At 43.5% G+C, this 70,526-nt stretch overlaps 4 protein-coding genes and 1 long non-coding RNA gene across 7 annotated transcripts; 4 read left to right on the top strand and 1 right to left on the bottom strand.

The window, feature by feature from the left end:
• Positions 1-23,286: 23,286 nt before the first annotated feature.
• LOC115252351 (uncharacterized) lies at positions 23,287-32,673 on the top strand. The gene is made up of 2 exons (XR_003890784.1): positions 23,287-23,426; positions 31,417-32,673. It is a non-coding gene; the product is annotated as an uncharacterized lncRNA (long non-coding RNA).
• Positions 32,674-45,141: 12,468 nt separating this feature from the next.
• LOC101080063 (alcohol dehydrogenase class-3-like) lies at positions 45,142-47,997 on the bottom strand. 2 transcript variants are annotated; one of them, XM_003970641.3, is made up of 9 exons: positions 47,839-47,997; positions 47,525-47,626; positions 47,215-47,365; positions 47,019-47,106; positions 46,625-46,844; positions 46,138-46,398; positions 45,941-46,073; positions 45,675-45,813; positions 45,142-45,361 (listed from the first exon to the last, which is right to left on the bottom strand). In XM_003970641.3, the coding sequence occupies exons 1-9, from the start codon at positions 47,854-47,856 to the stop codon at positions 45,325-45,327; spliced, it is 1,149 nt and encodes a 382-aa protein (XP_003970690.1). In that variant the 5' UTR covers positions 47,857-47,997; the 3' UTR covers positions 45,142-45,324. The 2 variants fall into 2 exon arrangements, with proteins under 2 accessions (XP_003970690.1, XP_029703022.1); XM_029847162.1 differs by having other exon boundaries at positions 47,485-47,626; positions 47,839-47,993.
• A 59-nt stretch (positions 47,998-48,056) lies between these two features.
• gar1 (GAR1 homolog, ribonucleoprotein) lies at positions 48,057-50,367 on the top strand. The gene is made up of 7 exons (XM_003970640.3): positions 48,057-48,146; positions 48,381-48,559; positions 49,111-49,265; positions 49,369-49,428; positions 49,502-49,616; positions 49,733-49,885; positions 49,966-50,367. The coding sequence occupies exons 2-7, from the start codon at positions 48,394-48,396 to the stop codon at positions 49,974-49,976; spliced, it is 660 nt and encodes a 219-aa protein (XP_003970689.2). The 5' UTR covers positions 48,057-48,146; positions 48,381-48,393; the 3' UTR covers positions 49,977-50,367.
• Positions 50,368-50,691: 324 nt separating this feature from the next.
• On the top strand, positions 50,692-54,168 carry LOC101064925 (alcohol dehydrogenase class-3). The gene is made up of 9 exons (XM_003970577.3): positions 50,692-50,796; positions 51,246-51,347; positions 51,486-51,627; positions 51,715-51,802; positions 52,023-52,242; positions 52,707-52,967; positions 53,239-53,374; positions 53,717-53,855; positions 53,947-54,168. The coding sequence occupies exons 1-9, from the start codon at positions 50,779-50,781 to the stop codon at positions 53,969-53,971; spliced, it is 1,131 nt and encodes a 376-aa protein (XP_003970626.2). The 5' UTR covers positions 50,692-50,778; the 3' UTR covers positions 53,972-54,168.
• Positions 54,169-54,506: 338 nt separating this feature from the next.
• Positions 54,507-57,922, top strand: eif4ea (eukaryotic translation initiation factor 4ea). Of its 2 annotated transcripts, none has more exons than XM_011610942.2 (7): positions 54,507-54,602; positions 54,997-55,100; positions 55,242-55,337; positions 55,463-55,526; positions 56,925-57,038; positions 57,120-57,259; positions 57,350-57,922. In XM_011610942.2, the coding sequence occupies exons 1-7, from the start codon at positions 54,585-54,587 to the stop codon at positions 57,462-57,464; spliced, it is 651 nt and encodes a 216-aa protein (XP_011609244.1). In that variant the 5' UTR covers positions 54,507-54,584; the 3' UTR covers positions 57,465-57,922. The 2 variants fall into 2 exon arrangements, with proteins under 2 accessions (XP_011609244.1, XP_029703023.1); XM_029847163.1 differs by lacking the exons at positions 54,507-54,602; positions 54,997-55,100 and adding exons at positions 54,628-54,801; positions 54,883-54,972.
• The last annotated feature ends 12,604 nt before the right edge of the window (positions 57,923-70,526 follow it).

Below are 70,526 nucleotides of genomic sequence, written 5' to 3'. Positions count from 1 at the left end.
AGATTTACAATTTAAAGATTCAAACTGCTTTTTCTTGAGTTAACAGTCTGTATATGGTTAAACAGCGAGCAACGTCCCACGATAACTTCCAGGACATCTCAAGAAGGCCAAAAATACATCTATTTGAAATAAGATTCTTTTTTTTTTCATTAAATAAGATTCATTATTTATTTATATATTATTACTGAGCTTTTATTAAATAATGGCGTCTTTTTGCACATGCATGTGAACAGGGTGCGTTATTATCGCTGCATCAGGCTGCTTAAAGTTCACCATAAATGTTCGGCGCCAGCCATACAGAACCAAGATTCCTCACTTTGTAAAAAAAAAACTGTTCATTTAGTTTCTCGTAATCAATACTACTTGCACAGCTGTTAGACCATAAAATGGCTCTTAATTTGTGGACAGCCCCTTCCTGTCCGTCAGTGGGCTGCAGCTTCTGCTGGAAGAGGCTTGCTGCTCCACCTGGACGCCATTGAAAATTATGGTGACAGTTTCAATGGGACGGTGCTAACAAAGTCAGGGTTGCACTCGACAGGAGCTGGGATTACATTTTCCGTTCCCCCTCTCAGTTTAAGGCCTCGTTTCCAAGCCGTACCCTCATGTTATACACGCAGCAGAAAACATGTTCAAAGGACCTTGTTGAGCAACATTTTACATCATGGAAAAAAGAGAAAAAGTTCTAAATGATGGTGAATAATTGTACCTTCTCAGCTGAAGTGAAAACTTTTCCTGGCCAGTGTTCCCTCGCTGCAGAAAGCAGTGAAATACTGTACTGCAATTCAGCAGCGGAATCTGATACGTTTGAGTCGAGACCTTGAAGTAGGCCAGAACCACATCTATCAGTGACTAAATCTGTCCTTGCATTCTCGGGGAAGCCGCTCAAGGATGAGGCAAGTCTTCAAAAGCATCTCTGCCTTTTGATGTAAACTTCTGTGACTGGTAGGGTGCCTCTCCAGCCTCGCAGCCTTTTAATTGATTATGTGAGTCAGAGGGCACCGTATTGTAAATGAGGTGATAGGCAAAAGCCTGCTCCACTCAGTAGCTTCACCCTCTGTTATTTTCTACCGCAGCGGCGGTTAACAGTAAAAGGAAATCTTGACGTGTCATTCGAAGAGGAGGTCATGGGAAAATTCAAAACCTCAAAGCAAAAAAGTGATATGTTATCTTGTTTTTGGTCTTTTATTATTATGCCGAGTTTTCTCTTAATTGTTATCCAAATGTAATTGCTGTCTTGAATAAGTTTGGAGCTTTAGAAAGCGTTACATTCTTTTACATATGTACTTTACAATTACACTCACCTTAAATTACGACCTTAATTGCAACAATATTGTTTTTGTTTAATCAGCGAAAATAAATCTTTACATTCTATTTTAGTTTATGCTAATAGCTTAGCACGTGTGTCCGAATAAATGGAGTCGGATAAAGGTAAAGGAAATCTGAATCAATGTAACTGAACATGTCAGTGGAAATTGTGCTTTTGGTTCCGGTTGCAATAGAACCATTTTAAGTAGTTTAAGTAGTATGGTTCAAAAAATTCAACAGCAGATTTACAATGACTAAACCTGCTATCGTGAAAAAAGTAAACACAAATAATCAATAAGAATCTTACTGCGTTTTCAGGGCAACCATTGTAAAGCACCTGCCGCGTCACGTCTTGGTACATTAAAGACTGCGTGGCGTTGCAACATAAACATATTCATTACATAGGAACAGACCGCGCGGGCGCACAAAGCGTTTCCTTGAGCGCTCGCTGCTAAAACAAACAAAGAATTCTCCAAATGCGGCGGGCTGAGCAGCGGTTGAAATAAAATAAATCTCCTGATTCCAGCAGCTCAGGCCATTGTGACATGTGACAGTCTTTCAGGTGCATAAGGAACCTGTTTGGAATCCCAAAATTCAATTGTGGCCTATTGATTCTGGGCCGTCCATCATAATTCCCTCGCTGATTGACAGGAGTGAATTGGTTACGTTTAGTATTTCATATGTTATAACGCCGGACATTTGTTTGCTCGCTCTCTATGTCAATGTTGTTGGAGAGATCTGTAGCGTTATGAGATAGCATTATACCGACTGTGACTTTTGTGTGATGCTCCAGTGTTTTTCCTGACATAATCTGAGATATATTAAAAATCAGCTGAATCCTGGGATGCCATTAATGCCGTTATTATTGTCTTGCTCCAGGGGATCATGTTTGTTCATAATCGGTGGCAGCCGTGTGCATGTGTGCATATGTGCTCGGCATGCCGCCTAGCTTCACCTAAATATATATATTCTCCCCATGCTCTGAATAGGTCTGCCACAGACGAACACTTTTATTCCAAATGCGTCGCGCTTTGCATAACAAGAAACGGTGACCTCATCTTGTTGCCACCTGCTTCTGATCCAGGTTTCTCAGAAAGTTTTATCTTTCACTAATGGAATAATGATTTAAGAATACGTTTACTTCACTTCCTGTGCCACGTTGGAACAAACCATTTTGGTATAACGACAATAACCTTCATGACATGCAGGATGTGCATGTGAGACATGTTCTCACAGCCTCTATTGGATATTTCAGGGTTGTTTTTGTCTGTTTGAGCCCAAAAACAAATGTTTAGACTCCACCCGCCTGCTCCTTATGCTACACTAACACAAGCACTGTCCATATAGACCTCCAGGCCTGGGTCAACATGGGCTCTTCCAAATACTCTCAGCAGTTGTGTGGTCAGTGGATCAAGGTAAGAACCTCCCGTCAGTCGTCGCGTTGTCTTGGAAACATGACATTCTCTCCAAGATAAAAACCTTTTGTTTGGGGAGAACTTTGCAAATCTTATTGGGACAACTTGCCCTTAAAGAAAACAACCGTTTCGTGGCAGATCTAGCAAATGTACCCTGGAGCTTTTTTTCCCCCTTCACCTAAGCTGAACCAAACATCTTATCTCCACACAGAAGCTCATCTTTAGCCCGCAGTCGCTCTTGTTGGGTTTAGCATTAACCTGCCTTGCTTTACTGTTTGATGGCCATCACCAGGCGTTAGAGTGGCTCAAGGGTGCGGCGGCCAGTTTAGTGTCTTTTTGTGTTCCGCACTTAAGTCTGCCGCGGCTCGAACAAGCATCCAGTGGTTAAAATTGCACATTTCTCTAAATACACAAATATTCACAGGATAAAAGTAAATCACTTAATTACGAAATGAAATGGAACATTTCAATGGAAAACTAGAGACCCCGAATGTACTTAGTGATGCAGATTTTTGATGTCATGAGCTCCATCTCCACACAAACACATCGAATGCAGACGATCCAGTGTGGTGACTCAGCACATTAAAAATTCATGTCTGCCTGTGGGATGTAGAAGGTCTGGGAGATGGTCCATTGTTGCCGCTGCGATATCAGGGAAACCTTAAGTGGGGGAAATGTATTATATGTAATCCCTGGATTAGCTTAGCGACCAACTAATGGCCAAGAATGGACGCCCGTCTTTCAGTTCCTGTGTCCATTTGACCCGAGGCAACGTGGTGGGTGGACTAGTTAGCAGGAGTGAGGACTAAGATCACCAGCTGCTACATGGAGGCATTAGGGGAGGTGGTGGGCAAAGACTTCATGCTGCGACGTGTCCGTACTCTGTGTTTTGTTGAGAACAATAGGACCTGAATGTGTCTTCATCCAGTCGAAATTTGTTGCAAATAATTTTGGACAAAAAGGAAGTTTAAAGGTTAAATGAATAAACTATAATTCAGCCAGTCCATTACATGTGAATCAAATTTTGAACATTTAGCTCTCGCTACTTTGATAGAATGAGACAACTTTTTTGTTGTGTGCGGTGTTTTTAAAATGATTTTTTTGACGAGGCGCCGCCTCCAATTAAGTGACCGCATCGATCCTTCAGCTAATATTCATCATCTCTCTTCTTGCAAAAGCACAAAACAACACGCATGTGCAATCGCAGGATCCCTGTGAGACTCCAATGTTTAAGCAACTGCATGCAAATTTGTGGTCGAACTCGGTGATCATCTTGCACTCTGCCGGCCAGCCAACCCATATAAGTGGCCTCTCGAGTTTTCTCACTTGAGTTGTCAAAAGTGCTCGAAAGGTTTTCATCACCAGCCGCCGCACTGATCTCTTTGCATTCACACAAAACCAACAGAAAAAAAGGATCTGACAGTCGGAGCAGAGCTGTCCACAAACAACGCCTCCAGGCTTCAAGTGTGAGCTCCATAGAGCAGAAAATATCAGACGGGGGAACTTCCAGGGATCGCTTGTTGGCAGGACGGAGTGGAAACCCAGCTCTATGTGAGGTGAAAGGGAGAGGACATTTGGTTTGTGCTTTGCAGCTTGCAGATGGCTCCGTCCTCCTCTCAAATGTCAGTCAAGACCATCTCGCAATACTCGCAATAAGAGAACTCGGAGCCTATATTTTAGCTGTGCGATTATTTATGTACCTGCCATGGTTTCTAACTGGGTTTCACCATATACCAAAAACCTCCCACATATCCCCCAAATCCAGATGGAACAAGGCGAAGTAACCGCAAAAGGAGGAAACTCTTGAGATTTTCTTGAGTTATGAATTTGCCATATGCTTTGCAGAATTCTGCTTGTGAAAAGACGGCTGGGGTTACTTTGTGAGAAATATTGTGCATGAGAAGTAAAACACAGCAACCGCGCTTCTCAATCAATCACGTCCGATCGTCAGCTGTATTTGCCTCATTTGAGATGCTCAAATATGCGCTTTGGCATGTGGTGTTGGCACCGGGCGCTTTTCACAGCTAATGCTAATGTGCTATTTATACTGAAAAAAAAAAGCAAAAAAAACCTACTTTGCACTCTTGATTCAGAATCCAATAATTATATTCCTGCTGAAAAAGAAGTCTCCCGCATCCATCATGTTACTCCATCGGTTTATCCCGTTTCGGCAAAGGAACATTGTGCGCTGAAAATACACTGTTGCTGACAGAGATAGCCTAATCCAGTGATTGGTTTTACCTTATCACACAACTTAAGGAGTGTACACTTCTAAGCTGGCGGATTGAACCTCTGTTCGATACAGGTTTGCAAAACTGAATCTGTTGAGCCTCTAAGATTTGATATGGGTATTTAAAGCTCTGCACGGCATTAACCGTGGAGCACAACAAATAGCCTGCCTTTTAACGGGGCTGGGGAATCCCGGGGCCAGTTGGGATGCAAATTGAAATGATCCAAGAGTGGATTGAGAAGGTGAGGGTGGGCTCGGATGGGGCTGCACAGGGTGGATACGCGAGTGGCGAGAGGAGAGGGTGGTAGTATTGTGGGAATGAAAGAAAGTGGAGCCGAGGCTTGTGGTGAGGGATGTGGAGGGTCTTTGGTGTTAGCAGCGATTAGCCTTAAAGTCTAGCTCATGGCCTGGCTGACAATACAGTAACAGACAGAGAATGTGCTGCCACCATGCACGTGCCACAGGCTCATTCCTCAGCACCCGGTTTTATGGTTTTGAACTTGAACATTGCATTCCAAAAAAAGGGGAATCAATCTGTTATTTAGTTCTCACTCAGACTACCATCAACAAACCCAGGTTTCTTTTTCAATAATAAAAAAAGGTTTGGCATCAAATCTGGAAAGAGAATAAATCCTGACTCGAATGATTTGTATTAATTGAATTAAGTGCAGGACTCTGGCACTACGGCGAGTGCAGTGGGACCACGGTATGTCCCGCGTGCTTGCTTTATTAGGTCCATAGTGGGCACGGCTGAGCATCTAACACAACCAGAACAAATGGGATTAGTGTGACTCCAAATTGCCATTCTACTGGCACCTATGCAGCACAATAAAGCCCTGGCCAAAACTCCTTGACTGCATTTCAAAGCAAACTTTCAAGCAGCCATTCTAATTGTCGGCTCTGTCCTGCCAGTGCAAGAATGTGCCAGTGATGTCATCATATCTGCCCGTTCGCCTCCACGATCATCACATTTCTACCGCGAAACAGCCACGGGGTGGTGATAAAGGGGGCAACCTGTTGCACTTTCCATCACTGTAATTAAACAGGGATAACTGAACTGTGCGGACATGAAAAGAGGAGGCTGCTCCCCGCTGACCCTAATCAACGCTGAAATGATCAACCTAACTGGGACTTAATTGCCTTCTGCTGTGTTCCTCCAGCAATAATTTGGCTGTGCTGGAGTAAGCCCGGCTCTGTTGGCCCTCTGAATGCATAGGCGCTGTGTTTGGGAAGGGGGGGGGGGGGGTGATGGCAACACATAAAGGGTGACTCATGATCAGGAGTCCATGGAAGTCAATGTAAGACTATAAAGAAAGCAGCTTCCCTCTCCAGGGTGTGGTGAGGTTTAAGAGCTTTCACATACAACTTTAAAGAGCCCAAGTTTTAAATCCTGGGATATACTGTTAAATCACATGGGAGGCTTATTGTTTTCAAGGCTTCACACATAAGCACCGTTAACCCTCTAAATGCCATTGAAACCATCCCGATGTACGCTCATTATAGAGCATGAGCAATCATCAGTGGGGCAGGTGTGGGTGAAATCTGCCCCGCTCCTAGCGCCCAGTTCATGCCACACTATTATGTTTACAGTTCCCCAGTATCATGTTACCCACTGTTGAATAAGTTTCTTTGGCCCCTCCCTGGGTCCCACCCACAGGCCCATCAGAGCGTGTCCACATATGATGAGCACACGTCTGCATGGCCACCAGCTTGTTGAAAACCACGCTGACATCATGGAGGCCTCTTTTTTTTTCCCCGGCAGCATGTGCATAACAGTCCAGCAGTGCCCGAGAGTGAAGCCTTTTCATTAATCCATCATCAGCCAGTGAGGCCGTCACCGGAGCGGGGCCAGCTTTTTAGGCCCGGGAATGAGATGAGAAGAAAATAAAAACGAAAGGAAATAATAATGTGTGGTTGCAGAGGCATTCTGACATGCATAATTTAATATAGTGAAGCGAGAGTCTTTACACGAAAACAGACAAAAAGCAGTCTGGAGAAGTGGGTGTGATTCATTGTGAGGCCGGTGATTGACACCCAGACAGGGTTAACTGCCGCAGATGAAACCAATTTCCTCTCATTTCTTTGCCGCTTTGTTTTGTTGAAATGAGATATTCCGCTTCAAAGCAGCTACGGCTCCGAGATGTGCAGAAAGCCTGAACGTGCGACTGCCAACGCGGCTGCGGATCTGCAGACTCCGTCCTCCGGAGGGATGACTTTCACTTATTCCCGCTACATTTCGGAGCACAAATGTCATTTCAACGAGCCGGGCCTTTATTTTGATGCTTGCTTTCATTTAAACACCCACATTTCATCACCTCTGGCGCAGCGTGCTGCCGAGGCGGCGTCGAGGAGTAAGATATGATTGTATCATCAGGTATCGATCCCGGCAGGGCCGCTCCGTTGCCTGCTATTGATTCTTCAAACTGGTGTGGGAGGCCTGAAATTGCTCCTGCAGTGAATTTCCCCACCGCTGTTTTTATTTGTCAGGAAAACATCAGTGCTCCGCTCGGCCGTGTCGGCCTGCCTCTCCGTCCCATCGGCCGCCTGTTTGTGTTGTGTTGAAGCTTGAATATTAGGTTTCCATAAAAGATTTATCCACTTGGAGCTTGCTCTAAAGCCTTTTATTACTGTCCTATATGTGGGATACATCTGTTAAACAATCGCTTGATTTTAGTATTTTGAAATAGTTTTTTTCAGCTTTTCCAGCAGTTTTTTTCCCCAGAATTTCAGCTTTATGTGATTAATTTGAAACCGGATTCATGCTACCTAAAAGCATTTAAAACCACTGTTTAGTGAATGATTTGCAATACAGAAAAATGGAAGAGCAACACATGCTATGCATTCTATTCCTTTATCCTTTTAGTCTTTTCTTCTTTTAAGCTCTTTGCTCAGTATAATCTCTCTCGCCAGCTCACACTATTTAATTTCACTAAAAGTTTGAACTCCGAATGTTCCACTCTTCTGTCAGTTAAGGCAGCCTTTCATCCAGGGCTTAAATATGTATTGAAATGAGATTATACAGAAAGGTTGATGCTTCAATCTGGCCCGTTTGAAGCAGACTGTGGAGCGGGGTCTCTAAACAGAAATAAAATGACTTTTTAGAATGCAACTTATCAGAGTGCTGGAACATTATTCCAATAAACTGCAACTGGACGCTGTGACCCTGCTCACTTTAATGAAGTCCCTATTTTAATATGCGGCTCTGCTTTGGTGGCAATAGATTCAAAATCTAATCTGGGCCAAAACTGATGAGGCCTATTAAGTGGTAATGAGGCGGGGGGGCGCTTAGCGTGCTCTGAGGTTAAGCACCTTTATCTGAGGCGTGGCTGCTCTTTTGTTGTCCTGTAGTTAAGAAGATTGTGTAGCCGCAGCATCTGTCTGCATGTGTGGTCTTTGTTTCTGGGGCAGATTCCACTAATGTGTCATTTCTGATGCCGTCGACCTTACAGGGGCACCCTGGAGAGGAAACGCGACCTTCTGCAGACGTGCTTGGTGTAATTTGATAATTGTTCCCTTAAAAAGTGAAAACACCCTGACAGTCAATTAGACACATAACAGGGCGGACGGCGTGGATGGGCAGCACCCTATTGTGAACCCACATGCTTGAATAAGCATGGATTGATGTAGAGCAGACCTGCAGACCACAGGAACCTGCAGCCGTTGCTCATCCTGGAACATGGCTGCTGATCCTCGGGCTCTGGCAGCCCGATGCTCGCTGCATCTTTTCACTCTCCACACTTCCAGGAAGACTCAACACTTTTCTGGCAGGTCTGAGTAGTAAATCACGGGTCATAAAGGAAGACAATACCTCCGGTGAAAGCATAGAAGGAAATCTTCTTAATTCACCATGAGAGTCCTAGAATAAAGAAACACAAACCAGTACAATAAAAGGGTGAAGGCAGGGTGCGAATAAAAAACCTCATAAATTAGCAGCATTTTGTTAATCACTGTTAACATAGAATTGTTCTGTCGTCTCATGGATATTAGTGGGTTTTATGTTTGTCTTTTAGAAGAATTTGTATGTGGAGTCAAACTGGGAGTTTGCAGGAAACGCAGATTCAATTCACATTTCCAGCAGGTATCAGACGCCATCTACTGGCCGCTCCAGTCTGCAGTTGTCCTGGATTCTAAAGAGACCGTGAATGCACCGCTGTTTTCATAAAAATCACTTTATTTTTAATCGTCAGGCAGATTTTAGCTCAGATCATCATATAAAATGAAATAAAGGCTGAAATCTACACTGTCCACACTGACTAATTCATTTCAATTGTTCAAGTGTCATTTATAGCCCAAATATTCAGTCAGAGGAGTTCATATTTTTCAGTAGACTGACCGCTTCACAGCCGGTGCGTGCTTGCTGAAATTGGAAAACAAGCTAAACTCAAACAAAAGCTAACAAAGCAGACAATTTCTGCCCGGCCACGTCATCGTGGTCTCAGAAGACTTTGAGGCTGAAAGCACAGACAGGAAACAGCTGAGCGCCATGCTGCCGGTGACTCCTCGGTGTGACCCCGCGGCCTGTCGCTCCAGATGGCCGCTTCCCCATCCGCCTCGCCGCCTTCCTCAGCCTCCCTCGCAGCTCCTGAGTGGCTGTATGACAGCTCTACTGTAAAACCCTCTGCTAACCAGCCCCAAAATACCAGCACCGGCCCAGCTTCGTTGTGCAGGGAGTTAAATCATGTGCGTGAGTGTTTATGGGTCTTTCCACTGGAGGGTCTTATTGACAGCTGATACTAATCACAAAGCAGCAGATTAGAATGGTGGCTGTTTTATTTTGTTTCTTGGAGGTTAAAAAGGGACTTTTAGAGTTCCACATCCACAGATTTTGGTGGCAATTACAATATTGTACATTACACAATTATCTCTGCTAATATGCTTTAGATTGTTCCATAAATATTAACCATTTTAAACCACAGGTGTTCTGCAGCAAAATCACACTTTAATATTTGAATTAAAGGTTTTCAGGTGTGCTCCTCAGCGTGACCACTCCCTCCCCAACACGGAGGCTCTCCTTCGAGATGCTTTTCTCCTCATCGTTTCTAGACTTAAGTGTGGGCCACTTAACTATCTAAGCTTTGGTAGTGATCATCCCATTTATCTGGGATTATTGCACTGAATTTACTGTTTGGTCTTCTTCCAGGCCTAAAATGTCAAGTCCAAAGTCATGTATGCGGTAGCTTTATTCAGTAAGACCTTCACAGATCCAACCAAAGCTGGTAGCAGTTGATCTTTGGATAGAGCATGAAATAAATAAATCCTCTTTAGCAGATCAATATTCATCCTATTTAATTCTGGATGTGAAACTGCTGGATTTGAGGTGGTAATGCTGATGTACAGCTAATCGTTGGAAAATAAGCAGCGGGGCTTTACGATTCTCTAGCACGATAGTTTAAACAGGAAACCGGATGAGTAGATGCCCATTGTCTGAGCGGTAGAAAACCTGCTAGTGATTACTTGTAATTTATGCTTTCCAATTAATGGGCAGAAATCTGCTGTGGAGTGGGAGCTGAAGGAGCTGAAGGGCCCATGTTGATGAGTGCACAGTCGAACGGGGAAAATAAGCCGGGGACACATTTCCTGCTGCGGTCGCTCCGTAATGACACTGTACGCTAATGATATTAGCTGTGCAAACAGGGAGAAGGGAAGCGAACCGATACAGCGGCGGGATGTGCGGGCTCATTATTGCACTCACACCTTGATTTTGTTTTACAAAAAAGGAGAAGGGAGAATGTTGTGTGACCTTTGACCCGAGTGGATTTCAGCAGGAAGGAGGAAGCGGATTCGCCACAAAAGCACCTGTGACAGGAGGACAGTTGGGCGGGGAAGATGACCGGCGCAGGGTCGGTTCCCATAGCGTGAAATCCTCACATGTGATTTATGGCTGAACTCTGCGTTCCCTGTCGCGGGAGGCCCCGCCCACTTCTGCATGAGGATTTACTTCTCTCAGTAGCTACGACTCTGTCGACGGCACTGCAGCTCCTTTTTGATGGATCCTCGTGAGACGTTTCCCATAATCCCAGCAACAAATGAAGCAGGAAATATTTTCATGGCCAAGGCCGGCGCTGCTTCTTCTTCTTTCTTTTGATTCTTTTTTATTTTTTCTGGTGAAAAATTAAAACACCCACTGCTTGTGTGTCTTGACTTCACAGACTTTGCAGGGATAAGCAGCTTCCCCGTTTCATAACAAATACTCAGACTGACTTCAGCATTTCTTCTTTTACTCCACATATTTGAACTCTTTTATGATACGCCAAGAATGTGTTTTCCCCAAAATTCTTCAAACAAAAGTCTCAGATAAATGCCGATGTTTGCTTTGTCTTTCTTTTTTCTGACTCTCTCTTCTTTTCCACGGCATTTTTTGGCACACGCGTGTCATGAGACGTGTGATAAAAATACCTTTAAATGTAAATATTAGCCTGAGGAGATCGTCTTTCCGTGTCTGGGATCATGCTGATCGTAAAGCAGGTGAAACCTATTTTCACGCAGGCCCATCATCCACCCACATTCTGTAAACTGTTCATTCCATATCAGGGTCAATCATAACAACAGATTATTACATTTTAACAACACACATGTTGCTGTGGCTTAAATCTCACTGCAGAGACACAATATCAAAGCATATGGTCCAGTGTTGAGCTCTTTGAGCCTCTTGGTGTGTTTTTTTATTGTTATTATTAGTCATATTTTTTTAGATTGTAAAAAACAGATAATATAATAATCAGAATAAGTGATTGTGAGGGGAGATCAGTGAGTAAAAAGTTGCACGTTACAGAAACTGTGCTGGGAACCAGAGAGCTCAGTGCAAAGGGGGGGACGCTGCGAGGCTCAGTAAAGCTGCCGAGCCGGGATGTTTACCAAGGATTTCTGGATCATGAAGCTGAAGGGCTGGGAGAGAGAAGAAAAAAGGCAAAACGAAAGCGGAAGAAGACCCAAAAAAAAGATATTTGGCATTTCTGACTTTTTCTCAACAAACACCCCGAGGTCTAAGAGTCTCATTTAAATAAACAAAACCAAGGGGGTTGGATCAATTTGTGGACAATGAGCTTTGCCTGGGGGCCCGGCGTTCTGACAAGCTTTGAAAGTGGCGCCGGACTGTGTCTCACTTCAAGCAGAGATACAAATCCATCCCTCAACAACTCATAGTAAAGTAATATTCACAGGCTTCACTGGTGGCCTCATGCAAAAAACTTTGAAGTCGGGAAGAAAGAAGAGTCAGGCGGCAAAAGGAGCAAATCTCCATGTACAAAATGGCCGCTCACTACAAAGGGTGAAGGGGTGTAGAGAAAGCGACACTCGGTCCGTGTGCAGCGGGACTTGGACTGGGACCAGCACTGGGGCCAGATGCAGGATTTAGCTCCAAAAGGAGCACAAGCAAGAGCCAAGTCTCAGCCTCACACCGCTATGAAGCTAATATCATCTCTTCAGAGGTCATTATCCTTCCTCTTTTTATCTGGATTGTGTCTTTCACGCATGACAGCAAAGGCGACGGCGTTATTACTCTGTAGTTACCGCATGTTACCAGCAGAGGGAGGCCACATCCCTTTAAAACCACCGCAGAAACACTCTTACAATGTTGCAAAAACATTATTTATGCATCCTTACAACAGCTATAGCTCTATAATGTGTGTCTAATATGTGTATATAAAAATGAAATGCGTTTGCTCTTTAAATCAAACATTTATCTGATCAGGTTTGAGCAGCTGATCTGTTGTCTAATTCTCACTAAAGCACGTGAGCCCAAAAACAAACAGCATGCTAGCCAACACCTTTTCCAATTTTGCTGGAGCCGTTAACATATCTTGCTGAGACTGTTTGCTGAGCGTTTGGGAGACTGAGTCACGTTCACGATGAGAATATTCAGGGTAGACATTCTTTTTTGGCCCAGGTCATTAAATAAAAGTGGGTTCATAAACCAGTGAGGGTGGCTGCGATGTGTCTGAAGGACCACCAGAGACTGAACTACCTCCACAAAAGAAGAATGGAGGATGCCCTGGCCACCTCACACCGCACACCTTTACTTGTTCTGGGGCCCACGTGGGACATTTCATATTCTGTCACATCACCGACCCAATGAATGATACGTTTAAAATAATAAAACAAGAGACTTCAATTAAAGGAGAAAGTTGGTGCAACACTCAAGGCTGTCATGGTCATTTTAAAGCCTTGACTGTCATCACACACACACAGACACACACACTCTCACACACACACACACACACACACACACAGGAAATAAACTTGGTGCAGCTTGCACTCAGCTCTGTCGCCTAAAGTAAAGAACACTTGAAGTGAACTACATAATCGTTTTTTTTTTCTCCTCGACTTCTCGATCCTGTGTAATTATTGTTTGCACCACAGGAGTGTGACTTTTATTACCACTGTTAAAAAGGACTCAGCTATCTCCTGAGGACAGCTGACCTTTAGCCTGAGAATGAAGCGGGACAAGTTCTTCTCTTTTATTCCTCAGATGCAATCTTTGGGATAAATCGGCCAGAATCAAAATAAAATTCACAGCCGTGGGTCAAAGGACCAGCTCAAGCTTCACTTTATTACTTGTTGAGCAAGTCCAGTCAGGCACTCTAAGAGTTCCCCACTTCTAAGTGGAAATGATGCTTCCTGTCGTTGAATCTATTCAGGAAAAAATGCTCTTCAGAACAAATACGTGATGGAATTGAAACTCTTAATTTCTGTGATCCCGCGGCTTCCTGAAGTGGCCGGCTTAAATATTGCTCTGCTGTTCCCTCGCTTCCCACCGGAGACTTTCCATCCCATTCCAGACAGCGAACGAGCCTGAGTAAGCCCCCCCGAAGTCACTCTGAGCTCCAGCGCCTCGGCTTGTGTGAGCCAATTCATGCTGAATAAGACCGTGTTAATCTGGGGTTTACAACGCCGCGGAGAAACTTGATTTCTCTACTCTGCTAACCTGAAAACGCCGGGCCGGCCAAATGCGCCTGTGGCTTTCGGGGGTTTGCTGCCACTGCTCGCAAAACCATGCGTCCATGTTGCCACCTCAAGTTTTACTGTTGCTTCTTTTCCCTCAGCCTCACTTCATTTCCTGAAACATTGCATCGCAAAACTCAAATAAAAGAACTCGTTTTTTTATTTAAACTGCACAGGAGAGTCAGACGGACCATGACTGATGTTGTCCTGTTCCGTTTAAAAGCACCGATACTATTTCTTTTTAAAAAAAATGGAGGATGAATTGGAGTCCTAGATAAATGGCTGTGCTGTTTTTACAGATGGTTGAATGTTAAAAAGAAGACCACGTTCATGCGGTGGCGGTTGTCTGTTTTTAGGCAAACGTTCGCAAACACAGCTAATCTCCTCTAAAATTACAGCCGCTCAACCAGATTTTTGTACAGCTTAAATATGCAGGAAGGAGCTGCATTTATTAAATACTGTGCAACAGACAACCCCACACACAAAAATCATATTCAGACACTAAAAACACATTTAAACTGATGAGGCGACGGATGGACCCCGTTTTAACAAGAACAGATTTTTTTCAACACTTTCACTAGAGCGTTTGTCAATTGTGCGTTTCTTTTTTCTTCATTTTTTAGCTGTTTGTACCAAAAAACCCAGGACAACCACAACAAGAGGGAAATGAAGACGTCAATGAGGTAAAAAGAGAATACAAGAGTTTTGCTGATAAGCACCAGGACACTAAACCCCCCCAAAAAAATCAGTTTACACTTATCGCGGTTTGAAAGACAAACCACAGAAATCCATCTCTGCATATTCACACAAAAACTAATCCGCACAAAGTGTCCGACATTACTCAGAGGTTCCTCCAAAAATGCAGCTATCGGAGGGCCGGCGTACAGTCAGAGGACACCCTGTCTTCTGCTGCTTATCTCTGGGCTCTCCAGTGTGGGGTGAGTGTTTGGTTGTGGGGAGATGGGGAGAGAGATGAGTGGGGCTGCAGGGGTCTCTGCTCGGCCGGGTCCGGGCACCGGAGCCTTCCGTGACTGGACATTGTCAAGTAGGGTCAACCGCGGGGCCAGCAGGAATGCAGCCGCCTTATCAGTCCTGAAGGAGCTGGAGACACCCGAAAGAAAAGCAAACGTCTCTGTAGGAAGACCCAGATGGGACCTCTGGGACATTTTTCTTGCGCCGCTTTGCTCCATTTGGCAGATTTAAAGCCGTGGTGCAAATACCAAATGACTCCAACTGTCATGAGGCGGTGATTTAAGACACATTTCCCCCTTTTTATCACTTTGCTCCCATTCCACTGATATTTTGATATATTCAGGTACCACACTCAGAGGACTGGTTCTCTACCAGTACGGTAGCCAGAGAAACTCACTGCTGTATTTCTTTCTTTTGTGTGATTTTTGGATGATGCAAGGACAACAATGATAGGTCATAATATTAAATGAGACATCCGACTGAGTAGTTGAAGCCGCTTTTAAATTGGAAAAAGAAAATTCCAGCTTGTTGTGAGTGAGATTTTTTATTTTTTCTTGGAAAATTCAGCAGGATTTTCCATCAGCTGTGAGGTTGCTACACTCATGACTGAGCTTGTCTCCTGCATGGGTTACATATCCTCTCATAATCTCTCGCTCCTTCTCTGTCCTCCTCGGCAATGCCGGCCAATCAAAGACGGGAAAGTGGGAAGCGATCGGGGATGAGATGAACCAACAACCGCAGGGACGACTGAAACCCAGCCTGCCAGGCAGTAAGTCCCAGACTGGTTGCTCAGCGGGAAGTCGAAAGAGCTCAGAGGCAAAGAGGACGAAGACTCAGGGCAGAGGGTGGCAACAGCTCCACGGGAAGCTGACGAGAAGGGTCGGGAGATAAAGGAATCCACCCAGTGTTCGGCTGGGATCAAAAAGACGAATGTAGTGGTAGGAAATAGCTCCAAAACAGCCCCACCAAAGGTTGAAATTTGTTGTTTTACACAGTCAACAGCAAATCAAAAAGGCTTATTAACAGGCAGCGAACAAAGCTGGAACAACATGGTTGGTCTGGCCTGTGTGGCAACAAAAGACATTGTCCCATCGAGAGTTCCAGTTTGAGTAGATCCTCTGTCACCAGAACAGAAATAAACATGTTAAACTGTTACATTAGAGAAGCTTAATAACTTTTACGAGGAAGAGGAATTACTCAAGAGTAGCTAAATGGCTACGTTCATGCTACACTTGAAGCTTGTTGGTTTAGTCTAATAATGTTACAGTTGAAATGAGCTCAGAAATTCACAGCATTTTGCTGACCAGTAATACCAGTAGCCAATAGCTTCGCCTGCCTGGTAACTTTGCTGATATTTTTTTTATTTTATTGGACTACTTTTAAAGGAGGATATTTAGCCTTAAGTATTATCTTTATTTAAAGATTTAAGGCAAGTAAATCCTCTGATAGTAGTTGAAATGCCAAAAAAGGCTTGAAATGAAATCAAATATAAGTGTAAGAATGAAAATATTTCTGCTTAAAAATGATGAAACTGTGCTAATAAATGCTATTTCATGTAACTTCATTTTACCATTTACTTTTTTTTCAAGCTAGTTGCCTGGGTTTCATATTTTACCACATAACTGTCAGTAAAAACTGATATTTTGTCAGCCAGGCTGCTATTTAATGCCGAAAAATGATGTTTGCAGATTTCACGAGTCTGTAAATGTGTTTCAAATGTAAAAGCGCTTCCTGCAAAAGTTCTGACTTTCAAGACCTCAGAAGTCCCTCTGAAACAAGCCAAACCGCAGCTGACATTTTTGGGTATTTGAAACCTGTCGCCACCCTCATTCAAGATGTAAAAAGTATGATGAATAGTTTCATTTAAAAAAAAAAAGCCTGAATATGCGATTGTATCAGTTATGCTACAGTTGGACTGAAACCTGTTTTTTTGCGGAAGGACTTGCCAGGAATATTTGGCCCTGCTCCTCCGAATGGTCTCTTTTCTCTTATTCTGCGTATAAGGAATCATTCTTATTCGCTTGTTTCTCATAAAGAAAAAAAAGCCTGGCTGAAACAGGCGCAGTCATAAAGCTGAAATGCACACACATCGTTTGGATGTGACTTCACGTGTATACATTAGACCTTACGTACCACGCTGTTCTCAACACACAGACAACAGATTACACCAGGCAACGCACCTATCAGCTCCACTCCAAACAAATTGCCACCTAGATGACCTCTGGAGACAGTACATGTAAACACGCAGAGAGATGTGTGTATTTCACCCGCATTCGCCCTCAGTCTAATGACCGCTGCAGAGATAAAAAGAGGGAAGAATGTGATGCAAGCTTTATGATCAGACGGGTGTGAAGAGTTGTAAAATGGAGACCTTTCGGAGCGTTACGTCACTGGGTTTTGAAAACACGGCTGGTTGTGAGGAGTGGTGCAGTAAAAGTTATTGCATATGGTGCGATACTAAAACGACCCTCTTTCAGAGTGATTGATAGCAAGACGGGAGAAGAAATCCTGGAAAACCGAACTCTGAATGCAGCCTTATGCGTCGCAATGATGACAGACCTAAACGGCTGATTTAAAAGTCTATAATATCCACCGAGAGTGGCTCATAATTCTGAAGTGCGTTGGCACTGCGGGGGCCGCCGAGACCCGCAGAGACTGAGAGGCCTCCCGATTGGAGACACCTCTCCGCAGAGGCCGCATCCCTGACTGAGTGGGTGCTACGACGCCGAGCAGAGAAGTGACGGGTCACGCTAAAGGTTAACAAAATCAAGGCGGGGAATTTACGAGCCTCCGTTTTTTTTACAGGCCGTGTCGCCGGCAGCAAGGAGGGGAGCGTAAAGGACGAGGCTGGGTGAGAGGATTATGGAGTGTGTGCGTGCAGACGCATGTGTGTTTATGTGGACGTGGGCGACGGGATGCTGTCCCATTTTACAAGCAAGACATCGTAACTGAGTGATGGGGTCCTTTAATGCACACAGTCAACAAGGACCTTCGTTTAATTTTGACCATCTACAGTTTATCCGTGTGTTTACGTGTCTTCTTTATAATAAACATGGTAATAATGGATGGCATCGATTACAACTCTGACCTCATGAAGGTCTAAATCTGTCACCAGCACCTTCATTCCAGCCTTCAGGCTCAGTATTAGAGACCATGGTCTGGCATGTATAAATTATACATGCTGTGATGGATCTGTCTGATTAATTATTTTCTCTGCTCTGATTAAGTTCGACTGCAAGAAAAGCAAAACCCACGGACGTGTTTACGTGATGTGCAGGCCAGTGATGAAGGGAAACCAGCACTGAAATGTGCAGATCATCAGATTCTCCCAATGAATATTGTTTTTGTTTCCTAGGTCAACACAATCTGGACTTCTAGAAGCTCATTTTGTATTTTAAATGTCTGGATTCCCCCATTTAAAGCAGTTTAAAGGCAATATCTAAATTTGAAGACACTGACATGCCTGTTGGAAACACACAGCCACGTTGACACCATACAGATATGGTTTGCTTGTGTTTCTCTGCTGTCCATGAGTGGTGTAGAGGCCCTAGATTCTGGGAGACAACCGCAGAGATAAGACACTTCATCACCGCAGATTGGGGAAGGTTCTGAGCCCTGTTCCCCACTGATAGCTGCAGTCTGTCTGGAGGAGGCCGGGCTCTCCGACCGCCGAGCGGAATCCCGACTCCGTCTCCAGTTGGAGGCCGTAAAGTTGCAACAGCATGTGGTTCCAATTTGATCCTTCGCAAAAGTGCCCTCATTCTTCTTTATTAATGCCAAACGGTGCTAGCACCATTATTCCATGTGTTATCAGAGTAACGACAGATTATGTAAGTGCTTGACTTCCAACCAAGTGGGAGGTTGTGGGTTGGATAATGCAGCGTCACATTGAGGCTCAGTGGACGGTTCCTGGCCGGTGTCTCTGTCTGCGCCGTATGTAACCGCATTCATCATTTTCCCTGCTTAATAACACAACGCATTGAATTTCCCCGCCATATTTTCACAAAGCTGCCCCCGAGCTTAGTGCACAGTAGGCACCGGTCTGCCCGTCCGCCTCTCCAACTGCGGCGCTGATAGCTGCTCTAATTCAAGCAATATTTCGCGTTTAAAAAAAGCCGTGGGGGAGAGTCTGCGGCTGGTGGCTCCACCCAGGGCTGCTCACCATCCATCACTCCCGTTCCTCTGTCACCTGCCGCCCCCTTTGCCAAGCCCTGCCTCGCTCGAGAGCCATTCGGAGAGCATTTTTGCCAGATGACAGCGTGTTTTGTGTACCATCCATTATGGCTCAGGCAGATACATTGTCAACGGGAGCCTCTCACGCCGGCATAAATCCACGGTCAACAGTAAGTCTGGGTCAAGTGATTTATACACAAGGGCACGGACGTATATGCACTCGGCCATCTCTCTTCAACAGACATACACATGACCGCGTGTTCGCACACACAACTGCTGCGAACAACCGAGGCAAACTGTGGAAACCTGTTACTGTATTTAAAAGTGCCGTAATGGGAGTATTGTTTAAAGTACTGAGGAATCGGGTCAAAGTCTGGCAGAGGTCACGATTTGAGTTAGTGCAGAGCCCGACAGGGTGAGGGCCAGCAGTATTGCTTCACCCCTCTCCTCCTCACAGAGGAGGAGGAGGAGGTGGGCAAGAGCGAATCACACACACACGCTACTACAGCATGGAAGCTAATGGTGGTGTTTGTGCATGACAGTGTCCCAAAGAGGAACATCTTATTTATAAGGTGTGTAACAGGTACACGCGGCTATTTTTTACTGGTGATTTGGGGCTGAAAAGCTGTTTCTGTGTTAAAATAAAAGCAGTAATTAAATAAAAATCCAAAGGCTCATTTAGATCGCACAATGGGCAAAATATACGGTGGGACTTCTAGCCTTCTGTCAACGTGTGTGTCACAGCAGGGAGATGAAATGATCCTCCTGATATTGCCCTCTGTCTGCTCTGTGAAGAATACTGCAGACAGTTGCTCATCTTAGCCGCAGCCCCCGTGGCCTCCCCCAGTGTAGATCATCAGACTTCAACAATATTGACTTCTGTTGAAGAGCTTAGCTGCCAAGCTTTTATTTTGTTAAGGGATCAAGGCCCTTCGTGTTCTTACCTAAATATAACTTTAGTCTTTTGCGGGTTCGGAATGGCTGGCGCAGGGGGTATTTCATTTATGTGAGCGCTCAACACCCAGAATGCCTCGGCTTGACCGCTGAGCTTTGGAGGGATTATCTGATGAATTCATGTTTTACAGCAGCTGTTAGCGAGAAGTCAACAGGGGTCTAAAAGTGGATAAAAAGGCCCTTCACCAGTTCTGCCATATGGCCACTTTCATTTTTGTTAAAGTAGAAGCTTGAAACAACCCAACTTTAATCGTACATGTTGAAAGTTTTTGCTGAACGGGATTTTTTTTTTTTAAAAAAAGGTAAAGGCATCACCAGCTGCTGTGAGATGTGAGTCATATTAAACTACACCCAAATTTAAATGTCCTTAACCCCAGCAGCAATCTTTGAAATGTCTACAATGATATGGATCTTAGACAAAGAAGCTATGCCTCACCTCTAAGGTCATTGGAGATTTTGATTTACGAGGCAGAAAGGGGGCACAATTGACAACCTGCTAATGCCCACTTGGAAGCTCGGGTGGCCTGCAGACCAAGACTAAACGGGGCTGAGCGGGAAATGTCACCTGGGGGCACAACCTCTGATGCCCCAGAGTCAATCTCAGAACTGTAAAGTATCTTACTCGCCTCTTCCGGCTCCCATTGACGGCTTAGGTCAGAATCTCATAAGCGACACCAGCCTGCTCCCACTTCACTGTAAATCACTGCGCTATCTAAAGCAGCAGAACTAAGCCTTATAGGGCTGACAGCCATATCAGGGAAATCCCCAGCCCCACATTATAACACATGAGGTCAACAAGACCACAAAGGTCAGAGGCTTCACTTCACCACGGTTTGGGTTTTGTCACATCTTGTGCCAGCTAAGAGAGAGCCAAGCACCAGTCTCCCTTTGGCCTGGAAATCCTTGTTGACAGACGTTGGGTAATTAAAAACTATTGGTGCTGTAAGTGACTATTGAGTTTAACAAAGTATAAACCCAAGTGTATTGGAAATCCTCGCTCTAATCACACCTCTGAAGCAGCCTAATGTGTGAATTAGGTCTAATCCCAAGTAAGGCCGATGGCGAGGATGCGTAGCCTGAAAATGCAAAACTACAAAAGGCTGGGGAACATCGTGCATCATTGTTCCAAAAAGAATTCAATCTTAAGAGCGAGCTGATCCGACAGTTTGACTGTCATGACACCCAGAAACCCGAAAGGTTCTGCTACAATGTTTTTGCAGTGTGACAGAGCCAACCAGATCACCAGTGTGCCAGTCCATTTTCTTTCAGTTCATTTCTCAGCTATCATAGTTGTCCTTTTGGGGCTGATATTCCACCCATCCATTCATTTCATACCACTCTAACGCATCTTGGGGTCACCGTGGGGGGTGGAGTCGAGTCACCAGCTCACCGCGGGGATAAAATAATGACACAAACAACCATTAATGCTAACCTAAAGTCAGTGGAAGGAAGCCAGCTAGAGGAGGAGAACATGCAAACTCCACACAGAGAAGCCCCCTACCCTGGGATTCAAACTCAGAACCTTTTGGCTGTGGGGTAACAGTGCTGACTACTGCACCACCACGCCACCCTGGGACTGATAGCAGCTATATCAGTCCCTTGTTCTGTCTCTCCCTCTCTTTCTCTATGTATCTGCACCCGTGTTCGATGTTTGTCTCCTCATGTGACATGAATCTCCCTCGCTATGGGCGATCGATCTATTTATTACCCTGTTTATGTAAAGCCCAGCAGAGTCTCCTGACATGGGATTTTCTTCATCCTGAAACATCAATGGCCATCACTCACTTTCTTCCAGCGCTCCTCTTGTCCTTTCTCCATTCTTGTGGCATTTGTTTTGTGGTCTCTTGGGGATTCGGAACAACGCTGCGGAAAATACACAAGTAAATGTTCCCCACATCTCAATTGAATTAATAATATTTGCAGCCAGGAATAGAAGACTCATAACTCTTGCAATCGTTAAAATTGGGTCTGCTTAATCCCAGTGCATTTTGGCTTTTTATATTATAGATTTGTGTGTTTGTGCCATAAATGTGTGGACGTAAACAAGTGTTTCTTTGCCTCCATCTCTGCCTCTCTGTCAGTCAGTACGTATGTTGTCATTTTAGCCTCTAATCCACAGAAACAAAACACTGATGGTGAATTAGGAATATTAAAATAAAAACATGGCATTTAAACAAACGCTGGAAAATGTAAAGCCTGTGCATCTTGTTTCAGTGAACCTCCCATCAATAGAAACGGTTGTGTCAGTGCCAAAGTATCCTTTTTTTCCTCTGACACGTTGCCAGCGTTTATCTTTAACTCCATAATTCACTGTCTATATATTGCAGCTTTTTTAATGATCATATTGATTATTAAATAAGGAAATGCTTTACTCGAGTCCAAAGTGTGCAGCTTTTGTGCGAATGGCAGGCCTGCCTGCGTGGGCTTCTCCGGCCGATCCCAGTTACAAGCTGTGGTGTTAACCTGCTGGAGGACCCTTATCGGCTGCATGTCATGTTCGCATTTACCTCACAGTTCCGCCAGCTCCCCTCACGGCCTTCTCGACGCTGTGCCCAGCTCCAACCTCCACGGCTGCTTTTATCAGAAGCGCTAAAGTGGCAAACATATTTTGCTCAGAGCTTTCCCACAGTCTCACAAGTTGGAAAGTTGGTGCAGCAGCTGTTGCACGGGACAAGGCTCGGCGTCTCCAGACGGGGGCCACAGTTTCAAGTGTCCACTCTTTGCTGGTGCCTCGGTCTCCTTAGAGGACATAAGAGATTCACAGGTTTATAAAACGCAACGAGCGAAAACTGCATTCTTTACAGAATCATAAAAACGTCCATCAAGATATATGAAACGACGTAGTTTGTTCATGTCACTCAAGATGCAGCTGTTGCAGCAAGAGTCACTGGAGGGAAATTTTTGTTGCGAGAGAAGAAGGGACTAGAGTTTAAAAATGACAGTGTGTTTGTGCTTAAAGGTTTTGTTAATTGTATGCAGCATAAAATTACCCCAAACTGCATCATACATTCATTCTGCATTCATACAAAGACCAGCCTTTTTTAATCTTTATCAAATAAATCAAGAGCGATGAAGAGTGACAAACACCAAAGTAAAAACACCCCCTTGATTACAAGGAAGAAGGAAAGAGGCGCCTGTGTGTGTGTGTGTGTGTGTGTGTGTGTGTGTGTGTGTGTGAGGGGGGGGGACCCCAGCGGTGGAGGTTTTATTGCTTGTGTTGTCATGTCCTCTCTGAAGTTCTTGAAACTTTGGGATTTGTTGAAAAGGGGGGAGTTGGCTCACTTTAGCCTCCCTTTGCCTTTGACTACTGTCGGGATTTTGAGGTTGTTCCTGTGGATTTTGGGTCCCAGCGAGGGGGATCAGAGGGGCCAAAACCAGGAGAGACCATCAAATGGTTTGTTTGCAGGAGGTTTTACGTCCAGCTTTCCCAGACACATGTGAGTATCTGCTTTTGTCCTCAAAAACATTTAATTGCAATTTGCTGCAGACCTGTTTTCTGAATTTTCTCCACAAGTTCTGTTTTTGTTGTAATTATGCGCTTTGATTGGCTGTGGCATCAAACGTGGAAACTTGCTGCTGTGGTTTTAGTCCGGACCCTCATCCCTGTCTCATGTTGGCACCTTTCGCCCTCCCTGCGGATTAGGAGCTGTCAATGGGCCCTTCTGCTCCACACACCCCCTCATACCCTGCGCACACTGCAGTAGCTCCTCAAATCTCTAGTTCTTAGGGCACTGTGTATGATAGTGACTGGCCGAGCTTGGGGCTTGATTAGCGCAGTTAGCCCTTCTAAGGCTCTGGCTGTTTACAGTGGATTACAGAGAGGGAGGCAGGGGTTAAGTCTACCCAGGCACCATGCCTCCCTTTCCTCCTTCTCCTCCCTACATCACCCCCCCATGGGAGTCACTGCAGCGGGACTGGCAGCTCGTCTGGTCTCCCCGTTGCAAAGCCAGGCTGACAGGTAGCGGGATTTGGCAGCGCCGTTTGCATGAGAGCCAACAAGAAAAACTGAACGCGGCGGATTAGTCCGGGATTATGTTGTCAGAGGTAGCCTTGACGGACAAACTGCAGAGGAATAAATTGCAATCTGTTTGAGGAGCACGCTGCCACGCAAACAAGGCAGGCAGCGGCTCATCCGGCCGCCTGTCCAAAATGACAGCAGCGGGAGAAAAATCATTAATAATTTATAAACAAGTGGGCCATTACTGACATCTGCCCGCGCTGGCTGGACAAGACGTCTGGCTGTCGAACCTCTAGCACCCGGTCCTGGTTCATGTTTAATCTTAAAGGCAGAAGTGACAGGAAATGTGTAGAGATAAGACTGCAACACCAGCTACTTCCAGGGTTTTTACCCAGCCTCTGATAAGAGGGTGATGAGCAAGTGCTTACCTGCACTTTAACTCCAATAACCTGTTCTGAATAATAATGATGCCAACCGATGCCTTCTAAAAATGATTTTATTAAGTGGTCATTAAGCATTCTTAAAGGGTCAAAGGCTTCAGCACATAACATCATGCCCTCAAAGTATAACAAAATTAATAGAACTAAGTGTATTTCTATCATTTGGACGTCGGCGTGATGAGTTTTCCTGCAGTAGTATAAGCTAAAAATGTTTTTACTGTCTCTACAGAAAGAGATGGCAAAAGAAAGAGATGTCTGAGATGGCAAATCACCCTTAAAAATGCTGAAGACCATTTTAATTTTCAAAATTAGCAATCCTAAGGTTCATGGATGGGCTGAAACATCAAGACTGATAGATATAAAACAGAATATTGCTCAACATGCAGGAACATAATAATAATAATGATTCAAGGGATCAAGGACTGAATGAGAGCATCAGTGAGCTGCAGCTTCCTGCCTCAGATCTTACAGGAGCCTCGACAGTCTGCTGCAGCGTTCCCCTGCTGAGGACTGACTGGCATGGCAAAATCTATTAATGAGCTTTATTGCATTCTGTCCTCTCCTGCATCATTAAGAATGCATGTCTGTATGTTAAACATATGAATATGCATCGACATAGAGCATTTGCTCTCAGTGAGCCAGAGTTGTGCCTTGAATAATAATCCAGCTGGTAAATGAACTGCATCCTCTTTGCCTCAGCCTTGTAATTGAAAAAGATAATCACAGCTCCTTTTATCTATTTATTTATTTCACTTTATGGGGAAACTGAGTCTGAGACAAGCAGCTAATTTTGCTTATGCACGTTTGCATACACCATAAGAATCCTTAAATGCTGCGTGTTTAAATTCATTTAGTCGTGCGCGTTTGTTACGTCGCTAACATGAGATGGAGCCACAGAGGTTCCACGTGACTGTAATAACACGCCGATGGCTAAACACGCTGAAGTCACGCTAATGTGACTGAGGGTGATCCGGGGCTGAGCAGAGGTCACTGGATAAAGGTTAACAAATTGCCGTGATGGCTCCCACAGCCCTGATTGATGTGGCGTGGTGGTGGTGGTGGGGGTGGGGGAGGGGGTATTTCCAGATAAGGTATGTGGGGATGTAAAGCAGCTCTTATTTTGTTTGTTTTTTCTTGAATTACTCAAAAGGATGTTGGTTATTTTACCTTCAGCGGTACATTCACATTAGAGCTCATGATATAGAGCTTTATTGTTCAGTTCAGCATGAACAAAAAGGCTGAGGCTGAACTGCTTTACTGACAGGACAATTACAGCAAAGTAAATCTGCTATCTGGGCTAAATACTCCAGATAGGGTTGACATGCAGCGGCGTGTGAGGAGGGATTTCTCTTTTCTTCTCATCCTATCGACTTCCATGTTTTGCTCAATGATAAACTCCAAGAACCAAAATAGTTTCCACGACCAACATAAAAATCTTGCGAGGTGATTAAAACGGTAGGAGTCAAACAATATTGCCTGGTTATCTTCCTTCACTCCCCATTATAGATAAATTAATCATCTTGGTCCACATTCTGAACCACATTCTGGTGGCTTTGCTCGCTGAAAATGAGAGTTTCCATTTTCCCTTTAAATGTGGGGAAACCACTGACCCGTTTGGATTCATTTCTAGACAGTCGTCTAGTTTTAACACTGCAATCTTTATCTCAGGAAGCCTTAAAATGTTTTTTACCAAATTTAAAGTGTTTGGCTAAGGAAATGTGTCAAAAGTAAAATAACAGTTGGGCGAATGAGAAAATGTTTGAGTGGCACAGTTGACGACACGTTTGATAATATTCTAGTACATTCATCAACGTCCAAGAAGGCAGAGTTTATATTTTTTTTTTTAAAAACTATCATTCATATTAATCACAGGACTACTGATTTAGATTAATTGTGATTAACCCCCATTTACCATCAACAGTGTTTCATTTTGTGGGGCAAAAATTAGTCTACACTTAATAAAGGTTTGATAACAGATCTGCTGCCCAGATGTCATATATAAAATTATAATATCATATAAAGCTTGTTTTCTTGACGTGTTATCCTGCCCGGAAGAGTCCAAAATACTTTACACCCGTTGATTGTTCCATGTTGTTTTTTTGTATTTAAACTTCCCATTAATATGATGCCCAGATTGTTGGATAGTGATTGAGCTCTTTGGAATAACCAAGTTAATCAATCGGTATCAACACGCTCTTATTTTAACAGCCCTCATTATTTTATATATTATTGGATTATTTACAAGCTTGGTTGCTCAGGAATATGCATGTATCGATTATCATTCCACAAACATCACGCTTTTCTACATCACACTGCATATCTGTGTGTGTGTGTGTGTGTGTGTGTGTGTGTGGGGGGGGGGGGGGGGGTTAAAAGCTCAGATTATGTTATCTGATCGAAAAAATGAGACTGTAACTCTCTGTGCTCCACTCCCTCCTTTTCCCATCCCTAACTGGAGTGAATTACAGCAGGAGATAATTTTCCCAAAGCAGGAGATACTTTGGGAATAGGTGGAAATTTCATCAAGCGGCAGATGTGTGCACTTGATTAGTAATTCAGACCGAAGCTAACTTGAGTAAAACAATATTCCAAGAGGGCTCAAGGAAATGGCTAATGAGCAGCTAAGCTACGTTTATCTTGCTCCAGAGCACACAGCAATCTTATTTTCTAGGCACCAGAATTGTAATTGGATTGTAGAGAATGGGACAAAGAACATTTATCTTTCATAATTATCAGGAAGTCATAACCTGGGTAAATTTGCAAGTCTGTGTTAAATTTTCCCTGAATTAAGTATTGATGACCAGCATAAACCAGTATCATATCAATCTGGCAGGAGTTCAGTCATATAAATAATCAAATAAATAAAATGCATCACGCTGACATTTATTCTCTAATTTCCCTGTCTCCCTCCACCTCTCAGTACCTGTCTTTCATTAAGCTTTGGAGGATTTTCGCGGTGTTCCGGCAATGTCCTCCACATAGCGTTCATAAGCTAGCGGGGAGGGCACGGCCCAGTCGACCTGAGTAATATCCTGCAAACATGAAAAGAAGTTCGAGTGTCGGTCACGAGACGGGGCCGGGTCGCTTTGTCTCCAGGGTTCATCAGTTCAGATGGAGTAACAGGGCGTGGAGGCTGCAGCGGCTCCTTTCTCAAACACTGATCTCATTAGATCACATTGCACATCTTTACTGACATCTGCTGAGAAGTTCTGACAGGGAAAGATGTCTCATTTCCGCCACATGCAACTTTTTTGTTCTTTCGATTCCCAATTAAAAGAATCTTGCAACCCAAAAATCTTGTTTCTGCTTGACATTATTTACAGGTGCACAGACTGATGGAGGAGGTCACAGATGTGATTGGAAATGGCGTTACTGGTTCCATAATGCAGGCTGACAGCAGGGATGTGAAGGGTTGGGGGGTGAGGGGGGGTGGGGGGTGCTCCACAGAGTTCGTGTTCAGGCCTCTTCTGTGAATCATGCAGCCTAGCGTGCGATCGGCACACTGCCCTCCTCTTGACTTCCTCGTAAGCTTTGTTACAATAACACACTTGCTTCTCACTCCCGGCTCTAACCCTGAACCTCCACCCACACACCCCCCCCCCCCCCCCCCCACCCCCCACTTCCACCCGCCCAGCCGCCTTGCACCAAAACTCTGGAAAACAGAAACCTTCAGCTCTTTGGACGATAAAAGCCGGAGGGTGTTTTTTTTTTTTTTTTCCCGACCGCTGGCTCCCCTCGAAATTCCATGTGTTGTTAGCATAACTGTAATGGCAAAGCTAATCTTTATTATCGCTATTATCCCCCGCTTTAATTAATTTCACCCCGAGGCTCACAGCAATAACGAGGAGCAGACGTTGCGTGTTTCTACCCCACTGACGTCCCAATCAAGTGCAAGCCAAGGTTAACAGTGCCATCTACAGAGGGGATCAGTCCACCGTGCGATCTGATCATATTGATGATGATGATGATGGTGATGATGATGATGACGTAAGCAGTTAATACATTAATCTTCCAACAGAAGAGATTTATCAATCAAACACCAATAACCTCACATGATCCAACATCAGCAGCAAAAGTTAGCGCTAATCCACCAATCCGCTTTGTTACAACGGCAGTTTTTAAGGAGAAATGAATTCTGAACGTGTTCCGGCTGATTCAGCGATTCCAATCACATCGGCTTCACAAAAGTTCCGGTCCTGTGTGATCACGGTGAGGAAACGCAGAATATTTACATGACACAGTTTTTCCAAAGAACGAAAAGTCCAAAACACAGCTCAGAAACATTCAAACAAAATGCAAAAAAAATAAAAAATATATGCAGACAAAGCAATCCAATCCTAGTTCCGGTCCTTTATAAATACTGTAATATAATATCCCATTTCCTAAACGATGGTTTATCCCTTCAACTGAAATCAGATGAGTAATACATCCCGTCTAATTTAGCACATCAATGTCGGAGACTAAACACGCAGATTCAGAGATTTAACCGTTTGCGTTGACAAGGGACAGAAAAAAAAGGCTGATGAGGGGCTATTACTGTTTATCCTGAGCCTTATCGCTACTGGCAATGGGCTTGTAAATATTATCCTGTTCTCCTTAATCCACTGCACGATGCCGCGCTCACCCACTTACCGGAAGCCCCGACATTTACCTCAGGATTTGCCGGGGCTTGGGCTGGAGTGGCTGTGAGTGGGAAAGCGCTAATCTACAAGGCAGATTTGGGATTAGTGCAGTGAGCCAGGTGACCCACGGGCCCGAGAGCTCATTGGCCGGTGGTGATCTCGTCCTGTGGTCCTTGGCAGGGGGGGTCGAGTGGCGAGCAGAATCCTGGGTAGCGAAACTAAGGGGTTTCCACAAGTTGGCTTTTTTTCCCCTCTGTTTTTCATCACTCCGCACTCTCTCTCGCTCTCTTCGAAGAAGCCTGATGAGAATTTCACTAATCAGCTGAGGATTAACAGGGACTCAGACAACACTACATCTAATTCCCCCTTCACCGCCACTGGGGCAACAAGAGGCCCCAAACGACACCGCGGAACACCGGCGATGAACACTTCTGCATGTGTGTGTGTGTGTGTGTGTGAGAGAGAGAGAGAGAGAGAGAGAGAGAGCTCAAACTGGGAGCTGCTAATGTGTTTCCTGAAGCAGGTAAATAAAACTGCTGCCTGGAAGATTCAGTTTTCAGTTCTCACAAATGGGATGTTGGGGCTGGAATGGGATGATGGGGGTGTGGGGATGGGGTGGGGTTTAAAATAGAATAAAATGATTGCAATACAATGCACTTGGTGTGTGAAAACATGTAAATGTTCATATCAATTAATATCAATTGTTGTAATAGTAACACAACTGTCACATATTGTTCCAGCCTATTAAAATTGCATGTGTAAAGTAATCTGATTACTCGGTGGGGGTAAATGCAGCCGAGCTTTGCAAAATAAGCCCCAAAGTGCCACCAAACACTCTTCACATTAAAGGCTCTTCAAGTCCAATCATGGCACCCAGAGCACCCACCTGCCCACCTACCCCCCTACCCAACTACTCACCTACCTTCCTACCCTCCTACCCACCCACCCTCCTGCCCACCCTACCCACCTACCCTCCTGCCCACCCTACCCTCCTTCCCTCCTACCCACCTACCCTCCTTCCCACCTACCCTCCTACCCTCCTGCCCACCTACCCTCCTACCCACCTACCCTCCTTCCCACCTACCCTCCTACCCTCCTGCCCACCTACCCTCCTACCCACCTACCCTCCTATCCACCTACCCCTCCTGCCCACCTACCTCCTGTCCTAACTACCCTCCTGCCCACCTACCCTCCTACCCTCCTGTCCACCTACCCTCCTACCCTCCTTCCCACCCTACCCTCCTGTCCTCCTACCCTCCTGTCCACCTACCCTCCTACCCTTCTTCCCACCTAACCTCCTGCCCTCCTACCCTCCTGTCCTCCTACCCTCCTGTCCTCCTACCCTCCTGTCCACCTACCCTCCTACCCTTCTTCCCACCTAACCTCCTGTCCTCCTACCCTCCTTCCCACGTACCCTCCTGTCCTCCTACCCTCCTTCCCACCTACCCTCCTGTCCACCTACCCTCCTACCCTTCTTCCCACCTAACCTCCTGCCCTCCTACCCTCCTGTCCTCCTACCCTCCTTCCCACCTACCCTCCTGTCCTCCTACCCTCCTGTCCACCTACCCTCCTACCCTTCTTCCCACCTAACCTCCTGTCCTCCTACCCTCCTTCCCACGTACCCTCCTGTCCTCCTACCCTCCTGTCCACCTACCCTCCTACCCTTCTTCCCACCTAACCTCCTGTCCTCCTACCCTCCTACCCTCCTGCCCACCTACCCTCCTGCCCTCCTGCCCCCTGACTCTTTCTGTGTATCAAATAAGTCAGTCTCTCGGCATCTGCTCACCATTAGCGTCTCAACCAGCCATTGTGCCTGATGTTGTTCCTGATAATATATTGGAGGCATAAAGGGGAAGCGGGCTGCACTTTGGCTCTGCTGAAGTGCGTTTTGGCTGCACTCCCGTGCATCGAGGAGACAGGTTGGCTTCCCAGCCTCCCACTGATTTGCCGTAATGAAGGAGCTGTCTAAGTCAAACAAACAGGCTCTCTGGAGACGGACCTCAACTACATCCTTAATCCAGGAAGTCTCTCCTATCTCCTCACAAATGGCCCCGAAGTGAGGCAGCGCAGAGCGCGGTGTCATTCATCACAGAATCTCTGGCACGACCAGCAGGTTCCGACTGCTCTCTGTTGGGAAAATGACAGCCAGTCTGGTGGCACCTCAGAACTCTGAGATTCAACAAAGGTGGTTTTGTTTTTCAGAGACACATATTCAACATGTTTAGGTGATCGCTTGTACGGGACTTTTTCCATGATCTTCAATCACCAAATTTCTTTCTTTTTAAGTTGAAAGCACAAACAGTTATTATAAAGTATAATTACCTCCACCAATTACTAATTACAATTATTATTTGTTCAATTTCTGTTAAATCTCCTTCACAGCATAAATTTGTACATTTATTCAAAGGACGGGCCAAAAAAAGATGGCGGCGAAAAGGTGTCGACAAGGAGGAATCGGGGCTAAAAACGTGGGAGAAAAATAGAAAGTGAGCGCTGGCAGCAGGGAAAAGCGGCGGAGGAGTGCTGACACTCGGCGCCGGTCATCAGACAACTTCACAGAGAGCTGAAAGCTCTGCTTCTCCCTCTCCGAACCCTCCCACACAGGGATGGAAGCGGCTGAGAAACTACGGTGGACGATAAAAACCCCGAGCTTTTTACACCTAAAGCTCTGTAAGCTCAGACCAGATGGGGAGAATATGAGGATCAGACATTCAGAAAATCATTTTGCATTCACTTTTACCGGTTTGAGACCCCAACAGACCATCACCGAACGCCACATTTAAGGCTCAGTGAACTTCGAAACCATTTTTATTGACCCCTATCTTTAATTGCAGCCACCCACACACATACTTAGGTGGGTAGATAAATTCTCCTTGGTCCTGTGGTCCTGGATCTCCCTGATCTCTCCTCCCCCATCCTTGATTTGTCATGTCCTGTCATAAAGCTGTTCCAGTTCATCTCTGTGGACTCCAACAGAACCCAGTCCCTCTGTCCATCTCTACGTCTTCAGTGTCGGAGGATGAGGGTCCCTACAGAGAGTCTTGGCCCTGCTCACAGTCCGATGTCCTAAAAAGCGATCAAATGTTTCAAGATGTTAAAATTAAGCGACCATAGAGGAGGAACTAGTGAATCCCTGTGAGGAGTTCCACAGGCAGGATGACCCAGAATCTTCCTCCAGCAAACACGAGGTGGATTTGCTGTTTCAATGTGGGGGACAAAGAGAATTGAACAGGTAAAACAGGTAAAAGCTGGCGAAATCTACAGCAATTGGAATTTCGCTCCACCTCCTGCTGCTTCTGATGGCTGATGTCAAGTTGGCGGGCTTAAGGAAACATAAACGCATCACAAATGTGCTGAAGTTAAAACATTCAGAGATTCAACCATATTTCCTTCGGTATTAAAATAAATGTTAAACATGGGAGTGAATTATACCTGCCTTTGGAAAGTGTTCATAAAATTGTTCTATTTGCATTTGTTATGGGTGAACTATTGTCTTTACCTGTAAATAAAATACCATAATAAAAAGAAACACACTTTTGATGATCCTTGCAGTGTAATAAAAAGGCTGCCCAAGCAAGACAATTTTCTAACTATGTAACTAATTTATATTTCACTTGTGTATTAAATTAGGTATAAACTGAAATAAAAAGAACTTCTGTATTTGTAAAGGATTGTTTTTCAATGATTATTTAAAAGAAGACAGTGTCCAAATCCTTGCAAATTAGCTTACATTTATATTTAACTGAAAGTTTTGAGCCATTTCTTTAGAGCTTTTATCCAGTGCTGCTGATCATTATTGGGGTTCTGTACATTTTCCACCCAACAAAAGCCCTTCCAAAGAGCTAAGACTATAAGACGGTGTTTGCGAGTTCGCCGGCGATGCCAACAAGGCAACAAGGAGCTGAAGAGAATTGGAGAGCGAGTGTTCAGCCAGTTCAGAAAGCTGAAAACAGCTGTGTTTTTACAACCGCTGAAACGCTAGAGGGATGCTTTTTTTTTTCAAACCAGCTACCAATACGACACCTGCCATTTCCATCACAGCCATGCGGTCACAAAGGCAGCAATATATCTGTCAGCAGGATCAAATGCTCAATAGAGCCCGCGAGACACTCAATTCCTCAAGACACCCACTCCGCTAGCTTCAACGAAGCCCGCAAACCCCTGAAGCTGGACACCGGTGCCCAATTCTTTTAGGATATCCTTGTATTTTCAGTAAGTAAGATACTTCCTTCACCTGTCCAAATGGCCCAAAGAGCGACGTGTTGGGAACGCAGAGCTCATGGCTGCTCTCCCAAAACATGACACTCAGAAATTCAGTTTAGGAAACCTCAACACAAACGTGTGCAGGTGCACAAAAAGGTGCCTCAGTTCACTTTCTCTGTCAAAGTCCTGACAGCGCAGGGAGAGAAGAAGATCTCCCCGGCCTTTGTGTGGAAACATCTAGCTGTGGCTCAGCCCTAAACTTGACATGAGCATTAAATAGCCCGGATCTTTTGGGATCTTCAGGTCCGGTGTGACTGTTGTACCGGGCAAAGACGCTCTAAGAAGTAAAAACCCCGAAGAAGAAAGAAGGAAACTGTGAGACTGGCTCAACCCACGGGGGATTAAGGAGAGGTCACCATGGATCAGCTGGGTCTTCCTCTCCCATAGAGGAGGCAAAACAAATATTAATCACCTCCAACACTTCACGCACAAAGGCCCCCGAAAAGCGAGGGCAGGAGGGCTGGCAGAGAGAACGACATCGGCTTCAACAACTAATGAAAGCCCCCCACTGGGGCTTTTCCGCATAGGGGCCGATCCTCTTCTGACATCTTATCGTGTTGATGTCTTCTTCTGCTCGAATTCAGACCTGAATGTGTGGGCACGAGGAACCGTCTCCATTTTGTTGAGAATTAAAGATACGTTAGTGGAATATCTGAGCAGCTTTTTGGATGAAACAGTTCAAATAGCTTTAATTCGTAGCTGCCACAGTGGTGCAGTTAGAAGGGGGAGAATAAGAGGAGGGATGTGTTCAATGTCAACAGGAACACAGAAACGTCAGATTTTCCAAGCTAAGGTGTTCTACTGTTTAATCACAATCTAAAAGACTTGAAGCTAATTTGGAGTTTGTACAGTACAGATATTAACCATTAGCATAAACACTGACGAATAATAAAATATGTGAGGACAATACTGGATTTAGAAATGGGGGATTTGTTACAAACACATTCCTGAAAAAGCAGATCCAGTTCTGCTACCATCAGAAAATGTCTTGAAAACCTTCCACCAAATATGCATTTATTTCATTCCTTATTGCCAGCACTGCCCACACCCCCGTTCCCCTCCACCTCCTCTGAATCCTTCGTCCATGAGGCATCTCACGAGTGGCAACAATGAACCCCACCTGGCATCCTGGCGATGGCGCCATCTGGTCCCGGCCACTGCTCGCCATCAGGCCAAGAGACAGTGTACCCACACTGGCAGCGTGGTGTTGTTTAATGAGCACATATGAGCAAACACTTGACTGCCAGGTGGCGACGCCGCCACGCCATGATGGCCAGGCAGGGTTCTGCCATTGCTGTTCAAACCCGGGGGCATCAAAGGGGGGCCTTAGATTTCCAAAGTAACTAAGCCATAATCCACCCCTTATTGGTTCCATTCATATTGAAATACATGATCAGAGGAGCTGAGGAGGCCCTAATCTTGCCAATGAGCAGTCCGGCACAGCTGCAGGGATAAAGTCAGAGTATGGGGCCACCAGTATATTAGAAAAACTCAGGCCTTGCTGATTGGATTAGGTATAGACAGGATGGGGGGGTGTCAGGGGTGAGGAAATGTCATCTTCCACCATTGTGTGTGGCGTGGTGGTCCTGGGATCAGGAGGTGGGGCAGACACACTTGGTCTAGCGGTTCGCTGACCCACAAAGGATGAATCGGAGGGAGTGAGATGAAGAATAGCAACAAGCAAAAGCGGCGGTGAGAGCCGGGACGTGGAGCCAGGCCAGGCTAGCGCCTCCCAACCGCCCGCGTTAGCTAGTGTCACATTGAGTTGCACGATGGCAGTTTTAGGGAGGGAAAGAAAGAGAGAGTGAGAGGACTAAACCGGGCATTATCTGTCGACTTAAAGGTTTGTACTGGTTCCTCTGGTAGGAAGAGCCGCCCGTTTAAGTGTGATTGAGCGTGGCTTACATGAGGATCAATGGTTATCCTCTCGACTGTTTTGTTTTGAGGTTTCGTTTCTGTATTTACTGTGAGGAAAAGAAGAAGCCATTTTGTTTCGCAAAGCAGCGAGCCAAATATCCCCCTGGTTGTGTGTCTGGCGCTGTCGGTGTGGGTTATTCATTCGAATGGACAAACTCCTCCCAATTTAAAAAATACCTTATTCCATTCCACACATTTTTTTTTGTTAATTTTGTACAACATTAGGGCTAAAGATTAGTTAAGTATGGTAAACCTGTCCAGCCGCAGTGCCTTCTGGGACACGAGGAGCACCACGGCCATTTATCTCCAACTCTTCACCTTTGGGTATTGGCAACATCCCATTTGGCTGATGATCCCTCAATCAGTGGCGGAGTGGCTGTTAGCGGTGACAGTTGTATATTCTTACACGCTGAAACAGAGGCGAGCGGGCGACTGTTGATTCGCGAGAGTACCACCATGTTTAGTCAGGGCCGAGGTCACCGGGGCTCGCCGCGAAGAGCCGGGGTCTGAAGTTACACATTTTAAACAGACGTGGGATCTCAAGGAAGTGACATTCCTGCCAGATTTTTTGCTATTTCTCAGCAAATCCAGGACCTCCATTGACATTAGACTCTAGCTCGAAACCTTTGGGGTGACACCAGGTAATGTTCTTTTACATTTGGCACTTTTAATAGATTTTCCTGTCATTATCCACCTATTTTGTTGTACTCGCACCCTTTATGGTTATCACGGGCGCTTTCAGAAGCTACATGCACATCCTGGAGAAACTCTCATATAGTGTAGTGAGGGTTTTGTTGTCGTGGCAACCACATGTCCGTCTGTTGAATTCAGTCAGTTATATCGATATCAGCTGCAATCGGTTTGATAAATAGATTCATGTCCTACGTGAGCGGTTTGGTGTGATGGACGAATAGCTTGATGTTCAGTCCAAAGTGAGAACATGCCATGAGGTTAAAGGTCAGGACTGAAGAGCGAGTCCATCCTCAGGACACACAGGTGTCACCTCTCCTTTGCCGAACAGTTAAACTGTCCTTCTGTGTGATAGAGTTCAATCGTTAACAAGTAGTTGCTTTTGCATGGCAAAAAAATGAGTGTGAAAAAAATGAGTGTGAAATAAAAACAGGTGGAACTCCAGAAAACGAAACCTGAGAGGAGGACCTACAGATTCAGACAGAGGAGGAGCAGAAGACATGAAAAGAGGAGGAGGAGAAGAAGAAAGAAAGAAGCAATCAACTTAAGGAAAAAGTAAAAAAAGAGATGGGTCGTAAAAGCAGGGAGAGCATTAAGACCTCACATTTGAAGATTATTTAAGAAATTAGGAAAATGAAATCCAAATATGTTTCACATGTAAGTGTTTTAATTAAACCTATAAATTGAAATGCTCTATTTTCTTAATCTGGAGAGCTCTAAGAGTTCAAACTCTGAGGCTGAGGGACACTAAATCCTCATTCTGTTAATTATGGCTGTAAGAAATATTTTGGATGAGTGAAAAACTACTTGGCGGAAAGCGTCCGTGAGAGATGCTCCTGGGAAATTATTGTTTTTAAGTGAATAAGTTGTCTCTCCCTCTGCAGAGCGAACAGGGATTTTGAAGGGGATTAAAATCAAAACAAACAAAATGTCGAAATGAGGAGAAGAGCAGGGGAAGAATCTTTAAAAAGGGAAATCAATTTCAAGCATGAACAGAAACACGGAGACGATGTGACGAGGAGGCGAGATAAAGTGGCCAACTGAACAGGCTCGTCCACGCTGCTGCCATTTGATTTCTGATGTGAGCAGAAGAGCCCTGATCCAACTGTTGACACGAAGGTGGAGATCATATTAAACCTTGAACGCAACCACGTGACTAATGTTGTCGCACGCAGCGGCAGACAAGAGATGTGACAACTAGCATGAGCCGCAGAATATAAACAGGCAAATTAGACTGAACGGCACAAATAAAGCTAAAATAACATGCAATGTGTGTTTATTTTAAGAATCTCATTCTAAACATTGATATTAACACATAACTACATCAACAGATGCAGATTTTCTTTTTCCCCAGCAAAGTAGTCTCTCAGTAAAGTGATATTAAAAATATTAGTAATAATAATACTGACACAGAAAATGGCACAAATAGATTATTCTATTGGCAGTGACCTTTCAGGGTATAATTTTCAGCATAAATATCCACTTATATCTACATGGTTTTATGTGCTGGGGGAGTTTTAGTTGTTGTATTCCTTGTTTGTAATAATAGTAATATTATTACTATAATGATGATGATGATAATAATAATAATAATAATAATGATAATAATAATAATAATAATAGCAATAATAACATTATTATTAGTGTTGTTGTGGCAAAATAGCTTATTATCAAGCCAAAATTTTAAAACAAGGCTTGCAGACAGTGATGGATCTTGGTTGGATTTTTGTGATTCCATTATTCTGGGACGATTTACTCTGCATAGATCCAATAATCTATCATTAAAGTCACAGATAAAACTCAAAGTGACAAGTTTACACTTGAACTGAATATAAAACAGACACTGAAATGAGAATCCAGGCCATTTCTGCATGCTATTTTAAAATTAAAATGTGTCTTTGTATGATTCTTTCAGGCTGTGAATGATCTGTCTTTCCTCTATTTGGGTGATTTGATGCAACGCTGCGCCCCCTAGTGGAGCTGCATGTCTACTGCATTCAGACGGAAGACCATAAAGTCAGGTAAACACTCAAATGTATTAAATAATCCTGTAGAGTTATGGACGTCAAAAGAACTAAAGAAAATTATTAAATGGGTCAAATTTATAAGGAATTACCCCTCCCTTTATTAAAAAAGAAAGATGGTTCAGTTACAAACACACAGGGATAAAATGACTTCTACATCTTCACAACAAGGCCTGCAACAAAGGCACGTTTTCTTTGGTTTTATTGTGTTTGTTGGAGAAATTTGCTACTTTACTCACAAACTTACAAAAAGTAACTTTATTTTCAGACATTTCAATGAATTATGTAGATAAAGTGAGCATAATCACCATCTGCATGTCAACATGTTATTACGCCAGCATTATTTTACTCGCATGATATGAGTGGTTGAAATAGCACCACATTACTTTTGTCGAGTCCTGAAATTGAGTGCTGGCTGTGGGTGTTCCATGAGCCCTTGCGTTGCACCAACTTGTCAGGGCAGGACAGAACTCTGGGGTGGGCAAATCTGCTCCAAGTGCCCCAGGGACTGGGGATTACCCCGGGCTATTGGGCTGCTTCCAAACAGGTGAGGAGACAGGTTAGACATGACTGACTTTGTCGGGCCGTCCAGGGCTTAAGCATGTGCCTTTAAAAGCATCTCGGTGGGTGTTCCTGCTGCTCTCCACTGGCACCCCCTGCTTGTTTGTTTGTCAGTCATTAGACAGGCATGTTCTTAATCTGAATGGTAGTGATTACCGGGTCAGACGAATCAGGCTAATTGTGTGTGTGTGTGTTCTGGGTGTAATAATAATGCCACCACTTTGTGTTAATGAAGTCAAGTTGGCTGGTTTTGTCCTTCAGTGACAGGGATCGTCACTGAAATCCTGATTTTAGAAACTCATTGTGACCAAGCTGACATTGATTCCGGCCTCAACGACAGACCTCGTCCATGCTTGGGAATTTGTGCTTTAATAAAGCCCTAATCACTGCTAAGCATTGTTTATTTTCTGCTGCCCTTACCCCAGGGCCACACAAACGTTAACCCCTCTGATGGTGTGGTTTCTCTTAATGCCCCACATATCCTCTAAATACCATCATTGATGCAGGATTTGCCTTTGATCATTCTGCTCATTAATGTTTGTGTAGGTGACCTGAGTCGGCCTCTGGGGAACAACTTTACATAAAATATAGATATTCTTTTTAACCTATTCTAAATATCTTTGATGCCTTTTCATAGAAAAAGTCAGAACATAATAATTCAGTTCCCATCATAAGGTTAAAAGAAACTGAACTACGGCGCCCCCTAGTGGGAATTAGCGTTTGTACAAGCAATGGCTGAATATGTCGATATCAATTCAGCTTTATATAATATCTGGTCATGAATGTCAATTTAGGAGGTGTCTCGGTGCTAGACATCTAAATAAGTACCAAAAACATCCCATCCTGTTTATCACTGCCTGTCACTGATCTTCTTATCGGGGCCAGATTTCCACCGTTTGCTCAGGGAGCATCCCATTCAGGCAAATGTGTTTGCTTATACTCTCAAGACATGTGGGCTTAGGCATGAAATATCAAACAGGACAACTGTTTAATGGGATGCATCCGCACAGGAACACACACTGACACACAGCTTAGTGCTGCTATCTTTGTGAGGCCTTTACAGTCACTGGTTACCCTTTAACTAACGTTAACGTTGGCCAAAGCATCCCGGATGTGTTTAAATGTTGTGAATTATTTATAAGGCTGAGAAAAATTGGGACTCCCCAGATGAACCACAAACCACATGGACCCCACACATGCAGAAAGACACACACGCACAATTAAGCATGCATCCAAATGCATACACATGCTGCATTTCCTGGAACGCAAATGAATCTGCAAACACCGCCCCCACCCCCCCAATCCCTCCATACCTTAGCCTCCTCGACATCAGTCCTCCAGCATGCCTGCTGAATGATCAATACTGGCACTGTAGGATTTAAATTAATAATTTGTGGAGGAGAGAGCTGTGAGTAGAGTGGGTGAGACAGTGGATGTGTCCTGTTGTGTTCAGGGAGCTGGGGGGGGCTAGATTACCCATGTGCCAGGGGAATCTAATGCAATTACGAGTGTTTGCTTACACCATGTGTCCCCTTCCGTCTGCGCAGCGGCATCGGGACTGCGCCCGTCGCCATCCTCCCATTCAGCTCACGTGTTTGTTTTCAGTATTTGCACCCCCAGCGCCCCCCCCACCCCACTTGTTCCTGTCTTCAATATCGCTAATTAAAGTAAACCAATAAGGTTGGGGGAGGACCCAGATTGAATTTTCACCAGCAACTCTGAAGTCAAAAGGGGGAGTTGTGTGGGAAGGATGGAGGGGGTGATGGTGGGGTGTCGCCTGCAAAATATACATTATTTATAGGCTAATGTAAGAGAGAATGCCACATGGGGAGGGAAAGGTGGTTTGTCTAAGAGATTAGCAGTGGCCTGCTTATTAGCTTTAGCTTGCTTTTTTCAATCATTTGCACATTCTTTAAGACCACAGATAGATAGATAGATAGATAGATAGATAGATAGATAGATAGATAGATAGATAGATAGATAGATAGATAGATAGATAGATAGATAGATAGATAGATAGATAGATAGATAGATAGATAGATAGATAGATAGATAGATGTTCTCCCTGTTGTTCTCAGGGATTTGAGATGCAAACATGGAGCAGGCGGGCGGTGACAAAGAGACTTCTGCTCGAGCGACCGTGATGAGGTGGTGGATGTTGTTGGTTCTCACAGCGTGAGGTTTTGGGAACATCCCCCACGTCCACACCTCCCCTATTATCACATATTTGATGTTAAAATCGCAGCTAAAGTTTAAATCTGTGTGTTGAGCCAGTTGAAACATTGACGTGAGTCAAGCCACTTTTGCACCCCTGGGGCTTGTAAATGTAATTCTGGGATGGTGATTTGCACAGGTTAAGGGCAGGGGTTGCACACCAGGGGCGTGCTGAATTTACTCTTGCCAGTGTTGCTTCTCCAAAACCTTCCAGGACTTCAGACGGACACACAGAGTGGCTACAGAGTGGAAATGCGCCTCCTCCTGCACGTCTAGCAGGATCCAGAGGCGTAAAAGGCACAAGAAAAAAAAAAATGTGTTCACCTGAAAAGTAAGAAGACATTAAATAAAACACGGCCCAGAATCCCGACTTTTCAACGGAGGCCTGAACTCATCACCATGTTGCTGTGCTGGAATATGATGACATGATGATGTTCTGCGTACTGTACACTTCAGTTAACTGGGATAAACTATATGTAAACAGTGATTCATGCTCTTCACGCTGACTGAACGCTGCAGGCTGCTGCAAATACATCTGAGTAAATGTAAATCCAGTTTCCAGGCGGATCCAGCGTGTGTAAGTGCAAACATGTCAGCGTGATGGTTGCTAATGGATAACGGCCTCACCGATAACCTACATCTCAAGGTTCTTCTTTTGCGCCGTGGTTATGTGCCAAATATATATCTGCTGCTCAAAGTAGTTTTTTCCCCCTTTCTTGAGTCCATTTGTGTTCTGGCAGCAGGCCACAATGGAGCGATTTGGCCTCATCTGTGGACAGCAGTGAATCATGGGAGGAGAAGAAAGATTACGTGCTGGCTGTGAGGGTTGCAGCATAACAAGGTGAGTGTGAGTCACCAGCCACGCGTTTGGATCCATGATCCGGGAGCAGAATATACCCTGGACGGGTTCTTCATCACGGCAGATAACAGAACAAAATCACATCAGCCTGAAGCACCAGTTTTGATCCTCTGTTGGGCTCAGGTTCGACCGCTGTAGCAGCCACAATCACACAGCCACCGTCGGATGTCTGTATTTCCCTGGTTTGGATGATAGCTGGATCTACTCATGTTCATGCAAATGTATATTTTACACATCTCACAGTCCAAGTATGATGATTTATTTCCCAGGTAAAAATCATACATCTCTTATTAAAATACCCAGACTGAATGTTTGTGATGTCTTTAAATGATGTTGTGGGAAATTTTCATCACAAAATTAAGAATTAGGTATGGAAGGTGACTTATGTCAAAATCTTCAGAGTATGTTTTTATCAGTTGCTCCGGGGACCTGATCCCACTGTGTGTTTGACCTTAACTCTCCAATGACCTTTACGAAGCACCCTGATGTGGTGGTCAGGTGACAGTCATGTGACTGGGGCAGGAAGTGACTTACAGAAAACAATGTCACCTGTTCACAAACATGAAAGCGCTCATTCCAAAAAGCTCTTTTTAAACACCAGGCAACTTTAAACACATGTTGTCAACAACAACATGTCCAACATGACTTTTAACCCGTTCGATATTTCTTATTGAGATCAATATAAAACAATTTAAAGAATTGGATAATTTGTGTTATTGAGCAGTAAAAACGTCATGTAAATTATGTGCCAATGTTATGTTCCCCCATGATTTTCCTTTAAAGGCAAATGGCCTTGTGTTGTCATTGTTTGATAAATGAAACATGAAAAAAAGCTAAAAATAATGTATTAAATGAAGGTATGAGTGTAAAGGTACTTTTATCTAGTTATAGCTAAAATAATGGAAGATTTCCATTCCTCGGCTTAATTGTAGATTTTTCCATACATGACTGAAACTAGCAATTTCAGCCCAATTATATTCTTACAACAACACACACAAACAAAACCCTTTACTCAAACATTCCCAGGACTTAGCCAGCCCCCTGTGGAAAACAGGAGTGGAAAACTGAGCAGGTTTGGGAGGTAGCTAAATCTCCCAGTACTTTCCTCGTGCTTGTGAACTTCTTTTGGGGGATTAGGGGGTAAACACACAAGGTCTGAGAGAAAAGGCTGCCCCTTCCTCCAGTGCATAGCCACATGAAATGATTCTGTTGACTCAGTGTTGGCACATTGGAATGAGGCATTGTGGGAGTTGAGAGAGGGCTGGAGACGGAGGCTGCCGAGTCCAGGAAGTCAACCGTTTGAGCCTGCAGAGCTGTGGTGATGTTATAGAATCACCTTTAAATTTCAGCTTTAACTCAGCCACACGAGGTATGAGATTTGTCGGTAGTACATAATAGTGCACGTCATCTCATGCCGCAGCGTTTGACTCAGCCCCAGATGTGTGAGAAACCTTCAGCATGGCCAATGAGGCAGAGCAAACAAAGGAGCGCCCTGATAGCACCTCGCAGCTAATCTCTCAATTACTACATTACTGCTGCTGTCAGACAAAACACAACAGCAGCTTAGTGCTGTCACACACACACACACACACAGACAACCCTTCAGATGTGCTTGTGTGTATTGGTGTGTCTCTGTGGTAATAACTGTGTGGGCTGTCTGATGCCATTCTTTGTTGTCTCTCTGTTGCAACTTCATTCTAGCACACAAAGGTGGGCACAGTTGATTGGGCTTAATGTAAGCCGCTCAGCGATTGGAGGAGGAGAGCATCACGTGATGCAGCTGCAGGGCACCGGGGTCAACAGCTTGTGTCCCACAAATATTTCAGTGCCGTGACCCACAGTGCTCTTTGGAAGATTCACAGCATGTAGCAGGATTTTTTTTTAAATAAAATGTAATATATCAAACATGCCGACTGACGGCCTGCTTTAAATATGTACCTTTAATAATGTGGTGACAACATAATTATCGGAGAAGATATTTGTCATTTAGGGTATTTTTGCTGCTAGATTGATTTCTTATAAAAATATAGTATTTCTGATTCCTCTAATGGTATTTTGTTCACTTATTTACCTGCATGTTCCTCTTATCATACCCCCCACCCCATATTTAACAGAAACATTGAGACTATATAATAATTGAAATTACACATACAAAAAGCAAACAGACATTACTGATTTAATGTAGTCATAAACATAGTCAACTATGCCCAAATTGTGTGGCTCCAGAATGAAATAAATTCCCCCGAATGTTCTGCTTAAAATCACAACTTCATTGGCTTCAATCATCTCAGGAAAGAAAATCACTGTGAACAATGAGAAAAGGGAGATTCACAATAAACAACCCAATTAAAGACACTAGAAATCATTTGTTGACATCAGCTCAAACACAATTACAAATGTTTAAAAGTCTATACTTTGTGGTATATTTCAAACCGAGCAAACACAGCAGGATGTTGCCTACGCCTGGTTTGTTTTGCTGTTTTCTTTTTAGGTTTTCTTTAGCCATCATCTGTCTGTCACACAGGAATAAAGCTTAATAAATAAGAAGAAATCTTTTGATCCCAATCTAAATATTGCGAATGACAAGGCGGCTTTTTCTGACTTTTTCCTCTCAGGCACGTTTTTATTTGTGTGGTGACATTTACCTTAGCTGGCATTTACGTTATTTGTCAAACATCTTCTACTTGGGTGTGACAGAGTTATTGGCAGGAGGAAGAAAAAAATGAAAGAGTTAATAAAGAGTTGTTTTTAATTGATAGCTCGCGACCATTCAAAGGCATGTGAGTCCGAAACGTATAAAACGCTGGAGTTGTAACTCAGACGGGCTGTCCTGGGATCAGTTACAAAATGTTGTGACAGTTCGAGAGGTTTGGGAGGTCAGGGTGGGAGCGGAAGGTCCCTGCTGTGGATGGTTTTCCCATATATGAGACCCAGAGTCAGACACGTCCCCACCAAAGCCTTATAAATCAGAGAACATGTCCAACGTTTACAGATGAGGCCGCCGTCCAGCCGCCACCTGCCAAAACCTGTCTTCCTCCTCTTTTGATCGTCATTCAGCTTTCCATGTTGCTTTCAGAGACTTCGGGGTTCTACGTATAATCTGTGATTGATGGCCTGCAGGTAAAAGAGGTCAGTATGAAAGGAACAGCTCTTCTTTAATATAAGATGGAAAAGCAGGGAGAATTGGCAAATCGGATCCAATTGGGACTTCAATAAGTGCTTCTTCACCGTGTAGAAGAAGCCTTTGTCTCCTCCTGATGGCTCCCAACTGTTGTTTTAGCCCATCTCAATTTGTAGACTCTATTTAAATCAATATATAATATTACCAGGGATGAAATTTGGTAAGCATGACCACATGAAGCAAATATCCTTCCTGGCCAAGGACAGATTCGCCCATTTGGTTCCTGTTTATACCCCGTCTTCTATACATACAAGGTGTTTAATTCCAGTTTACACATGATATCAGAACCACAATCAGAGTAGCCGCCAAGTGAAATAAATGCAGATGTTTATATTTGACAGGATGTTACAAAAGCTACTGCACTAGCAGCACATTGTACTTGATAAAACAAGTGCAATTTCATTATAAAGGACAACAAAACGATCACACATAATCAGAATTTAATTTGTATCAGAATGCAGTCAAACGTATCCTTGAAACTTAGATAAAAGTTGGAAACAGACGCTCAAAAGCTTTTATTTGGTGTAGGACTGCCATCTAGTGGACGAAGATATAATTGCTACAAGTTAAAGGCGGTGAACAATCATAAAGGGATGGAGCCTCAGGTTAGTCTTCAGGCCACAGACTGATAACTGCGCGGATGCTAAAAACAAACACAACAGAGGAAAGAGTCAAGATAGTCACCATACAGAATCATTAATTTTTAACAATTTTTTAGACAATTCCAAAGGATAAAAATGTTTAACAACCCAGAGTTGAGAAACTCAAACTCAAGAGATTTACTGTTATACATGTGCATTATTATTATTCCATGATAACTATAATAATTTTCCTTTAGCTGTAGTTTAACACAATATATCTGAATAAATCATTTAAATCTTTGCGCAGTTTGGGCTCAAAGCCCATTGTTGCCTCCTGACAACTACATTTGCAGCTACAAACCGATCAAATCTCACCTTTCTCCTCGTTTCAACATGTCAAAGGCCTCATTGATTTGATCCAGTGGGAGTCGATGAGTGATGAACTCATCCAGCTTCAGCTCTTTGTTCATGTAGGCGTCCACCAGTTTGGGCACATCCCGCACACTTTTCAAACCTTAAAATAAGATGGTTGTACTGTTTTACATCAAAATCATATGTGGATGTGCACTGAAATATGGTGGTAGCTATCCCTCCTTTTGTTATTAAAAATGATATCAGGAATGAATCAACTGTTTTTCTACCTCCAAAGTAAGTCCCCTTTAACGTTCGTCCCATTAGGAGCTTTTCAACCAAAACATTCATTTCTTCGGTTTCTGTCCAACCAGCGATCACACACACCCCCCAAGCATCTCTGGTGGACTCCAACGCTGCTCTCTAGGACACCAGCAACAGTTGATTACACATACTTATACATTCACAGACTTAAAATATGCCCTACCATGACAGCCGGACTTCCCACACACTCAATGGCATAGTCCACCCCTCCATGTGTCATCTCCACCAGAACCTCCTGGATGGGCTTCACGTGATCTCTGGGATTCACACATTCAGCGGCGCCGAGCATTTTGGCTTTGTCGAACTTGTCTGGGTTGATGTCGACCCCGATGATTCTTCTGGCCCCTGCAGCCTGGCAGCCCATGACGGCAGCCAGTCCGACAGCTCCGAGCCCAAAAACAGCACACGCTGAGTCTTTTTCAACCTGAATGGCAGCAAGTACGGAATCACTGAAAAAAATGTACCTACGTAAAATACAACTTTCCTTAATTTCACTAATTATAATTTTACCTTCTCAGAAAATATAATTTCATATTTTATTCTCAGGCAAGATCTATTTGCTTTACTCTTGTTTTGAGTGCCAGGTTTAAAGCTACACTTGATGCATTGACCTTCATTTTAGCACATTTTGGAGGCAGATATTTTAGTACCTTGGCTGCATTCATAGCAGCACCATAACCTGTAGAGACGCCACAGCCCAGCAGAAAGACTTTGTCCAGTGGTGCGTCATTTCTTATCTTTGCTAGTGAGGTATCAGGAACCACAGTGTACTGGGAAAAGGAACTGACACCCAAGAACTGGTACACCTGCTGCCCCATGCAGGAGATCCGGCTCGTACCATCAGCTAAGACGCCCATTTGTGTATTTGCCCTGAAAGCCACAAAACAGAACTAATTTAATCATTGTAATTATTATAATCATAAAGTATAAAAAGGTAATTTTAAAGTCGTAATTTAATGACCATGTAAATACCCTACTCTTTCATAAAAGTAATATGTATATAGTAATATGTATAAACGTATGTGCATGTGACAGTGGAATCACCAGTTCTTCTTGCAGTGATTTGTTTTGGAACTCTTGCATCGTTCACATTCATCACACTGTGGCAGAAACAGAGGAATAACTTTGTCACCTATAAAATGGTGCAACGGCACAATAGACACATTTTGGTTAGACATCGTTGGGGGTAAGGGGCTCAGGAAACAGAAAGCCAAATCATGTTGTGGGCTGAATGACGCACCGGGAGAAAATTTGCCAACTTCCGGTCCGACGCTCTCTACTATCCCTGCTGCTTCGTGGCCGAGAACTGATGGGAACGGCCTAAACTTGAGAGCTTTGTTGATCTGATGCAGGTATTCACTGTCTGTATGGCACACACTTGTAGCAATGACCTGTACAAACAATTTGCATGCATATCATTAAAAACATGAACAATACAAATGTTATAAAGCCGATGTATGGAGAAAACAGTGGGATGTTATCTTGGGAAGTTATCTAGTTTACTAATTACACTTTTACTGCTCTGTAGACCATTTTTGGCTGCAGCACACCTTGATCCGGACTTCATGGGCTTTTGGTGGGGCTACCTCTACCTCCTCAATGCAAAGAGGCCTCCCGGGCCCCCATGCAACTGCTGCTTTGCATTTGATCACCTAAGAGAAATTAAAACAGTGCTGGGTGATATTATTGTGATCACTCAAAGCTGCTCTTTATCCGGTAAACAGCACTCAGAAATGTTCGTCACAATTTGGGCAGCAACATTTTAACTTATGCATTAGATTACATGCATAGAATTAACTTTTATTATTAGAGTACATGAACAGTATACACTAAAATACGTCAAACAAGTATTTATTGCCCTTACCTGACTATTTGTCGTCATTGATTACTGGTTTCCGAAGACGTCTGGCTGCCTTTCAATAAAATACAAATACTTATTACTATATTGTGGGTCCTTTTTTAAGCACGGCTGAGGCGAGTTTCGGAGACAACACATATACTGTATTTTGGTTATTTTGTTCGTTTTAACGGCAGCTGTTTCTTTAAGATTTGATTTTACGACGATTTGCGACACTAGAAGACAACTTTACGACAGCCCCTGGTCACACGTGTTGTCATCACATGGAAGTCCACAGGAGTAAATACCAACGGCTAGCAGATCGACTTTAATAAGTTAGTTATTTTAACTGCGTGTAGAAAACGTGTGATGCACTATTTACTATACCTTATAAGTGCGTCAGCAACCTTTTGATTTGTGAAGGAATTGCCACGTAATGTTATAATTATGAATGGAAACTTTGATAGCATGTTACTAGCTAACGTTAACATGTATGCATTGATGCTAATTCCACAGTGGTCTAACTTTTGCCTTCTTGTGAACATTGTTTTCCTCTTGTCTTTCTACAGGGCTTGAATAGAGATGTCTTTCAGAGGAGGTGGACGGGGTGGTGGAAGAGGTGGAGGATTTAACCGAGGTGGTGGAGGTAGAGGCGGCGGTTTTAGAGGTGGTGGAGGATTTGGACGGGGTGGGGGCAGAGGCGGTTTTAATAGGCAGCAAGACTATGGTCCACCAGAATACGTTGTCGGTAAGTTGTTGGTAGTCTTATCAGAGATGTGTAAAAGATCCTTACTTAATTTCAGTGATAGGATTAAAATTGCACTAAACAAGCACGATGCATGCAATGGGAAGTGCTAAAGGTTGTAGAGTCAAGCTGAACTTTACCAAACCTGTGTGCTGCGTTTTCATGGATTAGGGTCATGTTGGACAGGGGAAAATAAGCTTGTTCCCCGTGTTGGAATGAATACAATCATTTAAATAATTCATGCAAATCCATAGTATACAGTATTAAATATAGCATCATTTTAGTGTGTCACATTCGTATGATAGCATGTTTATTAAAAAAATATATATGTATAAACAACATCCATCCTTTGCTCCTTATCCTTACTCTCGTAAATGCACTAATATTTAAACCAAATGGCACCATCTGCTGTTTGTGCGCGGTGCTGTAGTTTCTCTATTTCAATGTTTGTCAGGTTTTGATGTCCTGTTTTAAACGTGTTGCACAGTAAAGATCAAGACGTGTTTTGATATTTAAAATAGAATATGTTGTTCTTTGTCTTTTCTACTCTGCAGCACTTGGGGAGTTCATGCATCCATGTGAAGATGACATTGTATGTAAATGTACAACAGAGGAGAACAAAGTTCCCTATTTCAATGCACCGGTATATCTGGAAAACAAGGAACAAATTGGGAAGGTGGATGAAATATTTGGCCAGCTGCGGGGCTTTGTATCCTTGATTTAATGACAGAAATCTTAAAACAAATGAGAATTTAAATAGCTGTTTTATTATCTGTGTAAAATGCTAGAAAAAACCTTAACCAACCATGCAGTATTTTTCAGTCAAACTTTGTGAAAACATGAAGGCGTCATCTTTTAAGAAAATGCAGAAGGTAAAAAAAAAAGTACAATAGTTTAATTTTCACCCTATTTTTTCTATCTGTATGTATAAATTTGTCATTTTAGTTTTTTATAGATCCAATGAAGCTTCTCCCACTGCAAAGGTTCCTCCCTAGGCCACCTGGAGAGAAGGGTCCACCAAGAGGAGGTCGAGGTGGGGGAAGGGGTGGTGGTCGTGGAGGTGAGACATTTAAGCAATCTAAGTCCGACTGATCGTCTCTATAGTTGTGAAGATGAAGTTGTAGTTTATATCATGTAAAATAAATCATTTTAAAAGCCAACATTTCTTATAATTAGGCGGCTTTCGAGGCCGTGGCGGCGGCTTTGGAGGTGGCCGTGGCGGCGGCTTTGGAGGTGGCCGTGGCGGCGGCTTTGGAGGTGGCCGTGGCGGAGGGTTTGGAGGCGGCCGTGGTGGTGGCTTTAGAGGAGGTGGAGGACGTGGATTCAGAGGTTTCTTCTTTTTTTCTAGTCCTCTTTAGATGGATATTTGTCTTAACCTCAGAGTGAATATATTATTTTGTGACCTGCAGGTGGAAGATGATGTGGCCGTGATGATCTGTATCGTTCCATTATCATCTGCAAACAACACATTTTCCAACAGGTGACCTGTGGGCCTCAGGATATTTACTTTTTCTAAGACTGAGTTGTGATTTTTTTTTTTTTTGTACCAGGTCTGAATGTGACAGATCCTGATTATTTTATTTAAAAGGGTCGTGCGTGTGTGTCAAGTGTGCGTGAATGACAGTGTGTATAAGATAGCAACAATGTGCCATGTACAAATTTTCTGACACGACAGCTCCTCATAAAACTTCATAAATGCCTTTGAAAAAATGTTCATGTCCACAATTTGTTAAACCGTAGAATAATATTGTTGCTTTCTTTATTACTGTGTCTAATAAATTTAAGAAAAGAAAATAGGCATGTCATTCTAATTTTATGCAATGTTTTTTCTTACCAAATATTACATTCATTTTGATTTGGCCTGTAATGTTTTTGACTGTGTTTTGACAACCATATTTAAGTGTGTGAATTTTGTCACTTTGATAACTCTTTCTAAAACATCTACACAATAGAAATCAGTGAAGTCTTTTTTAATTAGTTTTCTCTATTACAACTGTTGGAATCAAGAACCATCACAATATAAACAATGATACAACATGAGTGAGGGAATATTAGATTTGATTTTTAGGAATGCACAGATCCACGATCAATAGTAGATTTTGAATCTCTGACGTCAGGCTTTACGTATTGCGCAACACTCGAGTCGTCGTTTCTGATTGGTCAGTAGGTTATTTCCTTTCTGGTCGCGCGGAGCCCCACCCTCTCGTGCTGGCGGATTGGACATGGAGACAGTTGGAAAGGTAGAAGTTCCCACCAGCGTTACTTTGACAAATTTAATTTTTGCATCTTTGCTGCAGATTGAGTGTGCGAATGCGTGTGTTTTTAGTTGCCAAATTCAGTTCTTTTCTGTAGCTTAGCACGCGATCCTGGGTTTAATGACCTATGCGCCATAACGAAGATAATTTTTATGTCCGCTAGACAAAAGCGTCATATAATCCAGCTCGTTTTTAGATGGATAGATTTTATTGTCTGCACCATTGTCTGTTTGTGAACTAGAAGTCTAGTTCAACTCTCGAGTTTTGCCCAAGTTTGGCTCAGATTCAAAGTGCAGCCTGGAGCTGCTAAAGCTCCGTCAGTGCTCGGCTGCTGTTGCACCAGTGGGGTAATGATTGTTGCAGCTCCGTTTGAGCTGCTTCGGCGTTGTTGAACTCACTACCTTTTCTTTTCCCCCAATCTACTTGGCTCTCAGGTGATCAAGTGCAAGGCAGCTGTTGCCTGGGAACCTGGGAAGCCTCTCTCCATAGAGGAGGTGGAAGTAGCTCCGCCAAAGGCCCATGAAGTCAGGATCAAGGTATAGCAAAAGTCCAAGACTTGGACTCCAAATCACCCACACAAATACGGCTTAAAATAAATTCTGAAAGGAAAGAAAATTCATGAGGTCGTGCATATTTTACAATTGCCTCCATTTCAAGCCATTTTGTGTGTTCAGGTCTTTGCCACAGGGGTGTGTCATACTGATGCTTACACTCTGGGTGGGAGTGACCCTGAGGGCCTCTTTCCTGTTATTTTGGGCCATGAAGGCGCAGGAACCGTTGAAAGTGTTGGTGAGGGTGTCACCAAGTTCAAGCAAGGTATGAAAATCTTGCAACAGTTAAAATCTGTTTAATCAAAAGCCTGTTTTGCAAGGCATTTATTTCTGTCTTCCCCCCCCCAAAAAGGTGATACTGTCATACCTTTGTATGTGCCTCAGTGTGGTGAATGCAAATTCTGCAAAAACCCCAAGACCAACCTTTGCCAGAAAATTAGGTAATTTATGCATCCCTCCTTTGCTGTTAGCTTTTTTTTTATTTTAGGTTGAAACTGGAACTCGTAGCCAAAGGCAGCTACCCTCGGGTTAGGAAAATCAAAGCTCAGTCATCACCGGTGTGAGAATTCTTCATACCCTTCTCTGAAGTTTTACAGCAGTTCAGTTTCATCACATGTACATGAAAAGAAATCATCAGTTCCCCATGCTTGCACTCTGCAGAATAACGCAAGGCCAGGGCCTGCTTCCTGACAAGACTTCACGCTTCACTTGCAAGGGAAAGCAACTGTTTCACTTCATGGGAACCAGCACATTCTCCGAGTACACCGTTGTGGCTGACATCTCTCTGGCCAAAGTGAACGAGAAGGCTCCGCTGGATAAAGTCTGCCTCCTTGGATGTGGTATTTCTACTGGATATGGCGCTGCACTTAATACTGCCAAGGTGAGTGTCGCAGGTGTTGGGCCATCAGGTCTTTCCTTCAATGGCTGCAGGGACATTTTATTTGCTTTGCATCTTGTTAGAGTCCTTTTAAATGAGTTGTCTCCCTTTGGCTGTATGCACATATTTTAACACAAGAGGATGAGGGATTTGTCTTAATTTGCAGTTTTTCCTGTTCACCTGGTTCAGGAATTCGGATGTAAAACTAATGACAATGCCAAAAGATTCTGCTGCCAAGTTCTTATGTTTGTTTACTTTTTGTGATAATTTTTCACTGTCTTAGTAGGAAAAGAGCAGCACCTGATAGCAATGTTTAACATTTACATATATTGAAAAGAATTTGCAGTACAAAGTGTGCTGTATGTAAAACTACAGGAAGTTATAGCTGTGTTATCTATCCATCCATCCATCCATCATATAAAAAACAGCAGTGTCTTTAGTTTGATATTCTTCTTTTTTACATCCAGGTTGAGCCTGGTTCTACCTGTGCTATTTTTGGTCTTGGAGCTGTTGGCTTGGCTGTTATTATGGGCTGCAAGGTTGCTGGGGCAACTAGGATCATCGGCGTGGACATCAATCCAGCAAAGTTTGAAAAGGCCAAGGAGTTTGGTGCTACTGAGTTTGTCAACCCCAAAGACCACAGCAGGCCCATCCAGGAGGTGCTGGTGGAGATGACTGATGGGGGGGTCGACTACTCTTTTGAGTGCATTGGAAATGTGCAAATCATGGTATGAATTATTTTGGATTTTTTTTAATAGCATCTATACTACACTGTAGATCATAGCAGTCATCATCAGTATCACAAATACTAAATCATTTGTTTAGAATAGGGCTCAATAATCATATTCAGTTAAGCAACATAAGTTATTTTTGCAGGATTTGATCCCTAAAATTTTGGTAAATGAACAAGAACTTCAGTTTAAATCCAAAAATGCAAACATTTATTAAAAAAAAAAAAAAAAATTGACATAAGTGAGACAAAACATGTTACAATTTCAGAGAGCTGCTCTGGAGGCCTGCCACAAAGGATGGGGGGAAAGTGTCATCATCGGTGTAGCCGGAGCTGGCCAGGAGATCTCTACCAGGCCGTTCCAGCTGGTGACGGGCCGTGTTTGGAGGGGCACAGCCTTTGGAGGTGACTGCGTCTCATCCAATGTGCAGTTGAACAGCAGGATTCCATCGACTGTTGTGGATTATTTCTGCAAATGTAGCCTATATTACAGAACCCAGACTGCTCAAGGGGCCTTAAGAAAATTTTATGTCTTCTTCCACCTTATCCACAAGTGCATTTTAACTGTTTTCTGCCTTACAACATTCCACTTTGAGTTAGAGCGCAGGTCTTTTTTTTAATCCTTACAGATATTCTGCTGCTGAGAAATAATTTTTTAAGACATCTCTTAAGCATCAGTATAATTTAATGAAAAGGATAAGTTATTGAAAATTCAATTTGTGTAACTGTTTTGATCTGCACTCCTAGGGTGGAAGAGTGTGGAAAGTGTTCCCAAACTGGTGGAAGACTATATGAACAAGAAGTTGAAGGTGGATGAGTTTGTGACTCACAACCTGCCTTTTGAGAAGATCAATGAAGCATTTGACCTCTTGCATGAAGGAAAATGGTGAGAAGATTAAATCATTGTTGCATCATTGCACAAAATCATTTATTTCCCAGTTTATTGCAGTCTAAAACAGTTTTGTCTCTCATTGCAGCATCCGCACAGTGCTGACCTTCTGAAGCACCTAAAGCGTTGTCATCCTACACATCTGTTCATTAGTGTGTCCTTCAGCAGCTGCAGCACGCGGATGACAATTTCTCTTTGTCTGCACTCATTTTGTTAAGCTTAGGTTTTGAATAAGTTTTATCTCAAAGCTGACTAACAAGCAAAGAAACGAATAAAAACAACATTTAACAATAAAAAAAATTAAAAGTCATGAGAATTTTTGCTTGTCTCATAAGGGTCTGATCACAGTATGGACACCAATATGGGAAACGCACATGTTTGGCATATTAATTTGTGTAGCTATTCTTAAAGTATTTAAACACACTAACAAAAGGACAAATTAGTTATTCTGATGGGTACTAGTATCTATCAGCTCCTTGCTGAGTTTCTATAAGACATTCTCTTAAGACAGGAGGTATACATGGGCAATAAAAAAAACTCCCATATTAGGTCGTGTAAAGCCACTAACAACGTATTTCAACGATGTACTATGATTAGTTTGAAAACGGAGTTTTCAATACCTATCATAAAATTACCTACTTCCGCGTTGTCCCTAATCAGTGCGCATGCGCAAGAAGAACCAATTAGCTATTTCAACGCGAAGAAAACTGTCGCGAGTTTTAGAAGATGGCGACCGCTTTGGTGGTAAGTGTCCTGCTGCGCACCGGTGGCTGAGATGCTGAACTTACTTACGAGGGATTCGCTTCGTGGTCGACAGAACATGTTGCATTTCACTGTTTAAAAAAGGAACAACTGGCTTAGCCTTGATAATTCATGGAACTTCCTATTTAAGCTTTGGTTGGTGAAAGAACTCGGGAGCCAAGCGAGTCCTTCCAACTCACTAGTACGTTTTTACGTTTTTTACGCAAAATTCTCCCCCCGCTTGTCAATTGAATGACACTGAAATTATGTCGCCCATATTCAGCAAATTGACTATTCGGGACTGACGCTGCGCAGGGCCGTGTTTGGATGCAGGATGCAGGATGCAATGCATGAAAATGAGCCAAGCTTCCAGGTAACGTGGTGCGTTTGTTCGCAGGTGTTAACTTCAGTTCCTGCAAATCCCGAAAAGGAAAAGTGTGAAACATCTATTCAAAAGGTCTTGAGTCCCGATAAGTATATCAAGCATCCATTACAAAACAAGTAAGGAAAAAAAAAAGCTTTACCTGCTATTTAACGATTTGTTCTCTGGTTTGGAGTGTTGTCATGAATTGTGTGTTTTTTAATTGGTCCTGGCCTTGAGTGATCTCTGATAAGTAATTGGAAGGTGTTTTTTCTTTCCAGGTGGGCTCTTTGGTTCTTCAAAAATGACAAAAGCAAAACCTGGGAAGCCAATCTCCGTCTGATCTCCAGATTTGACACAGTGGAAGATTTCTGGGCGTAAGTATGGAGATGTGATTGTCTAGAACACGCAGGGTACATTGGCTACATATTTAAATTACTTGTCAAATTTGCTCTTATAAAGACAAAACTTGGTGGAACAAGATCCCCTTTGTCATTTACAGATTATACAATCACATTCAGCTATCGAGTAACTTGATGTCTGGCTGTGACTATTCGCTATTTAAGGTAACAACTTTCATGTTACTGGTTGCCAATAATGCTCCCTAAAAGCTTCATAAAAAGCCTCATAAAACTAAACTTTACCGCTGCCTTTTGTTTTTAGATGTTTTGTATTGTTAAATCCACAGGACCCTCATAAAGTGTCAGTGTTTTATAGTTAATGTGCACTCAGAACTGAAAATAAAGCCCATTTAGTTTATAGGCTCTTTATAATTCAGGGCTGCACATTAGAAATGAGTCAAGAGTATAAAACAGGATGTTGTGATTCGTGATTGAATGTAAATAAACTTAAAAAGGAATAAATACGAGGATATAGCGTTACAAATGCAAATAGTTGTGGAATGTAAAATCATAAACTGTCATGTCATCATAAACCAACATGTTGGCAAATCAGTGCAGTGAAGAATGTTGAAGGGCAGAGAGTTTGGGGGGGGCAGCAAGGGAAGCGCTGTCCAACCAGGTGAAAGGGCAGAGAGGCAGACATCAGAGAGCATGAGAGGGCGTGTGAGGCTGAACCATCTCAGTGAGGTAGGAGGGGGCCCGGTGGTAGAGGGCTTTGAAATGGTTTTGTTTGATCGGGAGCCAGTCGAGGCTCTGGAGGACGGGGGGGGGTGATGCCTTCTGGGTAGCGGGAGGTTGTGCAGCAGAGTTCTGACCAGGGGTCATGGGGAGACCAGACAATGGTTCTGCTGCGAGGTGACAGATTGTGAAGTAAGGTTCCATCTGCAGGGAAGGAAAGATGGCTGGAGAGGAGGCAATTCGGGTAAGAGCAGGCTGTTCTGGTGATGTGAGGAGGGGATCAGGGAGGTGTTGTCAAGGGTAGGGTGGGGTGGAGGGTAGGGAGGTAGTTGGTTCATATCCAGGATTGTGTTGAAGGCAGGAAGTTGAGCATGGAGGGGGTGGTGGACTTGATAGGTGTGACGTCCTGGGTGGTGTTAACACAGATTAATCTGGTTCACTCGTGTTTGTGCCCCTCATGATCATCCCGTTTCAGTGGAGTTTGCAGATCCTCTGCAAAGCTGCTCATGTTCAGTCACGTGCATTGAACATCACATTCACACATACATCAGAAACATCTGATACTAATTCACACTGTGATGGTTTTCTTGGGTCACATCAATTCCTGGTCAGACCTGGCGCTCATCAGTTGTCCAATATTGTCAGAGAGTCTAACAGCTAGATTCTCCTGCCTTTTTTTCTTAAGACATTTTCAGACATCTGTATTCATGTGCCCAGTGAAGCACAGTGGAGTGCATATGGATGTCGAGTGGTACCTTGACATCCATATGCACTCCACTGTGCTGCCATCTTCGCTGCCCCAGCTTTTTGTGTGTACAATGGAGAAATGATGTCTGTATTTGTGACATGCTTGGCTATGTGCAATGTATGGTTTTATGGATGCAGGATGGGATTAAGCCCATGTGGGAGGATGAAAGGAATCGACGAGGTGGTCGCTGGCTGATAACCTTGTCTAAGCAGCAGCGTAAATCAGACCTGGATCAGTTCTGGTTGGAGACAGTGAGTTCAGGTTTCTTTTTTTTTTCTTTTTTCCTAAAAGCACATATATGAATGTAAGGCAACTGTGTGTTTGTCCTGCAGCTTTTGTGCCTCGTGGGTGAAGGTTTTGATGATTTCAGTGACGACGTATGTGGAGCAGTCATTAACGTCCGTGCCAAAGGGGATAAAATAGCAATATGGACCACAAACTATGAAAACAAAGAGGCCGTCACGCACATAGGGTGACGTTACTGTGCATGGTTGCAGCTCATAATGTATACCTACAGGCACCATGTCTCTTTATCTAAATGTCTTTCTCCTCCTTTTTTCAGGCGAGTTTATAAGGAGAGATTAGGTGTTCCACCAAAAGTGATCATCGGGTACCAGTCGCACGCAGACACAGCCACAAAGAGCGGCTCCACAACCAAAAACAAGTTTGTTGCCTGAGGACCCTGGCGTCCGCGCTGGTGCCGCCAGCATCGATTCTCCGTCCTCTCACCAATGTAGCAGAGACGAAGACGCCTCCTTTTTGTTTTGTCTGTTCCACTCCATCAAAGCCTTTGTTGAACGGCACGTCTGCACGGGTCAAATGTAGCACTAGAATTTTGAGAGCTTTGTTGTTTTTGTGAAGGTGTAAAAACGCTTTGGTGAATAGATTTTTCCAAACGCCACCGCCTCTTCTTTCCACTTTTGTCTTTAGTTTTTGTTTGAATGGGGGAAAAAAAGTGAAAAATAAACCGAGAATTGTTAGAACTGAAGGTGCAGTATAAATGTTAGCTATTAATTTTTCCACAAATCTGTCATTTGTGTTGAAATGTAAAACCTAAATGTACACAAAGCACTTTATCCTCAGTTTGATTGTATGTATGATATGTAATATATAAATCATGATTCCCTGCAAGACAGAAAAATCTCACCATGAGTAAATAAGGAATCTAAAAGCCATTAATTTGTATTACTATCGGCTATCGTACTATCGGCTGTTGGGTACCAGTAATTGAACGCATCACACGAGGCCTGAGTAACACGCCAGCTGTGCAGTGCTCCTCTCATATATCCTTGTCTGACAGTGTCTTCCCGTCTCTGCCTGCTATTATGTGTCATTTGGGCTCTGCTTATGGAGCATAAAGGGATATCTGTAGAAGCTGCCACACTTCCTGTGCTGGCGTGAGACTGCTTTTATGGTCCCACACAGTAACTGGACGCTGTGTAATTGATGTAATCAATCAAGGGTTGTCACGGGCAACAAGAGGAAATTAGAAAAATCAGCAAAGATGTCCTCGGAGAGCAGAGGGTGGAAAAAGGAGTCAGTGAAAAGGCCTTGGAGGTGTTTCTGCGTAAATCGGCGCCATTCTCCGCGTTTGAATGAAGAGAATCTGCTGTTTCATCTGCGTCTGCAGGGCTCAGAAAGATTGTGGGTGTCACAGGTGAAATCCTCAAGGAAATTTCCAAAGCTGGATGGTTTTAATGGCATTCATCAGTCAAGATGGCTGAAATGGCCTCAGTCAGGATGAGTTTCCCGTCACAGTGACACTTGCTCATATATTCAAGGTTTTATAACAAACTGGAAGAGACAAATGTTCTGTTTTATCTAGCAGATAAGTGAACATTTCCCCTGCAGTTGCATTTCTACATATGCTCCAAAAGAGAAATTTTCTCAATAACCCATTTTTCTCACCCCATTTACTTCTTTTCTTCAGCCTTCCATTAAAAAAGACAGCTATAATGAGGTGAAAATGGATATTCTGTCATCAGTTAACTGGGAATCAGCTGAATTCTAAAGTTTCCTTTTTTCAGAAACCTTGCTCACCAATTATACTAATATGATGTGAAGCTGTCACCTGTGGTTCTGTGGAACTGCTGTTTGATGGAACATAAAAGGTACCAGAGGAGTGAGCTATTGCTTGACCGTGGCGGCTTTAGCAGGAACGTCTTAGTTTAGCATTTACAAACAGTTACAAACAGAACTGAATTTGTCCTAAATCCTCCTGCAAATTTGCTTTTTCTTGCGATGTTCAGGGAAGATTAAGCAGATTAATCCAGGTCTCTTCTGGTCCGTTTGTGTCTTTGTTCTTTGACATTAAATAAACCACTAGGAGGCAGTAAAGATTCACCCTCTAACCTTCCATCACTCACTTATCAACAACACTTTGGTCAGTAAATCAGGATTCCACTAGCTGCCACGCAGAAAATATCTTTAAATAGTGGCTGGATGTCTTTTCTCTGTATATACACAGTCATATTTCTCTTTCTCTCCAGCACCCCCTGACACACACACACACACACGCACACGCTCACACATACACAATCCCATCCCATCGCTTTGGGCAACTGTCAGCCTCCTGCTGATGAGCTCCTGTGTGGCACACAAAAGGGGACACGGAGAGTCAAGCCGTGCACCCTCCTCCACTCCTGTTTTTGTACCACCTCCCAAGCACCAGTGCAGTGACACGGCTTCGCTCCGGATGAGGACGCAGCACAAAGAGGTTGCAGATAGTTCCGTGGCATCTGCAGGAGGTTCCGATTCCCCCCTGTGTTCCGTGACGGATGAGTCACTTAACTGTTTCTGGGTCGGAGGACTCCACCAGCAGCTGCCCCTGGAACCTAAACGGGGCTCAGTGGGAATGCTCTTATCCGCGGTGCTGCAGACCATATCCTAGTGTCAATACTAATCCCGTCGTCTTCCTCTCCCAGTAAAAGGGATGGATGCACTAATTCACCAAACAGGATGCAGAGGACTTATCACACAAACATACATGCAGTATCTACGTGCACATATATGTTCAGGCTTTGCGAGTTAACGCGCAAAATACGTGAATTCAGTGTCAAGATTCTGTCCGTAATTCTGTCATGTTGGTTTTAGGCGCCCTCATAAATGCAGTGTGTCGGGCTGTTATCTGTGCTGCTTCTGCGCTGCATTTATCTGTGTCATGGTGCACTTTGACTTCACATAGAAAAATAAATATACAATATATTTAGTGTGCCAATGCAGTTGTCATGTGACGATATTTATTTTCCTTTCTATAAAGAGTTCACTTACCAGAAGCTTTGGACTCTAACCCTGTGGAGACCAAAAGGAGCTGGGAGAGGAGGTAAATGTCTGCTGCAGCTAAAATAAATAGAAAAGATTATAAATTACTTAGAATTGTGTTTTGGAACTAATTATCATGTCTGTTTTGACTTGGTTGAGGTGGGAGGCCGGTGGGACAGAGAGAAGGAGGCTCGTTTACTCTCAGAACTGCTTGAAACAGACACATTCAAGTGTGCAGAAGGCATTTAACGTCCCAGACAAGGCTGAAAGTGCTTGTTCACGTCAGGATGCCGATTTCGCCCAAGCGTTCATTGTTGCCTGCGCTGCTCACAAGTATTTTGTTCATCAGAGAAATATGAGTGCAGATTTCTATGGAGGTTTCCATCGAGGCAGAGGGGGATGGAGGTAGGGGAAAGATAATTTGATTTTCTTGGTGTTTATAAGCTTGATCATTAATTGTTTTATGCGTTTGACCAGCCCAAGTTGCTAGAATGGGCTCTTCTCTCCCAGCCTCCCCATGAGTGGACTACAAAATGGCAACAAACACTAATGTATCTGTAACCCAGGCACTGGTAGCCCAGGTGCTCGTAAGCTGCCTGCTCGCAGTGGGGGAAAAAAGAGGGAAAAATGGACCGTGTTTGTCCGTGCCTGCGATGGCGACTGGCGATGAATTGCGTAAACACTGCCAGCTAATCTATTGGGCAGCTCACTGATGTAGTGTAGTACAGCAACGCTGGGCCTTGACGCTCCCGTTTGGGAGTTGAGATCTTCAAGGAGGACAGCTGCCTTTGAGCTTCCCCTTATCTTATGAGAAAAAACCTAAAATGGAGGGCCAAGAAAAGCCTTTTCCCTCCAAAACATGATTTGTAGAAACATGAAAGCTTATTAGAGTAAAGCAAGAATAATTTTGTTGAGCTTAAATTGCAATTTCTTTATGTGTTAGACATTAAAGGGACCGAGTAACCGAGCCGCTAGGTCACAACTACTATAATTATATCCAGTGTTTGTTGGAAAATCTGGGTTATTTATATATTTTCAGTGAATGGAACTGCTGCTCATCACAGCCAAAAGCCCAAAACGTGTTAGCTCTGTAAGAAAGCGGCACAATTAACAGGCTTCAGACAAATATCGCCCCAGATCTGAGATAACAAAAGGAAATCAACCACATTTGGAAAGTGAAAAAGCTGTCAAAAGATGGTCGAAACCAGGTCAGATCCAAAAAGCTATTTTGGATTCAAAGCCTCCTTTATCGAGTTAGGCCTCAAATTCCTGGATTATTTTGAAGCACATTGGAAAAAGGCATACCGGTAATTTATACCAGAATGCTGCCATCATTTTTCTCTCTCTGCGCTCTTTATCCACCCCGTTTAATGTTTTGTGTCAGAGCTGGTCTTGATTTTGCATTATTCGTACACCACATGAAAGTATTGAAATGTGACAGGACTCTTTTTATTCTTATTGCTTGAAAAGAAGCCAACAGTAATAAAAAGGCTTTACTCAATAATTAAAAGTAACAAAACGTGATTGGCCTCTGAGAATAATGTAAAACAGAGAAGAAAATGGTGGAAAACAACTATCCTCGGGTCTTTATTATACAAAAATGATATTCTGAGCAACATCTCCGTGCAGGCGGGTTTGTCCTTGAGCGAGAGACTGAACTATTACCTGCTCCTGGCAGCTTTTCCTCGTTGCTCTGACCCATCTGGTGAGACGCTGTGGAGGTTGCTTTAAAAATATCACTTTCCTCTTGGTTGGTTTTGGTACACAAATAAAAAAAACTACAAAAACATAGATCCCCTGGGGGTATGTTTAGTTAAATTAGCTTTACCTGCTGTTAGTTCAATGGTAATCACGGGTGTTGCAGCTCCAGAATCCATCCCGTCCTAAATCTAAAGCTCTGGGGGTCATCCATCACTTTGCCTCCTTCCCCGGAACTTTTCCGACCCGGTTAACGCGAAAAATAAAAATCTTGTGTGCTGCTGCACGAGGTGATAAAAGAGGCAGCGTTGAAGTGTGCAGTTTGATCTTGACCCCGTGGTCATGTTATCGTGACAGTACAGCGTTTCCCTGGAAACAGGATCAGAGCATGAGGGGGCGCCCGGACCGTATGAGAATAGAGAGCAGGAAATTATTCAGTGGCTTCCAGCTCTTTTCCTGGTGTCAGGCGGGTTAAAACTTTGGACCCGGTTGTGGACGCCTTCACCAGGTTCAAGATTGGAAAAACACCAATTTACATCCATTTGTTGTAAAAGCAGACAGCGACTCATTATTCTGGATGATTGGCGGTCACAAACCTCTGACCTTAATTAGCTCTGGCACAGAATAAGTCCGACCTTCTGCAGTCAGCGACATAATTGCAAAACTCACTGATAAATGTGAGTGTTTCATCAACTCCTCAACAATATCGACCGGCGAGGGCGTGTGCGACACCACAGGAAAGCCTGTCGGATGATACATGCAGGATCTGCAATCTCTTTTAAAAATGTGAGCTTTATGGATTTTAAATGCCCCTATCTTAAACCCAGCCACAGTTTTAAGCGTCTAACTGCGCTTATTTTATGAGCTGGGAGGGAGAACTCCAGCTACACTCAAGCTGTCGGCGTCACGATTTAAAAAAATTTTTTACATGCAATAAAGTGCAACATAATCCAACGCTTGCAACATTCAATAAAAGAAAAACAAACCCCACAAAGTTTGTAGATCTGCCTGTAATGTGATGCAAGAACTTTCTTCATCTTTAATTTATTATTCATCAGTTTATGCTATTAGATGGATGCAGTCCCTGAAACATGGACAGATAAACCATAAAACCAGCAAACGAAGGTCAAAAGGTCAAAGCTGGCATATAAATGGGTTAAAAGTCAGATTTATGTTCAACAAATGCTGATTAATCTCCTGATTCACACCAGCAAGTGAAACCGATTGTCCCCCCGCTTGACCGCCCTGCAGTCTGGGACGGAGGTTAATGCAACAAATCCTGCATGTTGAACATTGGTAACGATGCAAAACTGCCTGTAATCCGTCTCCTGTGTTTAGAGGAGCGCGTGTGCACGTTTTGTTTATGTGCACATCGATTTGTAAGCCGTCTAATCCTCGATTGTGACAATGGTCAGCGAGATTAGGGGCCGGAGCCACAGCGTCGGCCCTTTTAGGCGGGTAATGGGCAAAGAGGCGTGCTAATTGCCCTTGACTGTTGAACGTAAATTAATTATTGATCGGTCTCTGGGCTCCCCTTCTGTACTCGCACACCCTTACAAATCCTTTGAGTGAGAACATCTACTCCCGTCGTTGTGCAGCAGGCAGACACAGAAACCAGCTCACAATCGTGCCTGTTTTGGCTGTTTTTGTTGACATCGTTTCTTCTTCTGCGATCTCTCCACCTCCCACTCCTCGCTACTGTTACTAATAGCTTCTTCTTTATCTGTTGTTTTTTTTATACCTCTGCTTGTTAACTTCTGCTGCTACCACTGGAGAGAGCGCACACATATCACACATGTTCTCGCTCCACTTATGTAAAAATAAATAAGGCAGCAGGTGGAAGGCGAGGATGAGGCCAGAAAGCCGTTTTGGCGGCGAGCGCAAAGCCGAAGGAGCCGCATCGACATAAGCATCATTACTCAACTTGTTTTTAGACTGTAAACAAAGTCTATATATTATTTTTCCGCAGCCTTTAAACGACTTCTCTGTTTGCTGTTTACATCTGCATTTTATCTGGACGTTACATTTTGACAGATGCGGTTGACCCCACGCGCACTAAAATATACATGAAGTGAAAATCCATCCACGTGGATCAAAGGAAGCGTTCCCTTCCAGTTAAATGAGCCATTTGCAGTTTGTTCTGTCCGGCGGAGCTGCCGAGGAAGGCCGCAAAAGCTCAGCGCAGCTGCTGCGGAACTCTCGGAAAACCTCGACCAGACTGGCACGATCTTCCCGTGGTGATGACTCCTGTATTGCACTCTATATTTGCACCTTTTCTACATAACTTTAGTCAAAATTGCAGGGCATTCATGCCAGAAATATGATATTTATAGCAATAGATAGACTCCCAGGCTGACATAGATGAACGTGGAAGTGCATTTTTCCAGACTCGGCTGTCTTTAACAGGATTTTAAAATATCCTGTTCCTACTGTGCCAAACAGCCAGACAGCAAACGTGATATTCAATCCTCTAAAGTATGAAATGATTCACCTGTCAGTGTGCATCTCAACTGTAATAATAGTAATAAATAATGTCTGCTAGCTTACGATCCCGTCTCTGTCCCGAGAGCTCACATGTGAGTGTGTAGCTGAGGCACAGACGGGTCCAAAGAAAATACAAAAAAAAGTTAATTTGTTTTGGAATGTTTTGTCACAAAGTGTGGAGGATATGGAGCTTTTGACAAATGGGTTCAATTTTTCCTTCAGCAACAACAGGATGATGGATTCATCCCCAGGCTGCGTTCATGGTAATTCCTTCCATACGAACGAATGAGGTTTATCAGCCAATCACCTTGATTGACTGGGTGAACGTTGTTACAAGTAGATTATAGAATTAATTGATCACATAAAGGATGTTTATGTCATGTTCCTGAATTTTACTTGAACTTTACTGTAATCCTAATACCGTTAATTATCAGACGTTTCCAGGCTAATTATGACGCATTTTAATTCAGACTCTCTGTTCTGACATATTTACCATGTTATTTTAAAAGGGCCTTTGATGTTGCTGCAGCGTTTCTGTCGTGATGAATCGACGGTGTGATTTTGCACACATCTCAGCCTTTTCCGTGTCCTCGGTCTGGACGGGGAGCTGTTCATCTCTCTCTCACATCTTTATGGTGATCTGCTCCATTTTGGCTTTTGGTCGGATGAATGATTGACCTTCAATTTTTCAGCGACATTGAAAAAAAAAAAGAAGAACAATAAAGCAGCATTGGTTTTGATTTGAGCTATTGAGGTGACAGCAAGCAGTTGCTCATTCAATGACATAAGTTCTATTTAGCTTTTTTTCCTGACAAGGTGTATTTAATGTGAATGAAAAGATGGTGAAATGGAAAGTGGAGGAGGGAATAACAAGTCCACACATTCCAGGATTAAAAATCTAACCATTTACTTAAGTTTACGGTAACTTAATAAACTCGCTCCTTTATGAACTTGGCTAGATCTTAATAGGAAACTAGTATTTACATTTATGGCCCATAATCTTTTGCCGGTCACGTCCCTACAAGTCCAAGCAACACCCGGACACACACACACACACACACACACGAACAGGTTGATCGGAGTCCATTTGTACCTGCTGTTTGGTTGAACGTGCCTGGGTTAAAGGCTTCCTCTGTCATTGCTCCTTTATACTTTTCCATTACATCACCCATGAATGATTCAGGAGCCACTGTGTTTGTTGCAAATAGTCATTAAATTTTGATCACAGCTTTATCTTAAAAACCTTTTCCTGTCCTGAAGCGCCCTGCTGGATTACGGCAGGATTTCCATCCCTCCTGGATGAAGTGCCCCACTGGCATTCTCTTCGTCTTCTGTCCCGACTTGATGCACAAGTTCATAAATTGTGGATGTGAAGTGACAAACTTTTATTTTGTATGATGACGATGGCATACCTGGAGGAAATGGAAATAGTCTCTCATTGGCAGCACATTATCACCACATAAAATTGACCCAGAAGGCTTTTAAAAAAACAACAAAAAAAAAAACGACCTAAAGTGTTTCTTCCCAGAGGAGTGAAGCATTCAGTACTGGAGTTTTGTGGTGAGACAAACGTGCAGTGTATCAACATCTGCTCGAGGCATTTAAATGAACTTCCTCTGTTTCCCTAAATGTCCCGCAGCTTTTAACCCAGTGATCAAATATGAATTGATAAAAATGCCTTATATAACAATCTGTCGGAAACATTTAACACAACTTTCCACATCTTCCACGCAAGTCAAAGGGATCAGTTCATGCGTGAAGCCCCCAGAATAAATCTAAAGATGCACGTAGTGTGCACGGTTGGGATTAGGGCCAACGTGGACCTCCCAGCTCTCTCCTATGTGGTAGAAAATGAAATAGCCTGGGCAGGTTTGTGTGCCCCTGCAGTGATTTCTTGCCGCCCCGAGGAGAACAGTCACATCTTCCACTTTTCTTAACCTCAAGCTTGTGACAAACTGTCTAGCAGCTTAAATCGGCAGCTGTGCCAGGTGAGCGTGGCAGCCCCATTTAGCTAAATGTTCTTTTTTTTTTATTTGGGCCCACAAGCTTCACCTTGTAAATGGAGTTCAAAGGGAATTTATCTTGTTCTTTGCAAATACCACACTCCCACTCTAGATTCAATTCTTCCTACCCTTTCTTTTTGTCTCCCTCTCTTTCCCTCCACATCTCAAGATTAATAATGCAGCATAACTGATCCTCCCCACACCCCCACCGCCGTTATTTTATCTTCAGCAGATAGTGCTCAGCCAGCACAAGCTAATTTTAGAGGATGACACTGCTGAGTGCCTGCGATAAGCAGCTCACAATGAGCAGGACATTATTTTCTTTCTCTCTTGCAGGTCCTAGCTCCTCTCAGGTGGAAATAACTATAAACACAGCATGTTCCTGATCCTGCAGATTGCAGAGATCGAACATATTTTAATCATTGCCTTAACCTTTTGGAGCATGTATCTCTCATCTCTTCCCTGTCAAAAAGCCCCAGGAATCACAGATGTAACTGTTCCAAAATAGCAGATAAATAACTCATCATTTATATGAATACTATCACAGTAAAGCTTTTAAATAATTTGATTTCTATCTCTATGGGGACTTTCATAGATAACCCAACTCCCTACCCTTAACCCTAACCCTTACAACACCCATCCTCAACCTAAAAATTACATTTTAACCCTCACTTTGCAAGTAAAATGATTATTTTGGTGCTCAGTATATGGAATTATATGGACAGACACACAAAAACTCACAATTAAATCAAAGCCACACCACGGGGGAAATATGTAGCCTCCGATCAACTTAACGTGCATGATTTTGGACTGGGAGAGGAAACTGAACCACCTGGAGAAAACCCAAACCACGAGGAGAACAGCCAGATCCCACATGGAAGAGAATCTGAGCTGGAATCGAACCTGAAAACCTGAAGTACACACGCTTCAGCACTGCACTCAACTAACTTAACGAAGAGATATGAGCCAAAACACAGACATTAAGTAGATAACAAGAGAGGGCTGTAGGTCTTTGCTTGGCACAGCATCTGACTAGTTAGCATTCTGTGCGAGTGTTTACCAAATGCAATGTATTATTAATTTCCAAGCCTTCAAAAATATTGACCTCAGTATTTGTCCAGCCTAATCATGTGGATTCTCTCACACTCATCGCATACATCACCAAAATCAGCCGCAATTAGACCGGAATGGAGTTTGTCCACAGTTCAGGTGGTAAAGATTAGATTCAAGAGGATTATTCTGTCGCTATCACTGAATTTCTGTTGCCTCCTGCTTTATGTGCACATCGCTTTGCTGGTATGTTAGCTCTGTGTGTGTGTGTGTGTGTGTGTGTGTGTGTGTGTGTTTGTGTGTAGGATCTTATCTGATGAGGGAGATAATTGAAATTTATAGGAGGCAATAGATAACACGGGCTGTACATCCAGGAGAACTGACAACGGCAGCACCGGCAACAATATATATCCCATCATGGCTGTTCATTTTCCACCTGTAGTTTGAAATGGGAAGTCAGAGGCTGTAGGAGAGGAATAGACGTTCGCAGTGGTAAAGGATCCACAGCTGCTAGGTCAGTTATTTTATAATTAGAATATTGTTATATACAGTATATCTAAAGTCTTTAAAGACCGACAGATCGTATTTGTTCCCACAGAGAGAAGCTTTGTGGATCTGCTTAATAAAGGCTCACACTCATGTCTGGGTGCAGGAAGTGAAACTGAAATGTCTGGAAGTGAAACCACAGACCAGTCGTCGCTGCTGGTGTCTGCGGTGCGAGGAGCTCCACTGATTCCATAGCTAATGTGGTCTTTAGGGGCAGAAGCGCATCATTATTTTCCTCAAATGGCTTGAGGGATCTTGATTCAATAGGCTATTTTAGGTCTCATGCTAAATGCTAACTCAAGCAGGTTATTTTGTATGTTTTCCTCAGGCGCGCTGCTGATTGCAGAATGAGACCATGCTCGGTTGTCGTAGGCAACCCATCAGCATACACGGGAGGAAGAGACAAGGTCACATGCACATCAGCAGCAGTGGAATAACCTGGCGTGACAGCGATAACTTCTGACGGAACAAAGCGAAGGAAGGGGAGTCTGAAACTGGGGGGAGCAATCGCATCCGATCAATTATGTTGCTGTCGCACCGATTACCTTTAACCTCTTCTGTCAAAGCATCTTCACCTGGAGATGACTTCACATTAGGTAAGGTGGGCACCTGACAAGAAATGAATGTCGGTCCGGTGTGCAAATGGACAAACAGACGCTGAGGAGAGAGAAACTGCCGTGTTTGTAATAATCGTTTGGAAATGCGGCCTCAGCGATCCTAACTTTTGGATATGTGTGCTGAAGCTGCCATCAATATTCATTTATTCTAATTAACCTGAATTCAAGGCACTCTTCCAAACAGATGAATAAATGGCCTCTTTATTCCCTCAGATGTATTCATCCCAACACAATAGAGAGGTTGGAGGAATGTATGCAGAGATTCGTGCCATATTCAAATGGATGTTTGACAAATGAGATTCCCTTGAAGACATACGATGGATTATTAGCATTTTATTATAACAAATGATGTGTGCGATCCGGATTACGTCCAGAACATTAATCATTTCCTTTCCTTTAAATAAATGACAGCGCTTTATGGCTTTCTGCTGCTCATTAGAACCGGGTCAGAGTCCGTTCCTTCAGTTTATTTCACAAGTATATTTTAACTTGCATTATTCTCACAACTTCTGCAATCACTGGGATGCATTGTGTTGAAAACGCCGTCGTTTGCCTGTAACTTTCAGGACGGAACATTTTCCCAACAATTTCACTCCCTTTAAGCGTCGCTCTAACATCGCACCGCTGAGAGACGGCGATATTGACCTGCGTGGAGCTTGTCAGCCTCAGACTGGCCTGAGTGCTTTCCAGTATACTCCGCTTGGAGCTCGACTCCAAGCGCAATATAGAAGAGCTGCACCATTGACCTATGCTGATTTATGCTGGAAAAGGTGGCGCTCGCTCGCATTGCCTCTCTCTTGCATCAGTCTTACACTTGAAGATGTGAACTACTGGCCTCACGCTGAATCTTGGAAAAGCATCACTGGGAGCCTAAAGCCAGCTGGCTACTGGATAAGGGTGCACATCTGAATATGTTTTTGACCACTAAGGGCAGAAAAGGACACAAAAGAGGCACCCTGGTGGCGAATGATAAATGATTTGGACAGCGGAGGAGGCCTTGGCCACTGGCTTTCACACCGAAAAACCGCGTAGGTCCACAGTGCTGACGCGACTCAAGGAAAGCCTCCGTTTGTGTATTAGAGTTTCCTTTAAGATTTTAGTTCGTGCACTCAAACAGTTACTTCTGTCCTGCAGCCAGTCAGGATAAACACACAATATTGCTGAACTGTTTCATTACTATGAGTTTAGTGCTTCTTAACAAAATATTTGCCACTTGGCATTTGGCACCTAATGTAATGCTAATGCCGTAGCATTTGCACATTATCTACATCCTCTAATGATTCACTCATACTTGGGAAGATAATATTCTTAATATGAAATATTAAATTATATCGGTCATTCTGCTGGGAATGCATAATGTGTATTAGAGGGGAAAAAAATCCCTTTTTGTTGGTTTAAATTCTAAACACACTCGCATTGGTTAGAATTTGAATAGCATTCTTTTAACAAACCACTTTTTAATTTAAAATATTTGAAGCCAATAAAAATAAATCCTTATGCATCATTTAGTTGCTTTTGAGTCAATTCCTTGTGTTGGCTCTCATGCAGGCGCCACATTCACAGTAATGAGGCGCAATGGAACAAGCAGTTTGTTCCATGACTTATTTCCTGAATCCCATCATGTAATCTGATCCCTGTGCTTATCTCATGGTGGGCTGCTCCTGCACGACCCCTGCTCTCCAATTTAACAGCGGTATCGCTCCAAAGGTGGCGAGAAGCTGCAATTTTATTCAGCAGAGCAGCTCAAGCTCCCGCTTTCCAGCGACGCCTGACGGGTTTGCATGAGAAAGTGTTGTTTAATGAGAACTCCTCATCGATCCGTTTCAACACAGCGGATGAAACGCTGCTGATTTTTGTGCCCAGTTTCACAGAAAATTCCCCACCTTTTCCAAACCTGTTGACGTGATTCTACTGGCAACTGGAATTTTGGGTCCCGGATAGATTCGAGTGTAAATCTATTGGTCTTTAAGGTAACAAACAGGAGCTACAGGTGTGTTAAAATCAGGCTCTGATTGGCAGCCAGTCGACAGTTAGAAGCACAAGTTGTTTACGGAAGGCAAAATACAAAAGAGGACAGTAA

The sequence above is a fragment of the Takifugu rubripes genome, chromosome 14, assembly GCF_901000725.2.
Source record: "Takifugu rubripes chromosome 14, fTakRub1.2, whole genome shotgun sequence".
In the NCBI taxonomy this organism is placed as follows: domain Eukaryota; kingdom Metazoa; phylum Chordata; class Actinopteri; order Tetraodontiformes; family Tetraodontidae; genus Takifugu; species Takifugu rubripes.
This window is presented reverse-complemented; position numbering and strand designations above follow the sequence as displayed.

What these genes read in the sequence shown, in the direction of transcription:
- LOC101080063 (XM_003970641.3), bottom strand. An exon ending in CCCATGAAGTCCGGATCAAG is followed by an intron (nt 47,366 to 47,524) that starts GTGTGCTGCAGC and finishes TTGTTTGTACAG; the next exon opens with GTCATTGCTACAAGTGTGTG. An exon ending in ATGTTGAAACGAGGAGAAAG is followed by an intron (nt 45,362 to 45,674) that starts GTGAGATTTGAT and finishes GTTTGTTTTTAG; the next exon opens with CATCCGCGCAGTTATCAGTC.
- gar1 (XM_003970640.3), top strand. Translation starts at nt 48,394, where the DNA reads ATGTCTTTCAGAGGAGGTGGACGGGGTGGTGGAAGAGGTGGAGGATTT. An exon ending in TTGGCCAGCTGCGGGGCTTT is followed by an intron (nt 49,266 to 49,368) that starts GTATCCTTGATT and finishes CCAACCATGCAG; the next exon opens with TATTTTTCAGTCAAACTTTG. An exon ending in AAGGGGTGGTGGTCGTGGAG is followed by an intron (nt 49,617 to 49,732) that starts GTGAGACATTTA and finishes TCTTATAATTAG; the next exon opens with GCGGCTTTCGAGGCCGTGGC.
- LOC101064925 (XM_003970577.3), top strand. An exon ending in CCCATGAAGTCAGGATCAAG is followed by an intron (nt 51,348 to 51,485) that starts GTATAGCAAAAG and finishes TTGTGTGTTCAG; the next exon opens with GTCTTTGCCACAGGGGTGTG. An exon ending in CTCTTGCATGAAGGAAAATG is followed by an intron (nt 53,856 to 53,946) that starts GTGAGAAGATTA and finishes CTCTCATTGCAG; the next exon opens with CATCCGCACAGTGCTGACCT.
- eif4ea (XM_011610942.2), top strand. An exon ending in GTGACTATTCGCTATTTAAG is followed by an intron (nt 55,527 to 56,924) that starts GTAACAACTTTC and finishes TTATGGATGCAG; the next exon opens with GATGGGATTAAGCCCATGTG. An exon ending in GAGGCCGTCACGCACATAGG is followed by an intron (nt 57,260 to 57,349) that starts GTGACGTTACTG and finishes TCCTTTTTTCAG; the next exon opens with GCGAGTTTATAAGGAGAGAT.